This window comes from Trachurus japonicus, chromosome 16, assembly GCF_045865225.1.
Source record: "Trachurus japonicus isolate A0001 chromosome 16, Traja_1.0".
NCBI classification, from domain to species: domain Eukaryota; kingdom Metazoa; phylum Chordata; class Actinopteri; order Carangiformes; family Carangidae; genus Trachurus; species Trachurus japonicus.
In genome coordinates this window covers 10875849-10945648 of record NC_140922.1, presented here as the reverse complement: position 1 = coordinate 10945648, position 69800 = coordinate 10875849, and the positions used below count along the sequence as shown (strand labels likewise).

At 41.7% G+C, this 69800-nt stretch overlaps 8 protein-coding genes across 10 annotated transcripts in view; 2 read left to right on the top strand and 6 right to left on the bottom strand.

Annotated features, from left to right (window-relative positions):
• The window catches only part of LOC146971798 (protein S100-B-like), a 976-nt gene extending 908 nt beyond the window's left edge, over positions 1-68 (top strand). The window contains exon 3 of the mRNA XM_085801305.1: positions 1-68. This exon is cut by the window's left edge and continues 71 nt beyond it. Within this exon, the coding sequence (XP_085657431.1) occupies positions 1-52 (52 nt within the window). The 3' untranslated portion in view covers positions 53-68.
• A 10540-nt stretch (positions 69-10608) lies between these two features.
• On the bottom strand, positions 10609-11754 carry s100w (S100 calcium binding protein W). Its single transcript, XM_085801301.1, has 3 exons — positions 11543-11754; positions 11026-11174; positions 10609-10893 (listed from the first exon to the last, which is right to left on the bottom strand). Exons 2-3 carry the CDS (start codon positions 11164-11166, stop codon positions 10705-10707), a joined length of 330 nt encoding a protein of 109 aa, XP_085657427.1. The 5' UTR covers positions 11167-11174; positions 11543-11754; the 3' UTR covers positions 10609-10704.
• A 6035-nt stretch (positions 11755-17789) lies between these two features.
• Positions 17790-19327, bottom strand: LOC146971796 (protein S100-A1-like). 2 transcript variants are annotated; one of them, XM_085801303.1, is made up of 3 exons: positions 19050-19327; positions 18157-18311; positions 17790-18062 (listed from the first exon to the last, which is right to left on the bottom strand). In XM_085801303.1, the coding sequence occupies exons 2-3, from the start codon at positions 18292-18294 to the stop codon at positions 17904-17906; spliced, it is 297 nt and encodes a 98-aa protein (XP_085657429.1). In that variant the 5' UTR covers positions 18295-18311; positions 19050-19327; the 3' UTR covers positions 17790-17903. The 2 variants fall into 2 exon arrangements, with proteins under 2 accessions (XP_085657429.1, XP_085657430.1); XM_085801304.1 differs by having other exon boundaries at positions 18157-18308; positions 19050-19149.
• A 591-nt stretch (positions 19328-19918) lies between these two features.
• Positions 19919-22467, bottom strand: krtcap2 (keratinocyte associated protein 2). The gene is made up of 5 exons (XM_085801300.1): positions 22346-22467; positions 21245-21399; positions 20961-21024; positions 20636-20702; positions 19919-20514 (listed from the first exon to the last, which is right to left on the bottom strand). The coding sequence occupies exons 1-5, from the start codon at positions 22347-22349 to the stop codon at positions 20394-20396; spliced, it is 411 nt and encodes a 136-aa protein (XP_085657426.1). The 5' UTR covers positions 22350-22467; the 3' UTR covers positions 19919-20393.
• A 224-nt stretch (positions 22468-22691) lies between these two features.
• Positions 22692-24836, bottom strand: tmem107l (transmembrane protein 107 like). 2 transcript variants are annotated; one of them, XM_085803316.1, is made up of 5 exons: positions 24589-24835; positions 24377-24444; positions 24199-24299; positions 23473-23569; positions 22692-23313 (listed from the first exon to the last, which is right to left on the bottom strand). In XM_085803316.1, exons 1-5 carry the CDS (start codon positions 24673-24675, stop codon positions 23244-23246), a joined length of 423 nt encoding a protein of 140 aa, XP_085659442.1. In that variant the 5' UTR covers positions 24676-24835; the 3' UTR covers positions 22692-23243. The 2 variants fall into 2 exon arrangements, with proteins under 2 accessions (XP_085659442.1, XP_085659443.1); XM_085803317.1 differs by lacking the exon at positions 23473-23569 and adding an exon at positions 23644-23740 and having other exon boundaries at positions 23070-23313; positions 24589-24836.
• A 713-nt stretch (positions 24837-25549) lies between these two features.
• trim46a (tripartite motif containing 46a) lies at positions 25550-36072 on the top strand. Its single transcript, XM_085801299.1, has 12 exons — positions 25550-25825; positions 26736-26994; positions 27553-27703; positions 28519-28717; positions 28807-28953; positions 29039-29134; positions 29467-29720; positions 29810-29931; positions 30049-30378; positions 31092-31321; positions 32158-32225; positions 33537-36072. Exons 1-12 carry the CDS (start codon positions 25766-25768, stop codon positions 33988-33990), a joined length of 2370 nt encoding a protein of 789 aa, XP_085657425.1. The 5' UTR covers positions 25550-25765; the 3' UTR covers positions 33991-36072.
• Positions 36073-41160: 5088 nt separating this feature from the next.
• On the bottom strand, positions 41161-47992 carry slc50a1 (solute carrier family 50 member 1). The gene is made up of 6 exons (XM_085801297.1): positions 47761-47992; positions 47380-47457; positions 47158-47281; positions 46895-47056; positions 42325-42444; positions 41161-42240 (listed from the first exon to the last, which is right to left on the bottom strand). Exons 1-6 carry the CDS (start codon positions 47826-47828, stop codon positions 42133-42135), a joined length of 660 nt encoding a protein of 219 aa, XP_085657423.1. The 5' UTR covers positions 47829-47992; the 3' UTR covers positions 41161-42132.
• A 2585-nt stretch (positions 47993-50577) lies between these two features.
• efna1b (ephrin-A1b) lies at positions 50578-61700 on the bottom strand. Its single transcript, XM_085801296.1, has 4 exons — positions 61419-61700; positions 52298-52593; positions 52013-52201; positions 50578-51870 (listed from the first exon to the last, which is right to left on the bottom strand). Exons 1-4 carry the CDS (start codon positions 61514-61516, stop codon positions 51749-51751), a joined length of 705 nt encoding a protein of 234 aa, XP_085657422.1. The 5' UTR covers positions 61517-61700; the 3' UTR covers positions 50578-51748.
• Positions 61701-69800: the final 8100 nt, after the last annotated feature.

Sequence of the window (69800 nt, the reverse complement as noted above, 5' to 3'; positions counted from 1 at the left end):
CAAGGAGTTTATGATGTTTGTGGCAGGCTACATGGTAACCCTCAATGAGTGACCAATAAAATACTTTGGACTCTTTGCCTAATACCGTTTTTGCCTCATTTGATTTTGACTCAATAAAAGGTCTGAGTGCTCACATTTCACCAGTATTGCAGTCATATAAAATATACTTACGAGAAACAAACATGCTCCCACTATTGATGTTATTACATAGATTTTGCAGTTTGGGGGTTGGGGGGGTAAGGTAGAAGATGAAGATGGTCTCCAACAGGAACCCTGGCCACGTTCATGCACAGGAACTATGACTGATCATTTGGACCTCAACAAGCAATTAAAGAATCATATCTTACGTCTTTAAAATTTTGTTTTAGAACAATAATTACATCAAGTAAGGAAAAAAAAACAGGGATTGCCACACTGAGCAGAAGAAAAATCTTGGTTAAAAAGCCTTTATTCAAACATGGCTACTCAATCAATACTGGTTGGTTTCAAATTAGAAGGTCTTCATCATAACAAAAGATGTGGACTAACTCAAAAAACAAACAAATAATAAACTTGCAAGGGGGTGTCATCAATCTTAATTAAAGAAACCAGTTGGCCATGTGAGTCCTCCACCCTCCAAGTGTTTGAAGAAACATTCTATAATCCGTCACAAAAGTGACCATAAAAAATATTTCCAGTTGAAAGGCCCTAAAGGTGTAAAGTAAAGAGTAAATGTAGAGTGTAGAGTAAATGGAGTATCAACATATTTACAAAAAATACTGAAGCAAGAAACCCTCCTGATACTGTATGTGCAGGTTCATATGTTTAGTGTAAATTGTTACAGGATCAGAGCTGATTACTTCCTGGTTGCACCATCCGAGGAAGAAGCGGGTGCTCTCACCGCCCCTGGGACACATCATCTTTAAGGTGTCTAGTATTGACATATGCATCTACACGCACTCAACTGTGTTTAGTGTGGTCACAAAATGAGTACAATTGTCGATTCACGCGCATCCCTTGGCTGCACACACAGAGAGGACCACCCCTTTATGCCGTTCTCTCTCCTCATTGGATAAAGGTTGTAGGATACAAGGAAAGTTTTCTTCTCGGCTTACAGCAGAGCAGAGTGACTGACAGACCCGTGTTTCAGACCAAACACTCTATGGAAGTGATTGCTGCCGGAAGATACAACTATTTAAGACTTACATTAACACAAACATTCCGCTTACTTCTGCTTTAACCTATTTCTCAAAGTGAAATAGACATTGTCCCCAGTGACTGTGATATGGACTATAAGGGTGAGATGAATTCTGAATTCAGTCTTCAGGCAGCTGATTAGTCAAACTGTGGGCTCTTGACTGGTTGGAACAAAAACCTGCAGCCAGACAGCCGTTTGTGAAAGAGTTTGTCCATGCCTGCACCAGAGGGTCCAGACAGATGAGCCAAGGACCAAGTTGCAGGTGGTAAAAAAAAAAATCTAAACATTTAAACAATCTACAGGTTTCAAGGTGCCATATCTCAATCAGGTCCATGAAGTGGTGGTGGTGGAAATATTTTAAAAGCATACATCAAATTAGTTAAAAGGTACATTTTGTAGTCATATTGGTCTTTTGAAATTACATTTGAGCCTGAACAAAAAGTAGACTGAGGTTATGCAGTTTACCTCTATTGTGAGTGACCCCTATGTTTAACGAACAATAGTCAATATTGCACAAAAAATGTACATTTACAATGGTAAAATGAAAAGTACACTGAAGCAATATTGCACTAAAATGCAAATCCAACAACAAAGTTACAATATGCATGTCTTAAATGTTGCACAAAAGTGACAATGGTAATGTTGATAGGTGTCTTTTTGTTTTTGCTTTCAGTTGTTCTACATGTTTTATATATGTAATATAGTCACACTAACATGTGATAAAGCACACAAGCATCTGTTATGTATGCTGGTACTGGTAACAGTAAAAAAAAAAGTTCTGTATTCCATAGCTATGATGGATACGTAAAATTAGTATACATATTATCCCACCGGTCACAATTGTGGCCAACTATAAAACAATTGGTAGGCTATTACTTTTTCCCAAGTGTTGAACTTTTGAACAAATGATCAAAATAATTTTCTTTACATTAGGCCTACACCTATTTTCTACAGCAAGCTAACTTGAGGCTGCAGAATAACATCATATTCCAACATGATCCCACAACTTAACATGCAGTGTGTTTGAACATATCGCTCACACAGTTTTTTTGTTGTTGTTTAGATACTGTATGACCATTTTCACATTGCTTGTAAACCATGAGAGGGCGGTGAAATCATAGTCAACCTGTCAACAACATTGTTGCACTACGCTCATTTACAGTAAACTAAGTTCATACATACAATAAAATTGAGCATTTGCACTGTGGATTCGGATAACATCAACATTGGGTGCATGTAATCAATGTTTGCTTCTCATAATGAGAAGTATATTTTAGATGTGACTATAATACTGGTGAAAGGTGGAGCAGTCAGAGTTTTTATTTAGCCAAAATCAAAGACAAAGGCAAAAACGTTATGAGGAAAAGTATTTTATTCCATAGCCATCAGGAACATGTAGCCTGCCACAAAACCGACAAACTCCTTGAAATCAAGAGCGCCATCCCCATCTTCATCCAGACCTTGGAGCATTTCCTCTGCGCTTATATTTCCAAGCTAAGGAAAGACAGATGGGCAGTTGTAAGGAAATAGTGAAGCTTCAGAGACATGGAAAAGACACAATCACAGCTCATGTAACAATGGTACAACATATTTTGAACTTACCACCACCCCAAGATCCTCCTTAGCAAGCAGTGCACGGAGCTCTTTCTTGGACAAAGTGCCTTTTGAGCCTTCTTTTTCAGAGAATTTGTGGAAAAGTGTCAGGAGGTCCTTCATGACTTCTTGAAGCCCTGCCATCGCTGCTGGAAAGAGAGAAAACAGTTGATGGTGTATCTCTGTGCTGATTTATTTTTTGTTCATTATTCATGAGTGTGGCAATGTGGTAACATTCATATATGGATTTGAATCTACTACTATGGGGCACTGAATCTAGAGGTAGACTAGAGGTGGTTGAATAGAAGTGAAGTCAGGAATGTCCTCATTCACTAGTTTTATGCTCCTGTTAGTCCCCCCCCCCCACAGTATGCCCACAGATCTTTTTAGACAACTTTTAAATTCTTTTACATGGCGTTTAGTGGAGACCTAGGCTAACTCCATGTAGTTTACTCCCTCTACATGCACCATAATAATCACAATAAAATGTAACTTTTTAAATAATATTTGCACATTCAAAAGTTAACATCCCACAAAATGATGTTATCCCGTTTAAATCTGGCAAACATACTGTACAAACCACACCTAAGCCTATTCATTAATTCCAAATGTGACATATTTGATTTTAACTATTTTGATATTTCAAATAAAAATGATTTGTCTAAAAATAATGATAATATATTTTATAAAGAGAGACACTTTTTCACTTACCAAAGTTTATGAAGACTTGACCTGGAGCTTAAGAGTGTGGAAGAGACAGAGTGAGAGAAGAGCACACACACACACAAACCTTTATATGAGAGTTTGACACACCTTCGCTCCAAGCCTCCACCCCCACTCCCACCCCCCCACAGTTTTTCTTTGTCTCTCCTGGAAAACTTCCAAATTGTCAGTAATGCTACTCTCTCTTGTTGTTTAAATGTCACATAAGACAGACAAGGCTAGGCAAGGCAAGGCAATTTTATTTGTATAGCCCATTTTTACCAACAGTTTGTCTCAAAGGGCTTCACATAGCATCATTACAACACCCTCACATCGACTGCGGAAAAACCTCCCAAGAAAACCCTTATGGGGAAAAATTTGGAGAAACCTCAGGGTGAGCAACAGAGGAGGGATCCCTCACCCAGGACCAGTAGACGTGCAAATGTTGTATACAGACAAGAAAACACTTTACAACATGGAATATAGGAAAACATGGAAATGGAATATGTCAGTAATAATATAAAGTTTAGAGTTGATGATGGCAGCTTCTGGTGGGCAGGCTGGGCCACATACAGGAACGGCAGGGAGAGCAGGTCAGCTTAATGGGAGTACTGGTTGGCAGACTGGTTCATGAGCAGAGAGTGCAGCCAGTTTAACAGCAGCGGAAAGGAGGTGATGCAGGCGGCGGTTGGTGCAGAGGGATGGAGCTCTGGAGAGATCTGTGGAAACACAGAGAGAGTGCGAGACACCAAGGCCAAACTACAAAGTGCAAAAAACTTTGCAGCAGTGGTCAGGGGCAGGCAATTTTGGACAAATTTAGGCAATTCTGAGTAACAAGAGACAAAATAGGAAGACAACAAAAACATTGGCAATACAATGTCCATTCTGCCTCAGTCAAGGTTTGAACGCAGAACCTCTGACACCAAGAATCATCCACTACACATTGAGCTATTTGGCTAAAAGTGAGATGAGTGTGTGGCTTGACAAATGGAGTCACCAGACAGACAGCCGCTGTGAAGGCAGATTTCCAAAAATGTCAAAAATTCTGTTATGAACACAAAAATCTGATAATTGCATCTTGACAGCATGGAAATGGTGGTGATTTGTTTTTAATGATAAATGTTTTGCTTCATAAGAGAAAATCTGATTTAAAAATGCCATTCTTACCTTGACTGCAGTTGTTCCCATGAGAGCAGAATTCAATTCAGTTTTTGAGATAAAATTCTAATATTTGCCAAACTTCATCAACCATGACTCCAAAATATTGTCAATTTTTTTCAGGAAGATTGAAAATGTATTAAGCAAGAATTGGCTGTGTGATGTTCGATGTGTTTCGAATTAATTGGGCCCTCCAATTAATTGGTGTCATAATCTATTTCAAATATATTGATAACATCAACTGAGAGAATGAACTTTGTGTCACAGTCCTCCCAACATATTGGACATTATGGGGGCCCCCTCTTGGAGGCGCAAAATGGTTTAGTCCGCCCATACCAGCACTGGTGTTTGTTCAGGACACTTTGCTTATGGAAAAGGAGGCGGCAGTTGTATAGTGTGTGAGTTCCACTGTCCAGTGGTTGCTTGTGTATGTGTGTGTAAAAACACTATTTTTTTTTATAGCAGAGGATTTCATAGAGGGAGTAGCTACGTTAAAACATTGCTTTCAACTGTTTTAAATCAAGAGAGAATGAAAGATTAAAAGAAAGACTACAATCTGTTGTTTTTCTTGTTGTCAGCCATTTTGCTCTTCGCTGCTCTTAAATGTTCAGAAAAGCAAGATCTTGAAATGGAGATGAAATTGTTCACCTCCCCCTAAATATCTGTATCTTTTTACATGTACGTTCATGTATGGGCAACGGATTAATGTGGGTTTCATAAAAGAAGTACAGCAACAAGTCATACAGGTGAGTTCATCTGTTTTTGAATGAGGCTTCTTTAGGTTACAGAGTTACTAAATGGCACCTGGAAATATGAAACTCTCAGAGAACAGCACAATGACTCTCCTCTTTCTCCTCTCCCTTTTGTTTTTTTAACTATCTGGTTTCAAACACATGGTTTTGTCACTTTGAGTTATTTTTTGCTTATGTCTCATGATACTAACCTTGCATTCACGTGTGCAGGTACAGTAATGTCCTTGCATATTCAAAAAGTCCACCTCCAACAAAGTAGCACTCATAACTCCTCAGCTGCCAGCACTCTGCTGTGTCTGCACTGCAGCTGTTGGTGGATATAAATGCAAATGCATTTGTAAGTATTTTCCCATGGAGGACATAGTGACAGAATTGTGTACAAACCTGGGGCCACAATACCACCAGCTTGATCAAAAAGGCTCAGAAGAGCTTCTACTTTCTTAGGAGGCTGACAAAGAACCTCCTCTCAGGATGTGCTGATCAACTTCTACTGCAGCACTGTGGAAAGCATTCTCTCCTACAGCTGCACGATCTGGCACAGCAGCTGCACTTCTGCACAGAGGAAAAGCCTGCAGAAAATAGTGGATTGTTGGCTCTCCACCTATGTAGTTCATGTCTTAATATGTTGATATCTAATTATTTATTGGCTCCTTGGTGCACCTTATGTTTTTTTAACTTTTCCTAAAATGTTTAGCTGCTACAGGAGAGAGTGCCAAACAAAATGTTGTTGTTTATGCTTCTGCAATGACAATAAACTTAAACAAGCCTTCTGTTCATTTGTGTCACATCAAATGCATCTATGATAATTGATCAATTCTGCAAGTGCATTCATCTTGATCAATATTCGAAAACTCACAAGGAAATGCATTTAATTGTGTTGTCCTGTTTCCATATGCTCTTTGCTCTTGGTGGGAACTGTTGGGCCATTGTACAGTACATGCTGTTATGAAAAGAAGGTCTATTTTGTCTTAAGTGCCTTGAGGTAACTCCTGATGTGAATTGGCACAAAAACTGATTTATCCTGACTTGACTTGACTTTGAGGCTCGAAGGGATTTCATGTCAGATTCACTTTATTGCCCTTTCTGCCAGGCATGAGGATGAAATCAGCAGATAGACAGCATTTTAACCCCATCGATGAGCTTTGGACTGTGGTTTTTCAAAGTGTTGAGACCAACAAAGCCTGCAGGTCCTTTCCCACCGAAGAAATATAGTAACATTACTCAATCCCATTTCTTTCGTGCTAATTTTCTTTTTTCTATACAGGTTGGCCTCAGAATACCTCCTTATGTTACAGGTTGGCACTTGCTCTTACCAACATAACATTTAAACCTGTCCATGCAGCTCACTCAAAAGGTTAACATACCAATATTGTTACATGACCTGCCCCATCTTCATACACCAACACATCTCTTACTCTCAACGTACCTCCACAAGCCCTGTTTAGGTTTATTCGAAATCTCACAAGGAGATTTTGTTGTGGTGATGTTGTTTCCATGTTGTTGTTTTTTTCACTTTTCTTAGAGATAAATTTATGTTTCTGATTGAAGCATTTTGTAATTTTGATGCCATGTATTCATGGGAAAATGTATTCATCTGGGGATAAAAGTATTAGTGATGTGATGACGCTACATCTGTTTTCATTCCCTTCTTTGTTCCTGATCCTTTTTGACATTTTTGTTCTGTTTAGTTTGGCTATGAAGTAGTTTACATCTGTCATCAAATGAATAGCAACAGATATTTTGATTAGGCAGACCTTACAGGACATTCACACCCAAGCCATGACATTTGGTGGTGTGTTAATTTTTTTCTGCTATGGTGTGATAAGGTGGCCGCTCTGGTTGACTTCTGACACAAAGAGCTGAATAAAACTTTGAGAACTTTGAAACTTTTTTCAACCACAACATACATGTGCATTTCAAGAAAGATTTTGGATATAGTCTTATCAATACTTAGAGGAGAGGATCAGCATCATTTTGATCTACATCTTCAGTTGAGACAACTCCACAGCCCTTTCCAGCAGAACAAAGACAGTTAGAGTTAATTTATGCTTACGCTGCTTTTGGTATAATCTTGCGAGCCAGTAATTTGGGTCCCTTATAGCACTTATTAACTTAATTGTACATAATGACTTTACATAGAATATACAGTATTAAACGTTTTATTGAGCCCAAATGTGCAACTGTGAACCACCTTCTGTGCCTGTTGCATGATTCCCCTATTATTTTATTGACATTTTTGGTTTAGCTTGTTTTCATTTGGCCTCTCTCTCTCTCTCCCCTTAGTCTGTTACTGCTCGAGGTTTCTGCCTCTTAAAAGGAAGCTTTTACTGTAGTAGACCTTCACTTTCTAACAGTATATTGATGATTTTTGAAGTGTTGAGATCAAGAAAGTCTGAAGGTGCTTTAACATGGTAATTTTCTTTTTTCTATTTATTAAGGTAATTCCGTTTTATTTAACCTTTCTCTTGTGTTCGGGTCACCACTGACCCGTTTTTAGGTTTTTAATGCATAAAAGTACCACATAAATTTGTTTAGAAGAATCAAGGCTTTTTGACTTTGTCAGGAACCTCTATTTAAACAAAATAAAACAAACAAAAAATCATCATGTCTGCAAATCAAAAGAAATTGGTAAATAACTTCTTGCCCTCCCTTTTATAACCTTGAGTCAAAAACAAATGATGAAGTTCTCAGGCCTTAATCTGTCTCTGGTATTTAAGCTGATGTGAAGGACCGTCTCCTTCTTCCTTTGTATGTACTGTATATCATGTTAGTTCAGCTTTGAAATTTAGATGTGGCATAAACGATGTAGGGTTGACACAAAATAGAATTTGTTTTACAGTTTGCACACACAGACTCGTTTCCATGACATGACAAAACAGACATAACTCAAAAATTATAAGATGGTAGCCTACAAACTGTCTTCATCTTCTCATGGCCTAAATTTCACTAATCATGAGCATTCTTTGCATGACCAACTTTTTTATTTCAGTGTTGAGACTGCACTTAGGTAGCACTATATTGTATCAAAATATAATCTAAACACACTCTTGATTTGTTTGTGTCTTCTCCCTTTGTTTCTTGGATCCACTATGAATCTGTTTATGCACCTGCAGAACAACCCTGGACTTTCACAAAAATATGCTTATTGATGTGTCTCTGGAATATGTTTTAATTCATAGAAACTCACTGAAGATGCATAAGAGAACACTACTTGCTCACATGGCTAGTGGTATGCTGGCAGATGGTTACCTCTACTGAAGTAAGTTGCTACTTTGGTACACTAGCTCCACCCAGCATTCGTTAGAGGGAAATGCAGTTGTGCAGTTGCTTCTGCTTGCGGTCAACGTGGCAACTATATCAAAGCAATGAGTAAAATTCAGGAAGCAATGAGGTCACAAACTGAAAACACAGAGCAGCACTGAATCACTGTTACAAGACAGTGTGTGACTATTCAAAGCTTCTGGACACAGGTTAAGGATTTATCGTTAATATACTAGATTGTGTAAGACGATCATTTAGATGTAAAACATATTGATTTAATTTATCATGACTATAAGCATGAAAAATAAATGTCCAGAAATTAAATTAGAAACAAATGAGCATGCAGTCATTAACACTTTGTTGTCAGCCAGGTAGACTGTTTCAAAAAGACAACATGCTCATGCTTTATGACCACAAACAGGACAGGTTGGACAAGTCCCACAAAGACAGTCCTTAAAGTCTAAATCCTGTTGTTATTCTATTCTGCTGTTGGCCTTTATGCTCTTATGTAGGATTAACATTAAAATTACACGTCCTGTCCTGACTATACCTGTTTGTTTTTGCAAACACTGTAATTTGTATATAAGCTCTACAGTGCTGCTGTATATTTCACTAAACAAACTACTGTAATTACAGATGCCATTCAGACAGGTTGAAGGAAGGCAAAGGCCACCAGTGTAACTATACATTATGTGTCTATAGGGGCTGGAATGACTTAACACGCAGGGCTGAGCGAATGAAAATCCAGTTTAACCTTCGTCTTGTGTTAGCTTTCTACTGCCATCTATGGTGTCCGGGTCAGTTTTGACCCGTGTTTTAAGTCAGCTGTAAAATATACTAAAAAAATGTTTTTTCATCCAATTTGTTTTTCTTCTCTTGGTTACATAGTTAGGCTTTCTATCCATGAAAATATTGGTATTAATATCTTTGGTGTGGGCCCCTGGGCCTTTTTTTTGTCAGTATATCCCTTGGCTTCAATTGAACCTTCCTCTCGTCAGCTTTCCGCTACCATCTACAGTATGGTGTTAGGGTCAGTTTTGACCCGAGTTTTAAATCAGCTGTAAAACACACTAAAACAATTATTTATCATCCCATTTGTTTCTCATCTCTTGGTTACATTGTTAGGCTTCCTTATCCATGAAAAGGTTGGTGTTGCTCTTATGATTTCAGTTTGAACTCTCATTATTGCTCTTATTGTTATAACCGGGTCAAAATTTACCCTAACACTACAAATGTCATAATTTTTTTTTGTTTTATTTTGTTTAAATTGAGATTCCTGACAAAGTCAAAAAGCCTTGATGCTATAAACAAATTCATGTGGTACTTCTATGCATTTAAAACCTGAAAACGGGTCACTGGTGACCCGAACACCAGGAAGGTTAAAGGATAGAACATTTTATATAAAATGATATTAAGGACACTTTCATGTAAATAGAAAAGTTCCACAGATACTGGTCCTGTTGTTCACCTTTTTCAGATGATTTACTATTAATAAATTGAGAGACAGAAGAATACAGATGGACACAAAGTTGTAGTATCTTTAGTGGTGTGGAAAAAAAGGTACTGGTCAAAGTTTTAATCTACGGGGAACTTCAGTAAGTAAGACTAGGAAGTTGCAGACGAAACATTTCCTGTCATGAAGCACTAACTGTGACACGGCCACGGGAGACCAAAGTGAGTAATGTAGTTAAATGTTTGATGAGTCAGTGCTTATTTCCTTCCGAAACAATGACACCAGACACTTAGCAACGAAAGCAGTGATTGAACATAAACGCAAAAGCAAAGGAGGCCATCAACAAATAAAATACTCTTGAATTTATTTATTCTCAGTTGCTACTGAAAGGAAACTTCTTTGAAAACCAGCTTATAAGAGACAAAAACAAGACTACCAGCATGTGCATGTACGTTTCAGACACAAGATCAATCCGTTTTTAGCTTTATGTGCAAATGGCTTGGTACCAACAGCATCTGTCAGTGTGATATATTATCTATGTTGTGTACATGATATATGTGTAACACTTTTTATGCATCATGGTGCTACAAGCAGCTTGAAGTAAATATTTAGTCTTCTTGTTCCTCTTCTTTTTCTTTGCCCTTGCCTCTCTTGCCTCCCTTGCCTGTCTTCTTCTGGTAGTAGCATTTGGCCAGGACAGACACACACCGACAAAACTCTCGGAAGTTGACCTCACCATCATGGTTTTTATCGAGCATCTCCATGGCTTCCTCAATGTCAACTGCGTTGATTTTATCCTGGAAGATACATTCATACAGCAAAGTAATGATTATGACATGTACATGAAAAAGGTGTGTAAGAAGTGGGGCAACATTTTTCACCAATGGGCCAGTGCATGTCATGTAACCTGGGTGTGTTGCATTGTTTACCTTCAACTCAGTGCTTTCTATCTCTTGTTCCAACATTTTCTTCAGCTCCAACTTGTTCAGCTGTTTTTTCTTGCCTTCATCATCAGCATACTCCAGAAATATATCTACAATGTTTGTAATTACCTGCTCCAGACGGGCCATAGCTGAAGCTGAAAACAAAGACATTTATTGATTGAGACACAGGTTTAAGTTCAAATTTAATTAAGGTGAAAGATAACACCTCTATACAGAAAACACACCTCTCTATAAGAGACATGACATGAATCAGAGACATATACAGTACAAAGACAAATGTATCATGGGATGCATCAAAATCAAAGGTACATAGCTCTGCACTAGCACAAGAATAAAGGTTTTGTAAATGCCATGAAGCACTCTTAAGTTTTACCTATTAAAAAATATTGTCAATTCATAGACTGTCACACACCTCACCCTCGCTACCTGGATTAAAAGTTGTTATCTTCTCTCCTGCCACAGAACTGCCCCATCCCACATCCCCCTTTCCATCACAACTCACCTCAGAGTTCACGATACCCAGAACAGAAGTGAAGAGAGGTCTGTGTCAGCAGCTCAGCTTAGATGAGACTGTTGTCAGACGGACGGGAAAGCCTCCTCTTAAAGGCTAAGCACTCGCTGCCTGACACACACAAACACACACACACACACACAAACACACTCACCCACAGTGATTCATGCCTGGGTAATGCACTCCACTCCACCCACCCACTGTCTGTCTTAAAGTTGTACAATACATCACTGTAAAAATAGTTTTGTTTATAATGGTTGTCGGTTTGTTAACAAGCTGCATGCAGGTTTGTTTGGGTGTGTGTATTTGTATGTGTATATGTGCCTACCTTTGTGCGCTCAGCTGCATGAACTATTCGGTTGCAGATGAAGTAAGGTGGGGCTAATTTTTTTTTTCATTGAGAAGCTGCTCGGTTTTGGCCTTCCGGAGAAAATATGCCAGAGCAAATGGAAAGTTACAGTCACAGCCATGAGAGACAGAGAGTGTGTGTGTGTGTCTGCTCCGTCCTGTTTGTACTAAAGTTTTGCTAATGTTCCATATAAATAGGGCTACCAGTAATTTCCTATTTTACGAGGTTTTCGAAGTTCTGCGATGGAGACTTTATCAAAACAATTGTGTTTCTAACTGCAATGACATTATTACTACTTAGTTTGACAACTCTGGTGTTAAGGTGGTTTAGAAACCTAGAGATGTTATTGCATGTATTGTATTACGTACTATTGGAATAATGTTACACACACTTTTGAATTGATGTTTGTAACTTAGATTAATGAATGACTTCTGAATAGCTTTGCTCTAATCAAGCTTCGTGATGGGAACAAACACTTTACCTTAAGTCTGTCTACTATAATTCAGCTGAAATGAATAAAATCAGCAGCGGTTAAAGGTATGCTGGATATGAAGTGAGTTGGACTGTTTGCTGGAACATGTCTGATTCTAGCCCAGGCCATTCCCATTCATCCTGCTCAGCTATTATGTAACTTGGCCTCCATTTTCCATTTCTCTGTTCCAGGGCAGCAGAGAGGTATAGCTCTTTTCCTCCTCTCTTCCCCTCTCTTGTCCCCTGCCAAGTCCCGTTAATAAGTCAGTTCTCTTTTTACTTAGACCATATTACTTTCACTTATTGAATACTATCAGATTCTCCTCGCAGGGGAGAGAAAGAAAATAGAGACGGAGGATCATGTGGTGTTAATGACAAAAAAAGTTCATCTTTCCACACTCTGCTAGTTAGGGTATGAGTTACACTTTCACCACTGGAGAGGTTCCTATCTCTGCAGTGATACGCCTGCACCATGGATATGCACGCTGCATAGGTTGAAATAGCTTTAAACTCCCCCCTCAATATTTATTAACCATCTGGTTTAACAGTTCCAAGGATCAATTTTAGAGATAAACATATGAAGATGTAAAAAAGGTAGGAAGTCATCACCTGTCTGAGTTAAAAAAAACAACAGCAAACAAAAGTAGTGAAACAAGTTCTTACCATAAAGGCACCATGAGTCACAGAGCAACGACTGACAACAAGGACTGGGTGGTACAGGTATTTCTACACAAAGCTATAGGAAACAACGTAAGTTTTTCCAAATATTGTTGTAGGGTGCAATGTATAATTTGTCTTTTGTCTCTTTTGTATTTCAAGGTAGCGTGAGAAAAGAGCAACCCATAAAATATACGGTACATTGACCACATAGTTTGTGGGCAGCCACAGGCTATGGCAGCTGTGGCTCAGGAGGTAGAGCGGCTCCTGCAGTCTACATGTCACTGAACCTATAATTGAATGTATAATCAATGTATGAATGTGTGTGTGAATGGTTACTTAGAGCTACGTTATAGGTAGGTACAGGAGTATGAATGTGTGTTAATGGGTGGATAGTAAAGCGCTTTTGGTGGCTGTAGAGATTAGAAAAATGTTAAATAAATGCAAGTCTATTTAATTAAAATTCAGTACACTCAAATAAAATAAAACTCAAGCTTTACTTAAAATGTTTTGTCAAGAGGTTTCACATAAGGGTGGAAGATACAATTTATCTAAAATATGGACATAAGCTATTTCTTTAAAATAATACAATTGACTCAATAAACTTGGAAAAATGAATTTGAATTAAGAATGATAATGGGTTTTTTTTTTATTCACACAACCAACAAGTGGAAAATACTCACGAAGAAAGGGCACAGCTTAAGATGTGACTCTCTGCCCTGTTCAACAACAGCAATCAGCATTTGAAATAGCAAAGAAACTGTTTTTGTGTTTCACCCTGCAATATTAACTGTGAATAGTGTGTTTCCACAGTCAGTGATGGGAGTGAGAGAGAAACTGGGAGAACCACCAGACTGTGTAGATGGAGTTTTCTGGACATCTAGTGGTGAATAAGAGACAATACACAACCTCCTGCTTAAAGGGCCAATTCACCAATTTGATAACATCATGGGATGACCTGTTAACCAAGCAATGACCCCCCTAAACTGTCACTGTTATTTGGTGAAGAGAATGATCAGAAATAAGTATCTTGTGGTAAATGTTATTTGCTGGAGAGAATCAATCATCCAGTCAGTTGGACTCGGAAAGTCCAGGTTTTTTTTTGTCTGTTTGAGACTACTGAATCAGACTACCTAATCATTTCAAATTATACCCTATAGTTTAAATTAATTATCTTTATTTACAAGGGTCAGCTTATTTTTTAACTACAATCTTTAGCAAGATGCCAAATCAAATAAAACATTATTTGTATGGTACTTTTCACACATAAATGCAACACAAAGTGCCTCACAGAGGCTAAAAACAACAAAGACGAAAACCTAACCCTCCCACCCCCACAAATACAAATAATTGCGATTTCTGATCATTTTATGCCACTATTATAGTGCCTAAATATAGATTAGTAATACATATTTATGAAGAAGAAGAGCCATTTATTGGCATTAAACATTGGAATCCCTGATGCTAATGTCAATACAGTAGATAGTCATCAAAATGTGGTCATTGAATATTAGAAATTAAGCTCCTCAAGATTAACGGTTTGTGGCGCTCCAGTAATGTGCCATTAAACTGTAGCAGAAGAAAGAGGACCATTCAAACCTCAAATGGTTGAAAACGATGAGGAAATAGGACGTTTCTGCTAGTTTTATACAGCTGTTTTTATGTAGATGAATGGAAAATATTTTAACGATATGCAAAAATAATTACCGTCAGCTCAAATAATATCGATCAGGCTGCAGTTATGTAATAATTGTGACAGGCCTAGATGTAGGCCTAACACTACTGAGGTGATGCATCCACTGTTAAACTTTATCCATACAAAACAGTAGAACAATAGCAATGCAGAGCACAGAAATTATCAAAATGATGTTATTTAAATGACTGACTTGGTGTTATTTAACACGAGTGTGAGTTGATGTAGCAGTGTCCTCAACGCTGACTGACAGCCCTTAGTGGCTTGTCAGGTAGGAAATATTCAGACTGTATCAGGTTCATGGCTGTAGCTGAGTCAGTCAACAAGATAAGCACTAACACTAATGGTGTTGTTACTTAATATGTGGCAAACAGTGAATGCATTTCGGCTTCACGCTGATGGCTTATGGTTGAAAAGCGTTAGTTGCTTTCCCCATATTAAATTATGTGATGACTACTCAAATGTGAGCCTGACTTGAGAAGACTGAACCATGCCTGGCCTCAACACGCTTGACTCACAATCCCAGTCCAAGGTTTTGAATTATTTGTTGTCAGCAGATGTTACTATAGTGGGACCACCTGTACCTTGTGAATGATTTACAGCAACAACCCGAGGGACAATATCAACACCCATAGGCCTACTGTAGATCTATAACAACAACTAAATACATGATTATATTGTTTCCTGGGCCAGCAGCCACGTTTTCAACATACATGTGTACATAAACAATGTGTGGCTGAATGGCCACAGCCCACAAATATACCTCTATAAAACACACACACACACACACACACACACACACACACACACACAGCTCTGTAAGGTCATCAATAACTGTGGCAAAACTATGAGTGTGTGAGTTTCTCAATTTGTAATTAAAACAGGATTTGTGTTGTGAGAAGTGTGCAGTTGCTTGAGCAAGTATACTTTACCAATATGTTTGTGTGACTACAACAACAAATTCCACTGCCACCTTACATCAGAGAAAAATAAAACTCATAAAAGTAGACCAATGTATGTTACCTGGCTGCACCACACCGGATTTCCACCATGTGGTATTATATCAGTGACTCTGCAGTCAAATGTCATCCAAAACCAACCAGCGCCAACTAGGCTACTTCATCATCATCATCATTCAACATCTTTGAGGTAGGAATATAACCACAGGAAGAGCAGTCCAAGGCGGGAACAATAATGAGAAAGAGCCTACCTCATGGGAGGGTCTTCTTTCCTTCTGGGATTTCTCTGCATGATTGTTATCAGCTCATTTCTATTTTACCTACGGTGACAAATTGAGGGGCTGTCTCTCTGCAACACTGGGGTCCCACTGACTCAACCATCTCAGTAGGAACAAGGGTGGGGCAGTGGAGCAGTACCTGAAGCAGGGCTGTTCTGTCTGTTTCAGGTTAAAGCTAACCAACAGCTTTCCCCATCTCCAGCTTTCTTATTTTATTTTCTTCTTTCTTAGCTTCTTCCTCTCCGGGCTAGTGCTAATGCTAACATGTAACGTTACCGACTTTTGGAAAAACAAAAACAAAAAAACGATAAAGGTTGTATTTGTCCGAATTTCCGTTTATCTGGATTTTTTTCGCGCCCTCCCTTTGGCTGCTCTACTCGTGTTTGTTTTTCATGAACTTTCCTCCGCCCTCTGCGGCCTCTACCTGACCTCTGACCTCTGACCTCATCATCATGATTCTGCCAGTCAGCAGGAAATCAAAAAATTAAAAAATAAATCTGCAAGTAAAGGCCCATTGGTTGGTTTCTTTTTCAATGGGCTATACACACTACTTTGATTTGATAAAAAAAAAGAAAGAAAAGAAAAACGTTTTACCTCCCCTGCCCAGCTGGTGGCGCTCAGGGCTCTGTATCTTGTCTCTTATTGCCAATCAGATTGTGACAGAAATTGTTTGGTGATTGATTTAGTCACCATTTTCAGTCCTGCGATTGCATCTTTTCTGAAGCGTCCATGTACAAACTCTCCATTTTAAACTTAATAGTAATGACAGACTGCATATTACAGCATTTCTTTAACTGCCTATTTAGCTACCGGTACTTCAGTTCTCTGTATTGCAGATGCTGACTCACTGTCACACTGTCAGATCTAGATCTTACTGCTGCCACCTGTAAGATATGTCTGTAAACACACAGAACATGTAGACTTATTCTACTATGACACATTACATCTACTACTGAAAGCATCTGTGTTACACATGTGTAGACTTATGGATAAATCAGTTGCTTTTGATCTTCCATTTCACAGCCTTTGCAGTATCATTATAGTGGTGACTGCCAAACATCTTCAGAATCAAGCAGGAACGACTGACAGAGATTGTTTTTGAAAACACATTCACTAGTTGTTTGTAAACTATTCCCCTGTAGGTATAGATAATGATCTTTTGACAGATCCACTGTCAAAAGATCAATCCACTGCAGCGTAGCAGTTTCTTTGGACTGAACAAATCTCAATTAAATTATGTAGAATACTTTCTTCCAACTTAGACATTTTGGCTGATGTATTTACAGTGAAGTTCCTTCAGGTAAGTTTCCACTCAGGATAAAGTCAACCCAAGCCTACCAGTGCCACAGACGTGACATAGCAGAAGAGCTGAAAACCCAGGGGAAAGCACTGGTATCTGAACTGGAGGAGAGCATTGAGACAGACACCACCACCCCAGAAAACATGAACCTTCCAACCACAGAAGATTTTGAGAGCACTTATAATCAAAGCCCAAACCCCAACACATGAGTTCATGGCACAGATGCAAAAACTTAGAACACACCTATCTCATACCAGCACATTCCCATCTTGAACCATTTACATACTGTATAAAGAACTGCTGCCTTTGCTGAATGATCATGGTGGATTTACGAGAGAAATTATGTGCATCAGATGTGAACCCATCAAAACTCTTAGTACATTCTGTGATTTTTCTGGCTTTGGCAGAACGCTTCTGGACTAAATTGGTTCCAGGGGTTCATGAAATAGGTGGCAGGAAACCGTAGCAACATTTAATATGTAGGAATTATGTATATTAATGTGCAAAATAAGCCAAAAGACAATCACACTGTTATTCTTGTTGTAGGGAGTTTTACTTGTGAATCTGGCACATTTGTGCTACAATATTCTTTAACAAAAAATAAACAAAAAGACAAAATGTCACATTTCCTGTATTATTTGCCAATCACTTCTTGCCCTTCTTTGAATGGAGATTACAACATCTCTCACAAGCCATTGAGAGACCGACGATGAGGGACATGAATTCTTCAAAGTCCACCTTGGCATCTTTGTTTTGGTCCAAATCTTTCATCATTTGGTCGATGAGTTTGGGATTTTGCTGTGCCTGAAACAGAGTTGATGAGAGGCAATTCATGGTGGAGTCATAAATTATACTGATGAGTGCCGAGGATAGTGCTCGTATATGACAAAGGACTTACTTTCAGGAATGTGGGTAACTCAGACTCCATGAGTTTTTTCAGCTCTTTCTTGCTTAAGGTTTTGCAGTCGCTGTCCTCATTTGCGTAGCGGTGGAAAATCACAATGAGGGACTCCATGCATTTCTCCAAGTCAGTCATGGCTCCAGAAGAAGCTGCTGAAAGGAGAAAAGACAAGTTTGAAATTATACGTCACAAGAAATTTCCTTTTACTTCACTTCAGTTGGAGCAAGTTGCATTATAACGTTTTTAATGTAGGACTACCAAGACTTTGTGGAAGACTAACATGCATTCCTGCAGAGGTATGCAAATGTTAAGACTGCTGCAGTGGGTTTGAGTACTTCATCTAAAAACTAAGTGAGGATGTCAGTGTTGCTTTTACTGGCACTCAAAGCAAATTCCTTGTGTATTACACATGCTTTTCTGGCACAGAAAATGAAAGCCTTATCTGTAGCAATCCCACCCAGCCTCTCCCTCTGCCTCCCCTCACTTCGCCCTTTATTTGGTTGAGGTTCAGGGAAACGATGCAGGCCATGGGGACGCTCAACACAAAGAAGTGAAATAACTTAGTGACTGACTAACGGAAGGCCAGCCGCTACTTGTCAGAGGAGGAACACTTGACGTAATGCGCAAAAAACGTCCAAGCCAAGCAGAGGAAACATGTCGACATATCGACATTAAACTGAGAGAGAGAAAAAAGTTTGTTAAACTATAAATGCAATGTGACATTTGGAAGCTGAGATTTCCAATATTTGTAGTCCTCCTGAGAAATGATCACTTCTCAGAATTAACTCCCGCAACTTTGAAAAGAACGTGATAACTAGGCTATAAGTAAAATAGATATAAAACAAAAGCAGGGAAGAGAGAAGTGTTGAAATCATAAAAACTAAACTTACCAGGATACGATGAGGCAGAATCTGTGGTTTTGGGTTTGGAGAAGCGAGCAGGGGCTCACTCACAGTTTGTTCCTAGTATTTATAGTCAGCTGGCAACGCCCAATGTGATGGGAGGGACAAGGAGGGATACAGGGGCAAAGAGAGTGGGCAGGCAAATACAGCCATGCGCAAATATAATCTCTGCCCGTTTTCACCTTCACCGCAAGACACAGATGATAACACAACTTTCAGATACGACACAACATAACAGTTGTTTAGAGATTTTACTCATAAAGATTAAGTTGATGTCATTTCTCAGACACACGAGTTCCCACGGGCTGCATCAGCATAACAGTTTTACGGCATATTTAATATGAAATATCCTCCTTTATTTATCTAGGGAAGTTCCACTGTCCGACGCCCTGTCTACACTGACACAGTTGCACCTGGAAGCTGCCCAAAACAACCATAGTCCGACCCGATGAGCTGTTGCACTGAAACCCCTGGGTGATTAAATCTTGTTCAATGCAATTTGACTTCCTCCAATTCTTTGTTTTAAACCATTGTTTGTAGTGCAACTCTTAGTCCAACCCTTTCCTCAGTCCCTTAAATTAAAATGGTCTTTCAGGAGTTGTGAGTTTGCCATCTGCATCCCAACTAACACACATCAAGACATATTTGGAACCTCAAATCAAAGTTAAGAGTTGCATATTTTCTTTGTCTTCATTCCCAACTATCATGATCTTTGTCTTAGGCAGTTTGATGAGTTTGTCAGAGATGAATCCATGCAAGTCATGGTTTGTCCATGGTTGTGCATGAGCTCACAGCTCTAAGGTGGCGCCACACCTAGTTAACCTAGTAGCAGCTGCCAGAAAAAACAATACCTTCAATGTCTTTCACAGAGTTTAATTACAAAATGAATTAAACAAAAAAGCAACTTGAAGTGCTGATGAATATACAAACAACATGATGAATCTCTTTGCAACCAGTGTAAAAACAGTGCTAATGAGACAGTTAATAAAGGAATGTAGAGCCCTGTTTAGCTGTTTTTATGGCCTATCAAATAGTATAACAAGATTTTATATGGGCATTTCTCCATGATTCAGATTTTAAATTACTGTAAAAACAAACAAACAAACACACTATGTCATGGTTCCAAGATTGTAATAACTGAAATGATTAATACTTGTAATATTACCCAACCATTTTTAATAGCCTGGAGAAACACTTAAGGTTAGGGATCTCAAATCCATGACCCTTAGTGTATCTAATGTAATTTTGTGACATAATATGCAAATGCTGTGTTGCAATGGCCATCAGCAACTAGACAATATTGACTGGTTCAAATGTGCTCCAACAGATTCATCAGTTCTTCCTCTTGCCCTTGCTGGCAGCCTTGGCTGGTGTAACTGCAGGAACAGCTGCCTGGTAGAGGGCGGCAGATACTTTGTTGATGTAGTACAAGGCGAAGAGGGAAAAGATGAGGCTACACAAAAGTAAAGAAAAAGCAAAGGGTTAGGGTTCATTTTTAAATGTACACAGTGAGAGATAGTTTCAACTGTGCGGTATGAAACAGAAAGAGGCATTTGTAATCTACTGTTACTTACCATGTGGTGACACAGACGCGATGCACTAACCCAGAGGCAAACAGTGACAAGCACAGGCAGAGCAGAACTGAAAGATGAGAGAGTGAGTAATGCTGGTGAGAAGCACAACCTGACTGATACACCACAGGACTTACTGGATATTGTAGGATTCTTACAAACAATTGTACTGTTAAGATGGCATATCAAAATCACTGGCTATTAAAATGGTTAGTTCCTTTTAACTTCTATTACAGTGATGTTTGGATATGCCTATAAGTGATCAAGAATGCTAGTGTTTCAGTGTAATCTGAAAACAACAACACTGACTGCATGAGTTTACACTTACTCTCTGGGAATATCTTAGCTTGGAATCCCTTCCCAAAAATCAGGTTTTCCATATTATTGAATGCCTGGAAAAAATGTAGTTAAGGAAGCATACAACTTAATGGTACTTTCATGTACGGTATGTTAAAAATCGATTCAGTGATAGGCTACACTGTGCTCGAGCTTAGTAAACAAATGAAAACAAAAATAGGAGATGTTCAACAACAAACAGCTGTGTTGCTAAGTGAAGTCTTGTGACATGGGTTAAAACAGTTCAGTCCTTAAGGCCACAACCAAAAAGGATACAGTGAGGGAGCAGATGAAGAGGACTGAGCCCAGGAAACCTCCCAGGATGGTGAGCCACTCAGTAGATCCCAGCTGCTTACTGAACATCTGCATCCCAGCAAACACCAGCACTGACAGCAGACTTGACAGCACTAGTGAGGTTCCTGTGTTCACCGCTAGAAAAAAAAAAAGAGTCCAGAAAAACAGCATCATCAGGAAAAACTCAGGTTATTATTGTCTTAGAGCCGAGGCATTCGTCAGTTTGTTAGGAACAGGTAGCTAAAACTGCTGCAATCTCTCCTGTCCAGTCAGTCCTGTGATGTATCCTACCTTCCTATCTGAGTCAATTGGTTTTTGTTAAACTGTACATTAATTCAACTGCTGGAGGATTTTAAAAGGTACACAGCTCACATTGCTGTTGAAATGAAACTGCAACATACAAAGAAGTGTGCCACCTGTTTAGACTATACTCACTGGTTTGAAACAAGCTGACAAAATTATAGAGATAATTATCACTTTTTCAAATGCAGTTGAGAAAACATCTGCAAAATGATCATGCAGGTGAACGCCTCTCTAACGCAGTTACAATAAAATAAATAAATAAAAACTGCACAATTAAATCTTAATGACGGAGGATTTAAATCAGGTCTCTGTAGTTTTAGTTTGAGTCAGTAATTAAACTATAATGACGAATCATAAACAAGTGTCCCAGAGTACTTAGCCCTGTACCATTTTGTGAATAAATTAAACTCTCGGAGCTGCTGACCTAACTCTTCCTCAACGTAACGCCACGTCAGTGCTCGCACTCTTTGGTTTCCGACACCTAAGTTAGCTATTAGCTCACGCTGAACAGTCCCTGTTCGCAGTAACAATCCCCAATAAGTACACTACTCCACATACACAGACAAAAAGCAAATACGGAGTTTCTGTTTCTGTTGTTTGAGAAACGTTACGAGGACTAATCATTTCTGCAGGTTTAAACCATTCACATATCGTGCTAACAGCGTAATTCTCTACGTTAGCTTGACTGCAGAACTGGACGTTAACAATTTCAATATCTGTGCAAGTGAAAACGCCTTCTGTAAGATAATTTGACCGATAAATTAATTGTGCAGCACATACCCATTATTCAGTGTTAAATTAGAGTCCTTGAAATGAAAAAGAGGTGAATTGGGGTTAATTTCGTTGAGCCAACGAAATATCCCGGCTACAGGAACTGAAAAACTTCACCACCCGGTCCCAATAACAGGTGGGACCGGTGGGCGGAGTCACAGGACTCCGCGTCATCAGTAAATACAACCACGATGCTCTTTGTCTTTACCATAGACTGTAAAACAGGATTATCTCCCCACTACTACACACAAGACACAACTAAAATACTTAGAAATAGATAAATAATTTATGCACAATTTCTATTCTGTAAATAACTTAAAAACACAAAAACAAATAGTGTAAGATGAGAGAATGTAATATTTTATTATTTTCTTCAACTGTTTCCATATGTCTTTTTTTTTAAATGTTATTTTTATTTAGGATTACATTATTAACAATATATACATATATTATAATAATAGCCTGTGCTGTTCTGTACACTCATTGTAATAACCCACCATTCAAGTGCTTGAATGTACACTGGATAAAGACCATGGTGAGAAGTAATTGATAAACCAGCATAAAAAACCCCCGGCTAGAAACAGTTTAAGTAAGAATTTGTACATCTATTTGTAATTACAGTAACATTGTAAGATTTTCTAAAGATATCACAAAAAAAGTCAAAGACCTCTAAAAACAACAGCACAATGTTTAATGAAAAAATACTAACTCTCTTTACACTTCCTTTCATAAACATAACTTAACACATATTCTGCATCCATTTCTTTCAATATAAAATTAGTAAACACACATTGCAGACACAGAGTGGCTTGTATATTCCCTTGATGTTTGCTGGCTTTGCTGGTGATGCACTGAGGAAGATGTCAATATTCTCCTTTTTTGTAGCACTTCACATCAGGACTGTCTTTCACAATGGCTTCTTCTTAAGACCCAACACAGATATGAACAGAAGAAGCTCCACAAAAGTAGGCAACACACTAGAGGGAGACAGAGACAGAGACAGTCACATTACATACCTGCATGTGTGTCCATGCTTACTGTACATACTTGCTGATACTCTGCTGTTTACATTTGGTCTCTCTGTTTTGCTCTCTTTACTTAAACCAGTATCAGCACACACAAGGACACACACCAACCTGCAGACTGCAAATATAACCCAATATGTCCAGCATTCCCACTTCTCAAACACAAAGAAAGACAGGGAGACGGACGCACTGCAGTGAACAGCCAGCGCTGGTTGTAATATCTGTCAGGGAAAAAACACTTTGGGAAAATAAACACACATTACCAAGTTCATCCACACTAACCTGCAAATGGCAAGGATCCACCAGTAGATGTCACACGCCCACTGCTCAAACAGAAAGAAAAGCAGAGCCACTGAGGCACTGGCATGGACTCCTATTGCTATTGACAAAGAAGTTGGAGTCATGGAATTGTAACTGATGACTATATGACCTGACTGTTTCAATATCATTTATTTCATTTATATTTCATATTCATATTTCATTATCTATCTTTGTACTGTGATACTTTTTGAAGGCTTTAGGACAGGTTTTCAATTTGACTCTAACTTCATGTTGAGGCTGACATCACTTCGGTAGGAGTAACATTTCTCAGTACACCTATAAAATTATGATTTTTTTTTTTAATGGATGGTATTACAGTATTATTATTTGTATTTACTAGCCTATAGTGAGGAGTCATGCATGTAACAAATGGGGAGAGAAGAGTTTGACCAGCAACAAAGGTGCCCACTTAGATTTGAATTGTTTGTGTTGATCTGGATTTATATCAAAGATACCATTGTCATCATTTATCACTTATCAAAAATGAGTAATCCACAATGTCACAGTGAAGGATACACAGGAGTCCTTGGCTGCAGCTGAACATGGACACTCCTGAGAGGAACCCAGCCAACTCTATAGCAAACAGGCAGACAGTGACTCCCAGTCCCAGCACCAACCTGAAACAAAGAGACACCTGTTAGAGGGTGTGTTTTTCTGGCTTTGACTCATATCTCTCAATCATTACCGTACTTACTTTCTGTCCTCATAGTCATATTGGTCCTTTGTGAAATCCAAAGGCAAACATGCCTTTACATTATGTTCCTGTAAAACAAACATTACACACAATTCAGCAAGAAAAATAGAAGACGAGTGATAATTTGCAAAGACATAAGACGATAGTAATTCTTGCCCATACAACCCGCAAAGTAATAATAATAATAATAAAAATCTGTCCTTCTCACTTACCCTTGACCAAAAGATGGTGATAACGATGACAAGGTGAGCTATGATGGTGAGAAACCGTGCAGGGACGAGACTGCTGGCAGCCGACATGCTGAAGTTGCACTTACTAACCTGAGCTAAAACAAAAATACGAGTGGCAAGCAAAAAGTACTTATATTTTGTGATTCGTCGCAGTTCTGTCCTGCAACTCTCCTTGTGAATAATCTCCGTCTTTTTTTTTTCTAATTTAGCATCTTAGCTCCAGCCCGACACTTTAGTTCAGTTTCACCGAGACGAAACAAGCGCTGCTGTGACTTAAATGTGAACTGGCTGTAGATAAACTGCTTTTCAGCCCACGCGTCGCTGTCTCAAACAGGATCGATGTTCACGAGTGGCAAAAACACGCGACCTTCACGCCGTTGTCGCCCACGCTTAAGATGGTTGCTACCGGGTTGCTACAACAACCGCCGAATCGGTACGTTCTTTATAACTCACCGGGTTGGCAACCGACACTAGAAAGGTTCCGGACCGACTGGTGCCGTTTTCCTTCACAACACTGCCATCTAACGGCAACACGAAGAACTAGGCCACAAACAATTAAGCAGAGGAAATATTAAGGTTACGGAGGCACAAGAAGAATCCCCCCAAAATTCAAACGATCAAAACGCTGTTGGCAGGAAACCAGGGTTGAATCTATGGGTTAAATTCATACTTTTGGAGGGGGGGAAAAAAAAAGAGAGAGAAAGGAAAATCTGTAAATATAGCCTAGCCTGTATAAGAGTGTGATAATTAGGCCCTATATCAGATTTTATTATGTTTACATCTTCGAACATATAGGCCTACAAATCATTCATTATTGTATTAAAATGTAAGATATGATTCATGTTTATTTGCCAATGCGGCTGATCTCGCCTGCAACCCCGGATCCCCCCACCCCTCCTTCTCTCCTCCCCCCGCAATCCTAATTCTACGACGACTCGTAGCTAGACAGACAACATCAGCGTGTGCGCAACAGCACAGCACAGCACACACCGAGCAACGGAAAAGCACCGAGAGCAAATCTGTAGTCACGGTTCCCCAGCCCGGGCCTGTAAGGTTTGTCCTAACGTCGGTGCGACTGAGACAACCTGTCCCCGGCTTCTCCATCAAAAAAACGAGGTCTACAGTCGCTGCACCGCACAGACGGTGGCATCGTGGAAGCATGGCAGATGCGGAGTTACAAACCTTTACCTCTATCATGGATGCACTGGTTCGCATTAGTGTAAGTATGACGACCTTTTTTTAATTATTATTTTTTTATAGTATCAACCATGTGAGTCAATTTCTATGGACGGAGATATCACATGTAGCCTACACGATGCCCGTTTTTAATCACAGAATCTTTATATTACCCCTCGACAGCCTCTGAATGCTCATGTAGCATGTATGTTGTTTAAGGAATGTGAGTCTATTTCTACCTTTGACATATTTTTGGCACCCAATCAAAGAGAGATGGGTTGTTCAAAGATCTACCATGGGGCTTGGGAGTAAAACCACAAATGTCATAGCCTACCTAAAAAAATCCAAACGTTGAAGCAGATATGGGTGTATGTTTGATGCTTGCAATCAACAACATCTGCTAACAGTAGCTGAAAACGCTTGCTTACGGGCCGCATACGATGAGCAGGCAGAGATGATGCGCGTTGTCATAGAAACGGGATGCTGCGTTCAGCAGCTGCAACACCGGAAAAGGGACTGTGTGTAAAACCGAGGCCGGCGGCCACAAAAAAACTGTAAGCTTAATTTATTTTTATTGACTTGATTCTCCCTGCTTGGATAAAGGCCCCTATACTCTGTAACCAATATGGTATCTGCAAATCTTTTTTCAGAAGTTAGATGACTCCAATCATATTAAGGGAGATTGGTCAACAACTGAAGTGGGAGAATGGTATTTTTCCATTACATCTGCCCATCCTGTGTTTCTTTTTTTTTCTTTTTTCCAGCACCAGCTTACACAACCAGTATCTGCATCAGCTCCCCCACTTGCTTTTGACTCCTACACATTTCATAAGCCTATACATTTTTTCAGGTTACAGGAGGTGAATATAAAGAGCAACTGATTTTTTTTTTAAACTTAAAACCAGTGACTCAGCCTTTCTCTGGTCTGACTCCTTCAATTCTCTACTCTCCAGTCCAACATGAAGAGTATGGAACAGGAGCTGCATTGCCCCGTGTGTGACGAGATGGTGAAGCAGCCCATCCTTTTGCCATGCCAGCACAGTGTGTGTCTGCTGTGTGCGGCCGAGGTACTGGTACAAAGAGGTTATCCTCCTCCAGACCTCCCTCCAGAGCCCCATTCCCCGGCTTCCACCCCCAACACCCGCTCCCCAAGACAAACACGTAAACCCACACCGAGGACCCCTGACCGCCTGGAACGGGTCCTAAAAACAGGTAAAGGACTTGAAGATGATGTGTGTGGATAAGAGTGTTTGGTACAAGTGACTGGGAACATTTATGTGCTTGCAATATAAGTGTTGCTCATGTTTTAATGGGAAAAAACACTGAACATCCAAGTGACAAAAGAGTGACATCATGGTTTGAAAATGCAGAGATTACGGTGTGGTGTGACGCCACTGTCTTCTTAGCATCTGAGTATTATAGATGATCTAGCTGACATCAATATCCTGCTGTACACCCGGAGCCTTATGCATTCACCTCATGATTTATTTAACTGCATGTAGAACAAGGTCCACAGAGGTAAAGGGAGTCAAGGAGGTAGAAGAGGGAGTAAGCATCTATAGAGCAGGTGTTTTTCCTATAATAGCTGTGTAGGCACATAGCATTTCCTCTGCTGTATCCTGGCTTTTATTTACCCCTCTGTTCTATGTAGATACATAATGTGTTTTTCTCTTAGTTCACTTAACAGCTGCCTCATCCTCCATATCAATATTACATTCTCCTCATGCTCATTTTTCCTACACTTCCACTACATCTGTGTCCTGTTCCCAGTGTGTGGAACATACCCAGGGCGGAGGCGGAAGGACACAAACACTCCCCCCATGTTGTTCCCATGTCCTTCCTGCCAGCAGGACGTGGAGCTTGGAGAACGAGGCCTGTCGGAGTGCCTCCGTAACCTCACTCTGGAGCGCATTGTGGAGAGGTGCGCACCTGCACATACACCATAACTACACGATTTGTGGGATGTTTTTGTTTTATTTTGTGCGATTATCGTCATGAGCTTATTAATAGAAGTCAAAAACAAAGTAATCACTGTTTTGTGAGAAAAAAAAAATCCCTTTGACTACTCACTGCAGGCAATGAAGTGAGGCAGCAAATGAAGGGCACAGTCAATACTACTTTATAAATGAGACAGGAAATCATTTGCTGGAAGGAGTTTCAATAATGAATCCTTCCTGTTCCCCTGAGCGGACTGCAGGGACAGCTAAAAACTGCAGTGTTTGACAGCAACAACTCTGGCAAAATGGTTACATTGACAAAAGTTAAGTTGGGGCAACTTTAGATTGAATTACCTTACCCCCCCCCCCCCCCCCCCCCTCGCCTTAAATGTTAATCATTTTCTCCTCTTATCAGTTCAGAAAGTGAAGATCAAAGGGAGAGGAGCTGCTTTTGAAATAGAAGCGTTCTGGCATGGGGGAGTGAGTTATGGGGATAGGCAGTTTCTCAGTTTCACACACAGCAGTATGATGAGTGCAGCTGCTCCCTCCCCAGGCAGTGGTTGTTTTGGTCAGGAGAGTGTGACGATGCATGTTTTACTGCACAGAAAGCACTAACAAGACAGCTGCTGGTGGTGTATCCAGGTCAGGGCAGTTGAATAGCTGGACATCTAACTACTGGAAAGAGAGCAGGGCAAAAACATATAGCTGAAATCTCTCCTTCTTAGCTTGATTTCCTTCTTTACTGCAGTATCACACCAACACCTCCCTTATCTCCCCTGTGCCCCCGTCTACCCTCTAGGTACAGGCACACAGTAAGTCTGGGCAGCATCGCCATCATGTGTGGTTTCTGTAAGCCACCTCAGTCTCTGGAGGCTACCAAAGGCTGCGCTGACTGCAAGTCCAACTTCTGCAATGAGTGTTTCAAACTCTACCACCCCTGGGGAACGCCAAGAGCTCAGCATGAACACATTCTTCCCACCAACAACTTTAGGCCAAAGGTCTGGCTGTTTTTGTGTTTTTTTTTTACGTGACATGCAGGAGCTTTTCTTATGTTGTCACAGTGTGTTCATCCTTGTTTGTGCTCTAGGTCCTAGTGTGCACAGAGCATGAGCAGGAGAGACTGCAGTGGTACTGCCGTAACTGCCAGAGGCTCCTGTGTCCACTGTGCAAGCTTCGACGTGTCCACCATGGGCACAAAGTGTTACCTATAGCACAGGCCTACCAGGCCCTCAAGGTACATTCATGTGAAGTCTGTCACTCTGTCAGGATAGTGGTCAGGATCCAGCTTTGTAATATTTACTTATGTTTCGGCCCTACAGGAAAAGGTCACCAAGGAGGTCAACTTCATCCTGGCCAATCAGGACATCATACAGAGCCAGATCACTCAACTGGAAGCTGCCATCAAACAGATGGAGGTTATTTAGCTTTACTCTGCTTATCGACTTATTCTGCTTTGTCAAAATACCTGTTTCATCAGTATCTACACTAAGTTGTGGTCTACACAACCAATCATTAGTGTTTGTCTTTTAAAGAACAGGCTTTGAATTGAATTCATGTTTTCCTGTTTAGAGGAAAAAGCCTTTTTTTTAACAATAGGATAAAATATGATACAATAGAAGGCACCTTACAGTAATTTCAACTGCAGCTAGGTAAAATAAGTGTGCCATCTAGAGGCAATATGGCACTCCTGTATCAGCAATAGCTAAACCATTGTCTCTGTGTCTCTCTCTTTTTTTTCTGTCGGTAGGCTAACAGTGCAGCAGCTCTGCAGCAGCTGACCCACTGTATCCGGGAGCTGGGAGCGGCTGTAGTGGAGCGTCAGGGGGCTTTGGTTCTGGCCCTGGAGGGATCTCGCAGTAGAAGACAGGAGCTCCTGTCTGCTCAGGTCTCTGAGAGGCGTGGACTGCTGGAACACGCAGGCCTGATGGCCTACACACAGGAGCTGCTCAAAGAGACCGATGCACCCTGCTTCGTTCAGGCTGCCAGAATCACCCACAACAGGTACCTGCAGACTGTCAGCTGAATTCACTGGTTTGGTTTGACTTGTTGACATTTCTCCATCTACTGTGTGTGTGTTTCTCTCCCTCCAGGCTCGTGAAGGCCATAGAACACCTTCAGTGTTTCACTCTCGCTGCCGATCCCTCCTTCAGACATTTTCACTTGGACGCATCCAAGGAGGTGAAACTCATCAACAGCCTGGAGTTCATACGCGGTGATGAGCTTATTTGTTTTTCTATTATAAACCATTCAAAAGTGAAATCCGTGAAATCTCCTTTTGGAGATCAGTAAATGTAACCTGAATTTTTCCATCGCTTTTTCTCATCCGCAGCTCCACTGGCTCCAGTCATTGACACTCAGAAGACATTAGCCTACGACCAGCTGTTTTTGTGCTGGCGCCTCCCTCAGGATTCGGCACCAGCTTGGCATTTCTCTGTTGAATACCAGCGACGAGCCGGAGGAGCTGGAGCCGCGTGGGGCGGCACCAGGTCCCCCAACTCTTTAACGGCGTGGCTGCGTCTGGATGAAGTGAGGGGGGTCAGTGCTGTGATAGATCGCCTGCAGATGGACAGTGTATATGTGCTCAGGGTGAGAGGGTGCAACAAAGCCGGGTTTGGAGAGTACAGTGAGGAGGTGTACCTCCACACTCCACCTGCACCTGGTGAGATATGGAGATCTATTATGTTACATCATACTTCTTTTTTGTTTTACATTTCATTCATTGCAAAACATACACACACAATATATTGATTTGAGTGTTTTTTCCAGAATTGTCATTTTCTCAATTGATCGACTAACATTAACAATTTTCTTTCTCTCCATCCCTTTATTTCCTCCATTCCCAAACTATTATCATTATTTTATTTCAGCATCTTTACCAAAACTTCCTTTTTTTGTTCCGCATCCCAGTTTTATCCCAGTCAGACTCTTTCTGCTTCTGTCTCTCTTGCTACAGGTCTGTCTTTCAAAAATTCTTCACTTTTCATTTATATGTCCATTGTATCTCTTGCTATTATTCCACCTAGTTGTCCTATTACCTAGGTCCTATTACATTAAATCAGTCATTATCTGAATCACTGAAACAACATGTTACCACTACTTTCTTGTGTTCTTGTTAAAGTCACTTCATGTATTCCCGAGTATACCTTTTCTTCTTGATCTGCCTCTTATCCAGCTCCTCTTCCCACTCTTCTGTGTTCTTTTTTCCATGATGTGTTCAGACTTGTTGTAGTCTGACTCTGTTTCAGCTTCAGGATCTAATCCTTCCTTCCTTCCTCGTTTAACCCAACTCGCCATCCCTCCCTCTTTACTCCTCCTTTCCCTGTCATTATGCCTCCTCTCTCCTCTTCCTCCTCCTCCTCCTCCTCCTCTCAGTGTTGAGTTTCTCCTTGGACTCTCGCTGGGGTTTGCATGCTGACAGGCTAGCACTGGGTAAAGGCCAAACCTACGCCCGCAGCGTGCCCGGCCTCGCCCTCCTGCAGGCTGCTGATCGCACACTCACCTCTTGCCACTTGACCTCTGACCTCCTGGTGGCCGACCTGGCTGTCACTCAAGGCAGACACTACTGGGCGTGCTCTGTGGAGCCTGGCTCCTACTTGGTAAAGGTGAGAGGAAGTTTTTCTTTACATTCATAGTTTTTCCTATATAACAAACAGACACACGTGTTACACAAAACACAATAGAGAACACAAAATGAATTGCTGGGTGTCGTGGCACTTTTTTTTTTTTTTACTGAAGTTGAATGACACTTTATCAGCGGGAGTCAGGATTATCTCTGATGCGTGTCCACAATAAATCACATTACTAACAAATCTGTAGATTTTGTTCTCTCTGTTTAACGGAGTCCAGTGATTCCGCAGCATATACTTTGCAGAAAGCTTAATGACCAAAAATGAACCAAAAAAGAACAATTTGCTGTGTGAGTGTTGATTGAATATTTGCTACGGTTTAAAGCAGAAGTAAGCGGAATGTTTGTGTTAATATAAGTCTTAAATAGTTATATCTTCCGACAGCAATCACTTATATAGAGTGTTTGGTCCGAAACACGGGTCTGTCAGTCACTCTGCTCTGCTGTAAGCCGAGGAGAAAACTTCTTTTATACTTCCTTGTATCCCACAAGCTTTATCCAATGAGGAGAGAGAACGGCATGAAGGGCTGTGTGTGCAGCCAAGGGATGCACGTGAATGCGGTGACGTAGGGACGAGGGCGGGGACTGCTAACTCCATCAGCTGACAAGAAGTTAGCCAAAACGACCGGATCGCTTACTTCTGCTTTAATCTGTGTGGTGTGGTGTGGTGTAAGCTCTGTACAAGACTTGAATTCGAGTCAGTTGTTTTTGGTGTTATAATGGGTTATATATGTGTAACCAGCTTCACCTTCCATGCTGACTCAGAGTGGATGTGACTAAAGCTTCCTGTCTGTCTGTTTCTCTCTCTCGCAGGTGGGAGTAGGGCAGGAGGCGAAGCTACAAGAGTGGTTCCATCTCCCTCAGGACATGGCCAGTCCCCGGTAACTACATCTTACTATCCTAAATATACAACACCATGTAGAACCCACACATCGCTTTCAAAGACTAAACTTTGTTTCCTACGACAACAAATATACTGCACTGAACAAGTAAAGGAAATATGAAAGCATCTATATATTTATTGGTAAATGCTCTTTTGATATACAGTATATCTGACTATGAACCGTGCCAGAATTGTCACTTTCCACATTCTTACATCAGAATTTATTGATTTTTATTATGGATGTTTCAGCCACTTGGAGGCAGTGGAAACAACCTTTAAATGCAACACTGACATAATACAACCTGCTGCTGTAAAGGGAGCAGTTGAACAAAACAGTAAAGTTGCAGGTTGTGAAACTGAAACAATGAGGTGAGGATGATGAAATGCTCTGTAGAGCTGAAAACTGTAGAGTCAGGTGATGGTTCCCACGAGGGTTCACAAGTGAAAGCAACACTTGAAAACACAAGGAGAGAACTTCATTCAGTCACATGATTATTTATAGTTTTTTCACAAAATTGTTGGCATTTTTTTTTATTTTGCTTATGGCTTATGCCACTGTGGTTGTATCTACTTTGTTGTTCATTGTTTAAACTCATATTAAATTTGCATAACTATACCAGTAATTTACAGTGTTTCTACAGTGTTTATCATGAGTGGTGTGTTTCACATTTTCATGTGTTTAACCCTCCTGTTGTCCTTCTGGGTCAAATTGACCCAATCTGTTCACTTCCTCCATCCTTCCTTCTTTCCTTCCTTTCTCCCTTCCTTCTTTCCACAATCCTTTTATCCTTGCTTCTTTCCATCATTCCTTCCCTTTGTCCTTTCTTCTTCTTCCTTCCTCTTTTGATCCAGTTGACCTGGTCTGTTCCCTCCCTCCATCTTTCTTTCCTTCCTTTTTCCCTTCCTTCTTTCCTCCCATCGTTCCCTTTGTCCTTCCTTCCTTCCTTTTTTCCCTTCGTCCTTCCTTCCTGCCTTCCTTCCTTCTTTCTTTCCCTTCGTCCTTCCTTCCTGCCTTCCTTCCTTCTTTCTTTCACTTCATCCTTCCTTCCTTCCTTCCTTCCTTCCTTCCTTCCTTCCTTCCTTCCTTCCTTCCTTCCTTCCTTCCTTCCTTCCTTCCTTCCTTCCTTCCCTTTGTCCTTCCTAACTTCCTTCCCTTTGTCCTTCCTAACTTCCTTCCTTCCTTTTGTCCTTCCTTGACCCAGGAAGACAGCAGGAGGGTTAAGTGTGTAGTTTAGTTGTGTTTTCATCCTTCATTTAGCTTCTCTCTTGTTAACCCTAATTTTCTCTCCCTCCTCTGCCTTCGTGCCAGTTGTGACCCAGACAGTGGCCATGACAGTGGGGCCGAGGACGGCCAGGACTCCCCTCCATTCTGCTTTCTCACCATCGGCATGGGCAAGATCCTGCTCCCTCAAGGACACGGTCAAAGTCAGAGTCAGGGGGACAGCCAAAGCCACGGAGGAGTCCACTCCCACTCCCACAGCAGCAGCCACAGCAACATGCCTCACCCTCACACTACTCCTCTGCCGCCCCGACTAGGAGTGTGTCTGGACTGTGATAAAGGACGGGTCACCTTCTATGATGCCCACTCCTTGCGGATCCTGTGCGAGGGACACGTGGATTGCTCGGCGCCGGTGTGTCCGGCCTTCTGCTTCATCGGCGGAGGAGCCCTGCAGCTGCAGGATCTTGTGGCCGAGCGGATCATCGATGAGCCGCCGCCACGCAGGGTAACCATCCAAACACGAGCAACAAACCTCAGTAAATAAATAAGGAGACAGTTCACTCACAGATCTGAGTTTGTTTCATGTCTGTAGAGTAATGGTGGTTCATATTCATCACTTAATGTTAGTTGATGATTAACTGCCTTTGATGCTCTATCGGACTGTCACTGCTGGATATGTTTACGGTTTTTTTTCTCTTGCTATAAATATCTGATGTTATTTTGCATTTGCACTTGAAGATATCAATCACTCCTTTTGGCTTGATTTATTTCATTTTTTCTGCTTTCTTTCTCCTTTACTATGGACATTGTGGCTGAAGTGATTTTAGACTATGCAGAAATCTGTTGACAGGGTGAGTCAAACACCTTTATACTGGTAAAAAAAAAAAAAAAAAAAAAATCAGTTTGCAATGTAAGAAAAAAAAACTCCGCTTTCCCTTTACACTTGTCTTAATTTGTCCCAGAATGTGTGGACACACACAAGTTGCATGCAAGTGTAACTAGGATTCATAACTCACATATATGCAGATAACTGACTGACACCTTGTAAAAGCACCTCAGATGTACTGTACGTCTAATTTTCTATCTTAATTTTTAATGTAGCTTCAACAAGTGTGAACAATGTGTATATAATGCAGAATTAGAGAATGTGAATATTCTTCGGTTGTTGAGTTGTTGAGTGTTGCCGGCTCTAGTCAGGATCACGTGTCTCTGTGTCTTAACAGTCCCACTTGGAATTTTATATAGCCACTGTTTTGCATTTCAAAAGGAAGCGTGTGGCATTTCGGCTGGATAAACATGCTCACAGTTGCCTCTCTGTTTCCAGATTACAATAGGAATGACAGTAAAAAAAAAAAAAAAAACCTTATCATGCTTGTTGACTTATGAACATGCAAATACATTTCAGTGTTTTACATCCTTACGAAAGTTAAAAATATAGATGGCCTACTTGTTCGGTATTAAACTGTGGTGTTCGAGTGATTTGCACATACATATTAATGATCGGCTGGAGGAAGTGGACAGAAGTAGGTCTTTTTGAAGAGCTCTGGTTGACTTTAGATTTGACTTTTTTATCTATAGCTTTTGGTTTTCCCTACTGCAGCTGACAGTAGCTTCTTTACTAACTGACTAAGCTGAAATACAGTTATGTTTGGGGAATGTAAGAGCCCGGTTATGTATCATTTCAGTTCAAGAGATTGTCTATATTCTAATATTTTCAAATCAACTGACTCTGACTGTATTTTGATATATGATATGATTTTCTGGCCTCTGTGAGTGTGCGGGTGAGAGAGTGAGAGAGAGAAAGATAGATATCTGGCTGTGACTTTCATGCTTTCTGATGTGTGTCTGTGTGTGTATCCTGTCTTGAAGAACCTGTCTAGACTCCTCTACGTGTGTTACAGCACAGCACTTGAATGACTTTAGACTGTAGCATCTCAGAAATCAGAATCTACAAATTTAGACTTTGCCTTGCTGGCAGAATGTTTCTATCATGTCATGAGAAACACAATAAATGACTGATAACTGCAGCATGGAGTCACTTTGTGTCCGATAATGAGCACAGTTAAAGCTGATAATGTGAATTGTAGAGAATTCGTATTCACAATATTATCAGTAAATGCTGTGATGTTGCTTTTTTTTCTGCAGCTGTAAACAGGAGAGGCTGTTTTCTGTTTCTCTGATACAGTCCATGTCTTCCTGTGTTTTAGTACTTACACTAACCTCATGGAGAACTCTCTTTGTTGTAAACCTCTGTTATTTTCGTTGTACCACCCTACAGCCAAAATTACAAACATGTCAAATGCAACTGTCTTGTTTAATTGTCACATGCTATTAAGTTGTCACATTTTGACTGACTATAAACAGCAGGACCATACTCCATTAGGGATATAAAAACAGACTCTCTTTGTTAAAGTGTCACGAGAAAACTGATGCCTGTGAGTGCGTGGTGCCAGCCTGCAAGTGAAGGCAAGTGTTAACTCAATCACGCCAGTGTGCCAGACCTGCTTCAACAGGTAAAGTGGATCCTCTTGTGTCACGAGGTTAACATAAAAACTACAGAAAAAAAAAGAAAACAACCGTAGGACTGATACAGAGCAAGGCAAGACAGAGGAGCCAGTAAATGAGCCAGTTTACTGGTAGTCAGAGCTGTGTTTTAACGAGCTATTATGACCCAGACAGTGACAAATAGGGAAATTCCACAAAGGTAAAAAAGTCAAGTGTAGATGTTGTGTAACACCAGAGGGGTTGCTCATTTTCATTATCATTTTACATTAACAAGGAGCTGTTGCAATCCATCTGCGGCCAGTGTGTGCAACATTAAAAACTTGCCTTTAGGGGGCGACATTGTTTGCGCTTTGATTTTTCCACTGTCTTTTGTTTAAAAAAAAAAGAAAAAAGGATCCAGTCAGCAACAGATGCAAAGTCTGTCAACACCGACTTGACCACAAATCCGTGATGACATGTTAGACATTGCAAGTTAAAAGCTTTTAGTCTGTATAGTTCCTTTGAGCCAAACTTTGTCCTATTCGCACCTGGAGGCAAAATATCCTCCCATCTCTCTCTGGTTCTTTCTCTTTATTTCATTTTTTGTACTTATTCATTTGTTAGTGATAATACATTATTAAAACGTACATGCGCTACAACCAGTCAGGTCTGATCTTCATTAATACTCCCAAGGCAGAATGCACTATATTAATCACATTTAGCTGCAGTGAATTTACACCACACACACATTTTGACACAATACAACAGGAAGAGAGAGGAAACCTCCAACATGCAAAGCTACAAAATCAACATCGATTCAAGTTGGAGCTCATTATTATTCCAGACAGGGTTCAACTTGAGTGCAAGATGTGTCATACAGACACAACAACTTAAATGTTTTCTCCCTCACCCTAACACCGTCTCCGCAGGGCTCTGTCTCAGTGCGATTGCGTAATTTCTTAGCTACAGCTAACGTTAGTTTACATGTGTTTACATGACACAACTCCTGCCAACAGAGGTGAATCTGGTGTTTTTCTGGGTGTTTGCACGCAAGCATGTGGGCGTGAAGTTCATCTGAATTAGTGCTATTGTCCTTGTAAGATGATTTAATGATGGGTCTTTTTGATAAACTTAGTCAAAAGATGAATAAGCTACTAATCTACAGTGTGTACCAATAATGGGGGAAAGTGTGTAATTTCAGATGAATACAGATGATGGTGGACTTAAGAGATGTACCATCTATTGTATTTCTCTTTAATGGTTTTATATTGGAGTCATTAACTGTGATGAAACTACAGTATTTGAATAGCGATGTGTTGGCTTTGACTGCCAAAAAAATGCTGAGTGCCATGCAGAATAAGTTCCACACACGCAATGAGATGTAGCAAACTTTCAAATGTGCACACAGTGCAGGAAGCTGCAGAAATGTTTGCTAATGCAAGCACAGACTCCCAGTCCCCTGAACAGCTGTGTCTCCTGTCTTTCCTCAGCACCTCTGCATATCACAATGGACGTGTATGATCTGCCTACAGTACATATATACACACACACACACACACACGTGCAAATGCAAACTCTCCCCCATCAGCCTCCACAAGTTCCATCTGTGATTTGCACTTTTCTCCAAAAGAGAAATCATCAAACAAAATGGCCGAATGGCAGAAGTTTGTGAAGATCATCACCACTACTGCAACTACACTGAATCCTCCACACATACACCCACTCAATCAAATCCAAATCTACTTGATATGGTTGCCATTCAAAAATACATCCAAATCCACACACGCACGCACACGCACACAAACCTGCCACATGTGTGTGTTCTGGGAGGATGCCAAAGTGAGCAAGCATGCTCAGACAGGACCAAAGCCCTACAGGCTCTTTGAGTATTTATGTGTGAGTGTCTGTGTCATTTTTAGACTGGAAAAACATTAACTCTCCATATAAAATCCTTAACTGTCCTAACACCTGCGTGGCTTGATTTTAAGTTGTATTCTTGGCAACTGTAACCTGCTGTCTGCTCATTTTAATTGTACAAGTAAAGAAATGTGAGTAGAAAAAGAAGCTTGTGATAGATGACCTACATTGATATGCGCTGACTTAAATATTGTTCCTGTAATGCTGTTGTTGTCAAATCCAGCTTAAATCTCTGGTGTGTTCTGCTGGTAAAAACAGAAGGATACCTGACAAATGATTTATATCAAAGGTGAAATGTGTATGTTCATCCTTGCTGACAGTGTTTTGGTCCGTAGGCTGTCCCCTGACAGCTTAATGACTGGCTGTCCACATATCACTTCACTCACTGTTCCCATTCTGAAGGACGGCAGAGGCAGGAGGAGGAGGAGGAGGAGGAGGAGGAAGAGGAGGTAGGAGGGGGGAGAAAAACAATTTGGAAGACTGAGACAGGACATACTGAACCACACTCACACCCTCAGGACACACTGGAGGTTCTGCCTGTTTATCTATTTCCGTGGCACAAGTACAGAGCAAAGGTCTTTTAGCACCAACTGGCACCAGTGAAAGAGCTGAAGAGTCACATTTTTTGCATTTGTGATTGTGTTTGTGTCAGAAAAAGGAAGGTGGTCTTTGTGTGTAACCTGCGATGTATGCATTTGAGTTTGTGTGTGAGCCTCTCAGCTGTGCCGCCTCCAGGCCCCGAGGAGAAAAATGCTGATTATAAAATCAAAACAAAGGCGGAGAACTTGGTAAAACTGGGGATAGAAAGTCACTTGCTGCTCCCTGCACATGGCTCTCCTATAAATACCTACAGCACCAAACGCATTTACAAACAAGGGATTGCATGCATATGCAAGTACACCAACAAAAAGCTATGACAGCAAGCTTGTGTATGAATGTTAACAGGGCGACTTTTATATGCGGTTCTTTGTCAATCAATGAAATCTCCTGCATATCAAAAATACATGAAGTGAGACGGCTCCTCTGCTTATAAATCTATAAATCTTAGACTGGCTGACAGTTTCACGAGGCAGGCCTGATTATCACTGCAGATGATCACAGTGTACAAAACATGGCAGTCAATTGTATGACTCCAACATGAATGTGTGTGCAGGACTGTGAAACAACCAAGCCTTTTTTCCAAGGAGTGAGAGGTGAAGGAGAAGAATGATAAATTGAGCAAGAGAAGGAGTAAGATGACATGAGTAAGAGGTATGATTTGGGAAAAGATAAAGAATAAAAACGACAAGAGTGAGAAATGAAATGACTGATGAGTGGAGGAACAATAGCTGTCCTCGGGAATAATTAGATAAATAAGCCGAGGGAGGACTGTGACAGAGACGACTGCGGTGGGTGAGAGGTTGTCAGGAAAACTGAGAGAAGCACATTCCTCCTTTCTCTCTTGTTCTCTTCAAAACAGCAGCTGGGACAGGTGTGCTTTTACTGGTGGCAGAAAGTGCACAGGCTGCTGACTGCCTCCCAGTGTGCTTTGTGTGTGTGTGTGTGTTTATATGCTGAGTGTGCACACTTTCTGGCTGCAGATCTCATGAAAGCAGAGACTTTGTTGTGTGTAATTACTGGGGAAACAAACCCCATAGATCAGAAGTCGCCCATAATGACAAAAATAGACATCTGAATGCACACATGGTGTTTGTTGGGGAGAGATTGTGAGAGTGTCTGTGGAAGAGACAACACTAGTGCACGTGCAGCGTGTGGAAGGCCTAAAGGATGTGTGTGCAAAAGTACAAGAGTCAGCTTGTGTGTCTGTTGTTTAAGGAGACAGTCTCTACTTCAGGAAACAGAGGGATCCTGTTTGTGAGTTGTACTCATTGTTCAGCTGATTATCCCCCGCCCTGCCGCCACCCCCCCACTCCCACTACAACACACACTCATATACAAAACATAGGCCTCATGTTACCATTTGGCCGTCAACCAAAGACATGTACACAAAAGTGTAAGGGCCGTGCTTCGATTTCCTGCCTAACACTTCACATTTTGTCTCTTCACAATAAAGCCACAGTTTCTAATGAGGGGTGTGTCCGGCCAGTCTATCTGTCTCCATGCATTGTCTCTCCAACCCTATTGATGTCTGTCTCTTTTCACCTCAAGAATGGACAACACCTAACACGTCCTGGACTCATCATTTACTCATTTTTCTTACAGCTGAACTGCCTCCGCCTTCCTTTTCCTCTGAAAATGACGTATTAATGCTCACAAGGCCCACACCTTATCACTGCCTCCATCTTCGTTTTATCAAAGCACACTGGCTTAGATTTCAAGTCAAGAGCAGACCTGATGACTATGACGCACTTGTTTACACAATCCCATCCAATTTTTTTTAAATACACTTTTATTTTTGTAAGTAATCCTAAGTAAGTAATCCTACTTTGGTGTTGTTTCCTAGAGGCACAATGAAGCTCACACACACATAGTCCACTACTTTTGTTGATGACTATACCTAAAAAAAAGAGTGATAACGGTTTCTGGAGTAGTTATTAGTTATTTTATGCAAACATGCAAAACATTATGCTAAAAAATGGTAGCAGTGACATTGTTAGCATGTTCGCAAGCTGACTTTTGCATTTAGCTTGAGGCACCATTCAACTTAACAGCTAGCTGTTAAGCATGATGACTGTGGAACAAACCAAACTTGCAACTGTCCATGAACTTCTTTATTCCCGTCCCTGGCTTCAGTGTTTCCCACCTCTATCTCATTTATACATTCTTCTTCTCTGCCTTCTCATCTCCTGCTCAAAGTTTCCCCCTTTCTTTCTTGTTTTCTCTTTCAACTGTAGCTCACTTATCTTGCACTCCCACTCTCCTCAGCTTAGCTTTTCTCCTACATAACACTCAGCTCCAGCACAATGCTGTGTTGTGTCTGTGTGTGCTCTTTCAGGGGGCAGTCTCTTTGAGCGCAGGAAGAGAGTCCAATGTTACACACACACACACATACACACACAAGATGAGAACCTCTGGCGTGGCCTTTCCCACCGCTGCCCTCTCTGTATCAACATACTCACACAAACAAGCTCATTCGCGCTGCTGCACCATCAAACGAGCTTTTCTCTTTCTCTCTCACACACACACATACAGTTATCTCTACAAATCTGCATGCAAGCTCATTACTGCATCCAAAACAAAAACCTTCAAACTACGGCACAAATCCTCCTTATTCAAGAGCCATGTGCGGCCTTCATGCTTTGTTGAGCAGCTGATCATTTCATCTTCACCTTGTTAACAACTTAATATTCAATCGACAAAGAAAAGCCACAGATGGTTAAGATAAAAATTTATTTATGTGGCACCTTTAAGGATCTTACATCGTTTAGAAGTGAGTGAATTACTAATGACACTCAGCTGTTTCATTTGCATAACATATGTCCTTATTACAGATAATAAGGGGAAAAAAGCACAATTATATCACCCATGACAAGCCACGAGAGAAATAAGCATCATTCATTTCTGTAAACAAATCCTGTGGCACTAATCTCATCTAGCATTTTATTTGATCCCACAAGAACTTACAAAAATTGAATTAACAATATAAGTTAACGATATAAGGATTTGGACATAAAGTCAGACATACAGTATATATCCCGTATCAAAAAGATTTAGCCACAATATATATAGAAATCATTTACAAACAAATATAACTTACTGCCACTGATATGACTCAATATTTTGTCTACATGATGATATAGAAGTACCAACTCTGAAGAGACATGAAAACATTGTTGCCTCACCAGGATGTAAATAAAAATATAAAACTATATAGGAAAGCCTTCTACCACACATGTACCAGGGAACAAAGAAACTATATATGTAATATTAAAATAGCAGCCCACAAGTTACAATTCCATAAAATCTTTGGCTCATATGAGGTGAGGAAGATTCAATCCAACTCACTGGATTGGGAAACAGGTTAAGTCTGATGCCATTGATTGTTAATGGCAAACATGAGCTAACAGAAGGCACTTGAAAGACATGGAGAGGAGACACAGGTTTGACACATAGCTGCAGGAAAAAAAATGAATTGACATAATTGAGTTTTCTGTTCACCTTTATACGTATACTTCTCCTAGAAGCACAATACATCATCTCCACTTCATAAGTAGAGTCGCCCTATTGTTTGTTCCCTGTCATGTGACTGTCTCGCTCTATTAAAAGTACAAGACGACTGATAGGAGAGCTGCAGGCAACAGATCTGTCATCTCTTTCTGGTTGCATAACCATCGCCCTCATGTCCTCATATCTGCATAGCCTTATAGGAAGGCGAGCTTTGATTGGCAGGCGCAAATCTCCAAAACAGATAAAATCTGATGAGGCTGGTGAGGATCCCAGGTGTATTCGGAACCTGGAATTCAAATAAAAAACACAAAGATGAAGGTTTTTATTTCAATCAAGAAACAATGTTTAAAACAGCGTTCACTTGTCTTACCACAATATAGTTATCCATTAGCTGCAGGCCGTAGAGAACCCATGAGGTTGAAGTGAAGAAGGTGGCTACAGTCAGGGGAAATGACAAGCACTGCACATTACGACTACGTATTATCTCTACCTAAAAGAGAAGAGAAGAGGAAAGAAATGTAAAAAAAAAAAAATCATGAGAACTATCTCACAACTGCAGTTACCCTTTTGATAAAACATCTGTACACGTCCTTGAGTAGATTCAGGTTGTGTTGTTTGATAAGGGTGTTTCTTCTCCCCAATGTTGCCAAGTGTTGCCTGTTGAGGGAGCTGTCAGGTTTCTCTCTATAATAGTTACAAGTTCTCATGTGAATTCTGTGTCTGTGAACTGAATTGTGATAATATATGGTCAGATTTGGCACTCTAGTAATGAAACTGGATCAACATCATAGCATAAAATAAAGGCAAAACTCCTGTGTGTCCGTCAAGTCAGGTTAGTAGTAGTGCATGTTATCACACAACAATAAACAATCCGGCTTTAGACAGAGGTAGGACCACCTAATTAACATACAGACCCATGAATAACTACATGTAGATAATGTCTACATTTAGAAATTTTCTACAATTTAAAAGTTGGCATCAAAAAAATGTATTTAATTACATATGCTTACAGCATACATTTATACCCATGTCATTTTTTTGTCCTTCATATCAAAAAGGTCTGGCTATAAATTTGTTTTAAACCAACATGATTATCTGTCTGTTTACTTGTCTTCCTCCATCTGATTTCCGTTTAGCAACGTCACCACATGCCCAGTTCTCAGTAATTCATCTTGTGAGTACAATTGTATTTTCACAAACAGGAATGATGACCATGAGTGTTGCACTGACCTGGAATTTCCCTTCAAATACCAGAAGCACATCTGGAATGTGCTGCACTAAATGCCTTGATAAGGATGGCTTCAGGTTTACACTCTGTGTAGTGCCAGCATATATACAGTATATATACACAATGCTGCTTGAAAGTTTGTGAACCCCTTGAGTAGCTTAGATGTTTCTGTTTTTTTAACATAATTTTCTTGTTTATCATCACCAGATTTGATATATGAAATGTCAGGTTTATGTTTATCAATTCCATGTATTTGTTATGAGGGAACTGTGTGAGTAGCCAGCAGACTATGTAAAACGTCAAGTAGAAAATACTCAGGTGAAACACTTGTGGGTGTTCAAGTAATTAATTCAGCAGACCATTCAAATGAAACATCCTTAGGAAAGGTTTTGTAAGATCTGTAAAACAAACCATTTACACATGGAGGGCACTCAGCATCACCGCAGCTCTGCCCAGAAGTGGACGGCCATCAAAACTTTCACCAAGAAGCACCAGAAGAATAATAAATGGGGTAAAAGCTGACCCACACATCATCTCCAGAGAGTTGCAGACCTCTCTGGCAGCTTCTGGGATAAATGTACATGTGTCAACAATCAAGCGAAAAATGAATGGACATGCCATTCATGGTAGGGTTGCTAGAAGGAAGCCCTTTAAACTTTGGCAGAGATCACTTGGACAAACCAGAGGCCCTCTGTACGTCCATTCTCTGGACAAATGAGTCCAAAATCTAATTATTTGGCCAAAATCACAGGCACCACGTTTGGAGGGTTCGCAAACTTTCAAGCTGCACTGTATATATAAAACAGTAAAGAGAAAACAAAAAGTAACTAAGGGGATGGGGCACAAACAGACAGAGACTGAGAATAACAGGAAAACACAGATGAGGGAAAGAAAGGCAGGAAACTGACCGGGGGTCATTTGGAGCTGTGGGGCAGATGGGGGGAAGGAGACAAACAGGATACTAGATGGAACCAAAGGATGATATGAAGACACAAAAGGAAAGAGAGAGGGCAGGGGATTAATTCCTTCACTGATAAATAGCTACACATACAGAGCTGACATTAAAGGACAATTCCGGCTGTTTATATCCCTCAAAACCGCTTTTTTTTTTCACAGACAGCGTCAAATGGCCTTAAACACACACCGAGGGGTTTGTTTACTTCAAGCAAGCCGGCATGTTTGTAAACAGAGAGCTAATACAAAGTCTTGCGTAGTCTCACGCAAGAGTCAAGTTGACACTCTCAGTATGTTTACAGGCAGAATAAACAATATTATCCAGACTTACTCTTACTGCTATGAAGACGTTGCGGCTCTGAGTTGATATTCCTTTGTTGATAAAACAAACGGGGGAGCTAGGCGACCTGTAAACATAGTTAGCCGTCAACTCGACTCTCACGCGAGACTTCGCGAGTTGACGCAAGACTACGCAAGATTTTGTATTACAGTTCCGTTTACAAACATGTCGGCTTTCTTGAAGTAAACAAACCCCTCTGTGTGTGTTTGAATAGCCACCTGATGCTGTCGGTGGAAGAAAAATGTGGTTTTGTGGGATGTAAACAGCCTAAACAGCGGAAATGCTGTCCGCTCCCATTCATCACTGCTGTGGCGATGCAGGGACAGACACAACTACCGCAAAACAGGAGCAATTAAACAGAAAATCTCCAGATTCCTTCTTTTAGACCTAAAATATTAGGAAACTGGAGCCCCAGGTTGAATTTGCCCGGAATTGTCCTTTAAGAGGAAGGCATGCTGTGTATAATAGTATGTAGGAAGTTGTTGTTTATGTGAATATTGTATTGATGTTTGTATAAAACAGCTGAGTGTTTAGGATAAGAGCTTCCTCCTGACTCCTACAGACATGATTTCCTGAATGTACAGATGTGATTCCTATTATTTATTTTAAAAGGTCTTGTTTTGCCTTTTTTAATAATACAGCTCTGCCATGCACATTTCCTAATTTTATCTTTAGTGCTTTTAGAAAATGAATGGTGCCTTTCAGAGATCTTACAATGATGACTTGACAATGTTGCAACTGCCACTTGACTTGTTTTTCTACATTATTACGAAGCAGAAACGCAGCCACATTTAGTTAGAATGACTGACAGCTGACACTGGTGACATAGTGACGCTAAGCAATGACTCCCTCACCTTAGTGTTTATCCACTTTCAAAAGTGTGACAAGTTTGTTGTTTACCACACTTACTACTATTGTCTTACAGAACCAGGAAAAGATAGAAAAGAGCATCCCAGGTTGTGGCTCTATGTCAGATGCTTCGATCAGTGATTGTGTGTTTCAGGGCAGTTGCAGTTCATATTTGCTTCCCTAAGAGCATTTTAGCTGCAGTGTTTCTGGTTTGACAGCAGGTGACAGGTGTGTACTAGAGGTCGACCGATTAATCGTTTTGGCCGATTAATCGGCGCCAATAGGACGTTTTACAAACTATCGGAATCAGCGGAACTTGGCTCCGATAGTGGCCGATGGCTGCAGTTTTTTCCACAGCGCCATAAACTGCTTCTTCCCTGCCGCTCTCTGTCTCTCTGATCACTGAGGGGCGGGGCTGCTCTTCACACACACACAGAGCAGGGGAGAGAGAGAGAGACGGGGCATGTGCAGCGGCAGCAGAGGAGAAGTGAGCGGTGCGACCGCAGTAAGAGAGAGGCGGCAGGTGGAGGGGCTGACTGGAACGAAACTCTCTTGTTATTTAATGAGAAACACTGTAGTATTTTCTTAATCATATAAGGGTTCCTGCATAGATAATGTGGTGGCGGCTGCCACGCTAAATATCTCACCGCCACCAGCTCACGAGTCAGTGTTTTTTTTTTTTCCCCTCCGGCTTTTTGTGCTTTTATTTTGAAAGGACAGTTAGAGAGAGACGGGAAGGAGGAAGAGAGAGCGCCGCAGAGTTGGGGCAGACGCACAATAATGGCTCTTTACACTACAAAGTTGGGCTCTATGGGCTCTACTCGACTTGGTTTAGGTCCTGTTCCATAACAGCCGAGTTCCTCCTCAGCGGGGACGGGGTCGTCATATCACGGCCGCTACGTGCGTCTCGCTCTCTTTTTTCTCTCCTCCCGTCAGCTCCAAACACACTCGTTCAACTCGATCACGATCATTACAGCGTGGTTTTTCTTTTTACAGTCTATGGGTTTTCCACACAGTAGGCTAATTGTAGTGAAACAGTCACCTGTTAATGTACGCCGTAACCACACCACGAGCTAACGTGTCCTGTTTAGTTACAGTCTCCTCTCCTGCAGCGTCACGTCCTCACTACAGCTGTTCTGATGTAAACAAACTCACGTGTGGAGTTCGGCTGTTCGTCACTCACAGGGTCCAGGGATGATTCAGTGTCCCACATCCTTTAGTTTTACAGTAGCTAATAGCTATATATTATTATTTAAAAAAAAAAAATTAAATTAAAAAAAATTAATTAATATATTTATTTTTTTTCGGTTGTGTACAGTGTCTGTGCTCTGCCACAACAGGAAAAGAAGGGAAATTTGCAAATGTTTACATCAATGCAGATTGAAGCAGCAGCTGATGAACCTGCCATCCCCAACAAAAGCCTGATGTTGGTGGATATTAGTGGATTTTACTATTATAATTTCTACTTTGATTTGATTTTTCTGTGAGTGCAATGAAAGAAACATCCTATGGGACTTCGTATGTATAATGTTTCCATTCTGTAGTGTTAAAATTGTGAGCTGTGTGTACCAGGTCGGTGAGCGGCGACAGGTACATGCTGACGGTGACCACGCTGCAGGTGAGGCCCAGCTGGTTGAGCCGAGTCGGTCCCTCAGGAAGAAACGTGGTGAAGTAAAACCAGCAGCAGGTCAGCACCATCCCCGCTGCAATCGTCTGCGACATCACCAGCCTCTGAAACAAAAACACACACAGGGGAGATGCTGAGCTGCTCTCACATCCAAAATAAGCTTGATGTAGCCTCAGTGATGAGCTCTCTGCAGATGCATGCTGACCTTTTGTTTTGTGTACTGGAAATACATGATGATATAAAGGAACTGGAGGAGGGCTCCGATAATGTTGACCAGGACAATTGTCTGATCCACTTTTAGCATCCCATAATACAACCAACCAAGGTTACTATGAAAACAAGAGCAAACATCAGATGAGCACTGAGTGGGATGACAGCGGTACTGAAAGATCAAGGATAATGGACAAACACAAAAACACCCACTCACTTAAGACACGTGGTGAGGAAAGGGAGAAACTGGATGTTGTCAGCACTTTTGGATTCTCTCATCTTCTTTAGGTCGGTCCTAGGAAAACACACACACACACACACACACACACACACACACACACACACACACACACACACCACACACAACACACACACACACACACACACACACACCACACACACACACACACACACACACACACACACACACACACACACACACACACACACACACAAATAACTTTATCAAAAGAGTTCACTCAATCATTCATGTTCAAATTCGATTTTGCTGCCATGGCATCCACATAAAAGTAACAGGAGGAGATGTAGTAGAGTAGAGCTGCCATGTTGCATGTCATTAATCACCGATACAACTTACAGTCCAGTCGAGAACATCCCGACTGAGAACACGATGCAGACCCATGACAGAAGGTGCAACAAATCCATAGAGCGGGAGAAAAAAGTCCACCACAGCAGCCTGTTTGCAACTTTTTACGAGTAGCGTCTGTTTTTAATCACGAAATCTTCGGTTGCATGAAATAAAACACAAACTATAACTACGCTGACGTGCTGCTCCTTCCCTCGCTCACTGTATTTCCGTGTTTGCAAACAGTCCTCGCGAGGTTTCTGCGCTGTGATTGGCCAGCCGGAGAGGACTTGCTCCAATGGGATGCTGGGAAACGATGGCGTCGATTGCGCGTTACGTCACCACGCTGCAAACGTTTAGTGGAGAGGCTGATGGATGTAACGCAGGCAGTGATTAGTATTCAATATTCAGTGTTCAATAAAGCCACAGATTTTGTTCATGTTAGTTAGACATAGGCTATAAAGAAAAAGAGATTCTCTGTGTCAAAGCTGTAAACAAGAATCAAAATAATGATCAGCACATCCAACAAATGTTCAGTAAGATAATTGAAAATGCACTTCAGTGTTCTTTGAAGTTAGTTTTATTTATTATCATTAAATAAGGGTTTTGTTTGTTTGTTTGTTTTGGTTTTGTCTGTCTGGCATTTAAGAAACTGGGACATTTTCATATTTCTTTTTCTTTTTTTTTAAATATCATATTCACATTTGAGAAGCTTGTATCAGAGATTTTTTTATTTTATTTTATTCATTACTATATATATATATTTTAATCAATCCATTGTCAGTTATTTTTCTGCCATTCTGCTAAATGATCTATCCACTAATCTTTTCTGCTCTGGAGAATAGGCCTACTGGTTGGCTTCTGGGTGCCTGGGGAAATAATGAAAATGAGCTAAATAGTGGGGATCAGGGGCTAATAAAGGCTGCTATAGGTACTGAGTTGCATAATTTGATCTTGACCGGTCTTGTTTTTATTTGTCCTCTCTGAATTCCTCATGCTCATGGAAATGTGACACAAAATTTCTGCAGTGCTCCTTTAGAGCAGTTTGAGGAGACGGAACATGTCTGTGCTCCACTGACTTACACAAGTGATCACAAGCAGACTAAGTTTTGTTTTAGAAGGTCACAATCCATTAAGGTTGGAACCGCTTTACATAATTAAGGACATATACTAGGTGGCCTAGTTTTTAAAAATTTCGAAATACAATGTTTTTAGTGTTTAAAATGACAATTAAAACATACTTGGCTGCAGGGCACCAATGTAATTAAATGTTTAATTTCATTCCTATCTATCATTTTTCAGCTACTCAGTGAACTATTCAGGTGACAGAGTGTCATTTCATGCATATTACATCCAGAAATTAAGAAGATTCATTTTCAAAGTTGTGAATTAAAACATTAAACTTCCACAGCCTTCCAAAGTTTGGGTGAATTTAATGCTAATCACCTAAAATGTTGGCTGGATGAGACTTTCTGAGCCATCGCTGCAAATCTCTTGCCACAGGCTCTTTTTTCACTCACTTCTCTGAAAACGTCTCTGTGACTTGACCTTTAACAACTGTCTCTGGTGGATAAACTTCTCACTTTTTCTTCAGTTTCTTTTAAGTTTGCATCTGTTTGACATTTAATTTTTTCTGTGATTAGTTTTAATGTCAGTTCTGTATAGTTGCTGAACAACATTAGCATTCGGGTGTATATTGGAGCTGGAATGTATTTTCTGTCTAAGAGTATGGTTTTTATGTACAGCTCTTCCACTTTCTTTATGTGATTTACAAACCAAATAAATGTCTCTCTTTGTCTAGCTGTGGTAGGTATTCATAAATCCTCATCCAACCTAACACAGTTTTTCAGTGATAACCCTGTTTTATATGTTGCTTTAGAATCAGTCACTTGACACTGCAGGAGCTATTTTCTATCGCTATAGACTTTGGGCACTTGGGTTCTCTTTTATTTCTATGCAAACAGAAAATGTAATGGATGAGTTGTACCTACTTGTATTTTTTCCACCATATATATGCAAGCACAGGGTTTTAGAAGTTGAGTATTGACAGTACTGTGAATAATGCCTTATTTGTTCTATTTCTTCAGGCATAGTTGAAATTTGCATTAGGCCACTCCACAAATACATGGGTGCTACATTGCAAGATTTCTGAGCTGTGTGATCACCTGCAGTGAATTTAAACCATGACGTGATTGTGGAAAAACAAACACGTCTGTTTCATGTTCTGGTTTTGAACGCGTATGTTGCATGGTTTTACAGGGGATGGCGACTTTTGACAGTTTTCAGTCAGCTCTGAGTTTTTCAGGAATGAACGTTTGTGCACTGTTCATTCTAACATACCACTGTGCAGGCGGATGTTCGGCTCTCCCTCCATAGATGTACAGAGTAGTAAAAGAAAGGGCAAAAAAGGGGGAAAAGAGTGTGAGTGAGGAGGCGAGAGTGGCACCTTCACACCCAGCTGTCAGTTTTCTTGTGGGCCTCTCTCCCTGCACTATCCCGCGCTATAGCTCCTTCATCGTCCCCCCTCTTCGGTTCTCGTGTTTGGTTTTCAGACTGTGAAATCTAAGCCAGGCCAGGCTGTGTCACCAGGGATGAAAGATAGCAGAGGCAGTGAAGAGGGGATGAGAAAATAGAGGTTGGGAAAGACCTGGGGGTGGAAATCTGAAGGGGGCTGGAGAGATTTCAGCAGGTATACAGGAGATGGATAGTTTTGCTAAAATATTGTGGCATCCATCAAAATCTAAACACCCGCAATGGGATTTCGAGATCTTAAGTAGGTTAATGCAAAAATAAATTTCACTAGATCTAATAAAACCCAGACAGATACTGTTTTATTACATCACAAGTTTTTTTTTATTTCACTAAAGATTTTTCACATCTTTAAACAACTTCTTATATTTTTTTCTATGTACAAATTTACATAAACATGTACAAAATGACACAAGTTTAACAAAAACAACAGAAAAACAACTGTAAATATAATGTGGGAAGTCCCTTCAGTTTGAGGTTTGACAATGTGCAAGTGAGATCACAAACATCGCAAACATTGGCCAGTGTACCATCAGACCATGATACTGTCAAGACAGCAGAGGTGAGTGAGGTTGCAGTTGAATAACACTGCTGCCAGTGTTACGTTCTCCAAACCTCCTACATGAGAACTTATAATAGCAATGGCAAGATTGTGATTTATGACTTAAATGAGAATCCAAATTAATCATATAATGGTTTTAATGGTTCTTTACTTGGTGAATGCATCAGGAAGTCAAAACTACTTTGGATTAGACAATTTGTTTTTACTTGTGTTGTCTTGCAACTGGAAAAAAAAAACATGAAGTCAGATACTTTCTGTATATTCTAAATGGCAAACACTTGATGCAAAGTGACTTCAACAGATATTTAAAGAGACATAACAGGGAGCTGAGTGCTACATGACAAAAAGATCCTACTGTATACCACTGTGGCAGTAACTGACAACATTTCCAGTACACAATAATTTCTCTACATGAAAAAGGAAGAAAGATGACATTGACGACTCGTGATCAGTAATACAATGCACATCTGTACCAATGACATGAAAATCTGAAAAACACATAATGAGGAGAAAGTAGTTATCGGTCCTCTTATCATTTTCCATCTGATGTGAATCTATAAGCTGCGTTGATCCGATTGCTTCCACTTTTGTTCATCATGGCTGAAAAAAGTGTGCACCTTAAATGGTCAAAAATGAGAAATCTATCCTTGTAGTAGTGTAATAGTGTAATGTAAGAAAAAACGTCATTGAGAATGTAAGAAAAAACGTCACTGAGGTCTTCTTCTTTGGAACGGTCCACGCTCCACATTCACGCAAACAAACACATCACACACACACACACACACACACACATGCTGACAGTATTGAACATGCTCGTATAAAAAAATCTGTATAAAAAAATCTCTCTGAGTGTTCATGGTCCCAATGACCGGCATTGGATTTGCATTGTCTCTGTTATGGCCGGCAGCCTTAGTGCAGAATCAGGGATATTAAGACTGGGATCATGGTAAAGATGAGGGAGAGGGAAGCCAGCGGTGCTGCTGTGCTGCCGATACTCCTCTGGACGTTTGGCTCCATCACAGCAGGGTCATCTAAGGAAAGAGAAGGGAGGGGTGAGTCAGTTTCACATTTCATCATTCAGGCAGAGTAAACACACCCAGCTGAGCTTGTCTTAGACATGACACTGCTGGGACTATTTTCTATCTGTCTGGTATTTTGTAGAGGAATCCTCACCTGCTGGGAGCCGGTTCGAGGGGTTGTGCACTCCTCCAGCAGCGGGAAACTTCACTTTTCCTCCATCTAAGCTTTTCCCTGTTTCCTCTGCCTTGGATTTCTCTAGGTGAGTTTTCCCAGAGCCTTTATGCCCGACTACATCCACTTTGAGCCTCAGACAATCCTGGCCATGGTGATGCATTGGCTTGGCTGGAGAGGGTCAGAAAGAGAGGAAGATTTAATACAAGAAACCTTCTCATGATCACAGTAGCCTGATCCAAAGAGAATCCAGTGATTGATACTTACAGATATAATAATAGCTCTCTCCTTGTCTGAACTCCTTGCCCAAGGTGAAGGGGGTGAAGCGCTGGAACTTCTCGGAGAATTTCTCAGGGGCGTGGGGGGCGAACGGCCGCGAGCACTCCCAACGGAGCTGGTCAAAGGAGTGAGGTTTGCACACCTCGTAGTCCTCCCTCTCCACCATGTACAGCACATAGCGCTCAGCTGAATGCGACGGCACCTCGCCGTGGGTGTAGTGGGGGCAGATGATGTCCAGATAGTCGTTGATGCGGACTTCCACCGTGTACTCGTCCCACAGAAAGCTGCAGGAAGACAAGAAGAGAGGAGGAGGAGGGGAGGGTTACTCACAAATGTCCTCATTCAAAGTAGAAACGTTTTTATTAAACAAAAAGAAAAGGAAAGTGAATTACAGAGGGAAATACCCTGTTTACCACACACAGGCTCATACATAGAGATGAACTGTTGACGCCAATAAAAAATAATGAGGGCTAATCACGAATAGACACGTGCAGCAACAGAAACCAGGCTAACTCACACAAACAACATTGTGTCAACACACACACACACACACGCACAGGTGAAGCTAACCAGCAGGATGTGTCGGTACGTTCCGGTGTTGCCTGCATGTGCAAACCTGTCACTGTGACTGACTTAGAAAGAGCCTGATCAGGTCGGGCTTGTTCACTTTGTTTTTGAATGAGCACACACCTAGAATCTCCTTAAGCCCTAAACCACCATCCCTCTCACACACCTTTCTTCCACTCTACCCGCCCTGTTGCCCTCAGCACAGACTTGACTTCTCACTTGCTCACATGTAGACAAGATTTTAAATGACAGCACCCCCCCTCTCCACTCCCCTAATCTGTATCTGTCACTCATTTTCACTCCAATTCCACCAAAGACAGAGGCACAGTGGGTGGAGACAGTCAGACTGTCGCTCTCTCCTTCTCCCTTTTCATCTTTACCCTTCATTTAGTTTTATGGCTCTTTTTTAAGCCTTCCTGTCTCCTCTTTGCTCACCTCCTCCTGTCCTTGTTTCTCCCTGTGCCCTAATGAAATAAGGAGAGATGGTGAAAAAGCTACAAATCGTGTTCAGTCGCACTGCACATTTGTGATAATGGGGCTGTGTCAGAATACAGAAGTAGGATTGAGGAAGTTGTAGCCTATTAAATTCTCTCCCAGGTAGAACTTTTCCGCGTTGTTAATAAGGAGCTACCAAGAACGGATTTGTTGAGGCAATGTATGAACTCTAACTCGCTGTCTTCACTTTTAGTTTCATATTACTAATACGTCGTCTCCCCTGTAAAGTAATCACGATGCAGGTGAGAGGCCGTGTCATGCTGGTATGTGTTGTACGGATGGCTGGCTTGTGCTGTGAGATCAGCCAAAAGCCAGTGGGTGAGGAAAGATGGATATTTGCGTACGACTCTGATTTCATCCTCAGGGGTAAGAAAAACAAAACTAATCTGCTTAAACTCAATATCTGCATGTGTGTACATGTGCTTGTGTGTGAGCATGTACTAGGGAGCGAAAGTGACAGGAAAACAGCTCCTGTGTGCCATTGTTTATGTGTGCCCCTGCATCAAAGCATGTTGTGGCTCCTGTACGGACCCCCCCCTACACACACACACACACACACACACACACACACACATACACACCCCCTGGCCGAGTCAACAGACACACTGGCTCCAACTGTGGGCCTCTAACCCCTCCTCCCTGGACTCCACATGTGTGTGTGTCGGTTAGTGCTAAACTACCTGTCAAAACATGCTTTGTTAGCTGAGCGCGGCTCTACACTTGTTATCCAGGGCTAACAGGCTGATCACCACCCTCCACTTACAATCACTGCTCTCTCTCAGAAAAGCCTCTTTGTTTGTGCATACACTCCCGCGTAGGTGTGTGCGCACCTTTGTGTCTGTGTAGCTACGTATATGTCTGTTTGCCACGGCTGGTGTTTTCAGTGAAAGGGAAAATAGAAACATCTGTTGCAACCTAATTGGCCAAATAATCTCTGCTCTCATCTTGTTCCCCACTTCTTTGTTTTCTTTGAGTAAAACCAGTAATAACAGACTCAGAGAAAACAAGCTGCTTGAAGATCTGTGGCGGTTCAATCTGAAGGAAAGAAAATCATTTTGAATTGAAAGGGCTACACCTTTTTTTTCCCACAGTGTGTCCTTGTTAATGGCCTGGCTGCCCTCTGCATGAAAACACAGACTTGTCAAAAGCCACTAAAACAGATTCTGTTGCTAATTTCATTCATGGATCAGGCTTTTAAGAAAACTCTCCTTTTATGCTTCTCCTCACCTCCTCATTCTCCCCCCTCCTCCTCTTCTCCTCCTCCATTGGTCTGGCTAATTAAAAGCTGTTAGGGGTCTGGGGCAAATGTGTTCTCTAGAAAAGGAGGGGAGGGGGAATGAATAGGGTGTAATTATACCCTTTCCCTCCCCAAAGACAGAATGCCTGAAGGCTACAGGGCCCCTTCGACCCCTGTACCTTGCCCCTTGCGGAGCTTTCACTACCCTGATTGCTGTGGATGTGTTTTAATATGTGTGCTCATATGACTGTCCAGATTTTTTTTTTATGCTTGAATTAGCTTTTTATGGCTTTTAGCTACGTTCAAGACTCTAGCCCCGGTCGAACTGAGCCAGAGCAAACTTGTATCTTTCACTAGTCTTCTCCCTCCACACTCGGCCTTCTTCATCACTCATCAAAGCTCTTGAATGCTGGAGACTTCCCCGTGTCTCCTCCTCTCCTCGGACTGGCAGTTCTCGGTAGAGTGAGAGTCGCATTAATGTGATAGCTATGTCGTATGTGAGACGGAGAGCCAGGTGTGTAAGGTGTGTACGTTGTTACAAACCTACTTTGCAGCACACAGCCTCTGCTTCCTGTGTGTTGGTTTGTCTCTCTGTGAGTGTGCATGTTTTCAAGGGAGAGGGATTCTCTGAAGACCCTTATCCAGGGCGTCTCATGCTCCAGGCTGATGAGCACATCTGTTTATCAAGGCCCTACTGGAGCCTCTTGTGTGACTGTGTGTGTGTGTGTGGGGGCGCGTGAGTGTGTGTGTGTGTGTGTGTGACTGAGGTGTGGGTAAACAGTGAAGGTTGAAGGTGGTTGTTTCTCACTATGGAGCTACTCCAACTTTTGCGTCAGCAGGTAAGGTGTGTGTGTGCTTGTGTGTGTGCTTGCGTGTATGTGTGAGTGTGTGTGTATGTATGTGTGTGTATCACTGTGTGGGAAGGGCATAAAATAGTAAAATAGCTGATGACAGTAGGTGACTTGTTTAACACTTGGCTCTGATCACCAGAGCTTTGAAGTCTTGCCATTGTCCTTGTGCTATACTCTTCTCTCCTTCTCCTTCTCTGTTCTCCTGCCATCCGTCTTCCCTTTTCCCCGGTCTCCCTGACAACCCTGCCGTTCCTCCATTTGTCCCCTGAGCTCACACTGGTTTCGGTCAAACAACTGACACAGGAACTCTGTCCTTCAACCGTCTCCCTGGGGAACTGCCAGCCGGGTCAAGGGGTTAGAGTTCAGAGTCGCAAACTTCTCACACACACTACCGTCTGAGTCAGCGCTGTAGATTTTCGTTTCACACACACACACGCATACATACAGCACATTCATGCAGCGAGTCAGCAGCACTGAAACACTAAACAGATGCACCCCCCCCCCTCCACCATTTGCTCTGCAGGTAATCAGTAGTAAGTGTGCACACACTGGAATGTCACAACGGGGGCCTGTGGTTTGGATGGTTTACTGTGTTCTCACAAGGCGCGCTCATCAAATTTCCACTCGCGCTCTCACACACTTTTACTTCGACATGCACACTTAATACCCTCTTAATTTGCTGTGGTATGGCAGATGCACACCTCCATTCACACGGGCTGAGGAGCTGTCAGTAGTTCTAATGGATTTAACTGCTCACCGGTGGGATCCTCCATAAAAGCCAATCTAATATGCACTGAAAAGTCTTTACATATTAGTCTCCAATGTAATCTACCTCAGTTCTTCCTCTGTAGCTCATTTTCCATGAGAATGAATACTCGTCCTCCACTTGGCACCATCAACTACTCTGCAAATGTGGGTGTACACATCTGTATGTGCATGTCCCGAGTGATACTGAAGAAATGGAGAGTCTCTTTGGCCCTAGCAGGATGTGAGCCTTTAAAATTGTCAAAACGGCCGTTTCTCACTTTATTCAATTCTACACTTCTCCCCTCCCTTCATCCATCACTGTCCAGTCTCTCCTCCCTCCGTCTGCCTCTCTTTTATTCTCCCAAAATTAGCCCATCCCCCCTTCTCCCAGTCCTCTATTTTGTTCTGTCTCTTAACGCTGACATAATATACCAGAGCTCTTCATCCAGGCTAATTTCTCAACACAAATCCCTTTCTCTAGTTCACCCTTCTCTCACCCTGCGCCAACGCCCCTCCTCCTCTCTACGCCCAAAATCTTTTCACCCTGTCCCCCATTTTGTAGGCTCCCATTCTGTCTGTGATGAATAGAAGAAGGCCAAATGGTATCATGCTTGGTTTAATATGTTGGGGGGGGGGTCAGGCAGAGTTAATCTGTATGCTTGTGTCTGTCTGTCTAGCAGAGAGAGAGGGAAAAAAATAGCAACTTCTTAGAATATGGAAGATGTTTAACATTTTTGTTTGAAATAAATGAAATATTAACTGTTGTAAAAGAAAGTGTCCTCTAATACTTGGTCAAAAGTCCATCTGCTGTCAGTTCTGCCCTTTAGGGGGCAATGGTGGGCTTTTAGTGGACAGCAATGCCAAGGTATGTCTGAAATGCTATGAATGAGCTATGTACGCACACTCACACACATGCATGCTTGCCCACACATACTACGATAACGTAGGGCCTCTCTAGTGTTAGCAAGGCCAGGGCTGAGAGGTGCTCTGTCCTCCTCCGGTGGAAAACTACTGGGGGCCGAAACAGAGGAAGGTCTGTGAGTAAGAGGGGGATTGATTGAGGGAGAGAGGGGGGCAAGGGGCTGTAGAGGAAGTCTGGACCACAGATAAGGAAGTGAGAGGAAGAGCAGAGAGAAAACAGAGGTTCATGTAGGTACGCTGATGCGGCAGGAGGATGTCTACAGCCCTGAAACACAGATATCAAGTTTGTTCTCCAGTTTGGTCATTAAAACTCCCAGATGCTGCTGTGTGCTATGATGCGTGAAGGTATGTTTGTATATTTATAAGTGTGTTAGGTAAGACGGCTGTCATATCAGCAGGGGATAAACACAAAGCCGTTTTGATAATGAAGGGGCAGGATTCATATAGCAAGCTAAATAGAGATAACCTGTGGTGCCTGTAATTGATTGTTCTGATGTAAGATGGATCCCATCTGAGAGATTATAGAGTGAATGATCCACTGTGACGGCCACAGGTTTATTAGATGTATGTTGTAACAATTACACAATAACCCAGATACATGCCACGTACACACACACACGTAGGCTACAGAGGACATAACATAATGAAACAGGCTGACGTTACGTCACAGGGTCACAAAAGCATAAATAAATATAGAATAAAGTCAGATGGATGATGGTTTTGTGTCTACAGGTCAGATGGTCAGATTACAAGCCGTCTGTAATCTATGTTAGTGTGTGTGTGTGTGTGTGTGTGTGTGTGTGTGTGTGTGCCCTCATTCTGGTGAGATTAGAGACCAACAACCAGACGGGACATGAGCTGGGGAGGGGGAAATCATGAGTGGAGAAAAAAATAGACAGAGAGAGGGAACAAAATGTATAAAATGTGTGAAGAGGGGTGTATAAGTGTGTGTATGTGTGTGTTTGGGAGCGGGTGGGGGTAACTTCACCCATAAACCCATCCTTTAGGCTGCATGTACGTGTCAAGGCAGGCCCGGCTGCCTCAATAACAGCAAAAAGCCAGACGGAGCCAGACACAGGCAGAGATAAACAGAATATTACATTACACCAAAACCCTGATAAAGATATTTGCACAGATTCTGGCAGCATGAGGAATAAACCCAAGCTACTAGAGATGGATGAGTGCAGATAAATAAGACGGAGATAACAGAATGAAAAGAGGCAGTGGAGTCGAGTGTTAATAGCATCCATATCTATGCAGAGGAGAAGAGATCTACTCCAATCAGGTGGTGTGGAGAATATGGAGGGCTGGGGGTCTACAGAGGCCAGTCTGGGAGGAGACCCAGCTGTTAAAGAGAGGAAAAGGAGTGAAGATGGAGAGAGGAGCTTCAGACACAGACACACAGACACATACACATACACACACACACACACACACACACACACACAGCTGACAGAGTTGAGTATAGTAACAGCGGGATGGAATGCTATGCTGCCTGTAACTAATATTAACATCCAAGTCCTCCCCCTCGCCCCCCCTAATGTGTGTAAGTGTGACTCACACATTTATCACGTCTTGATAAGACTGCCTACGGTGATGGCCACTCCCTATTTGACTCTGACGCTGGGGCAACACACACACACTCACGTACACACACACACACTCACACGTACCGTCAGTCCACAACAAAAATAAAATCTCTTCCCGTTAAGAGCTGGTTAAGGGCAACACAAGTTCAAACTCCCTCTCGAACACAAACACACTAACACACACTCATAAACTCGACACAGGCAGAGACACGTATAGTTAAAACAAGGCGAGACCAGCAGACTGAGAATAACACGTCTCTCCACCTGTCACAAACACACCTGGAGTATCACATTTGAAGCACACCTTTAAGCCACAATCATTACCTGACTAATTAGTAGAATATACATATGCATAACTGTATTTAGAGACACACACACACACATGTCTAAAGTCCTGCCAGTGCTTCACACCTCCACACTCTCCACCATGAATGGGCAGACTGCTGCCATCTGGTTGCTGTCCTCCACCTAAGACAAATCACTGCTACTCACAATCAGACCAAGAATCAATTAGCATCAATTATCCATGGCCCTCTGCCATCAAAGGCGGCTGATGGATCTCTAATCCCCTGAACAGGTGACTGATTGATCGCTGCCTGGGCTCCATTTGGGGCAGGTGGGTTTTTTAAGACAAGCTGGAGGAAACCCAAAGACAAGCGAAATGATGGAGAAGAAGAAGAAAGGATGAGGGTTAAAGGGGGAGTCGGGGGTGTGAGGGATTATCGACTGTAAAATGTGGCAATGTGTGGTTTCACTACCCCCCACCTCCCCAGATTGGAATTCCTTATTGAAACCTTCTGTGAAACTCTTTCTTCCTTTTGTGTGGGTATTTGAACGACAGAGAATGAGACAGCGAGAGACCTTGAAGATCCAAGATGTTCTGCAGATGTCAGAGATGTGGAGGCAGAAAAGACGCTAATGAATAAAATCATTCACATATTTGCGATGAGGTGTGTGACTTGTTGATGATGTGTGAAGTTTGTGCCTCTCTGTGTCAGGGTCTATGTTTAGCCATCTAGCAACAGGGATTAGTGTTAATATTTTGTTTTTTTTTCCTCATCTGGTTATGCAACTCCCATTTGACAGCAGAAATAGTCCAGGGCCGGATTAGAGACAGCAGACATAAGATCTGACTTGGTATTAGACCACCCCCCATTCTCTCTATGTATCTCTCCATCTCTCTCCCATTCTCTTTAGTGTTTATCAGCTTTTCTTAGAGGGACTGAACCTTTGAGCTCATGTTCCCTCTTTTCATCCAGTCTTGACCAGGGAGACTCCAGGTTTCACATTTCCTCCTGTGAAGTTACCTTTCCCTCCTGTCTCACCTGGACTGGAGGCTCGCGCCCTCTGTGCGCGGTGAGTCAGGTGTAAAACTCAGGTGAAATGAACCCGAGTTGCTGAGTCACACACGGACAAACCCGCATGACACACACAAGCACTGCTCATGACTGCGAATACTTTCCATCAGGCTTCTCATCCAATTATCAGGACAATTGTTTTCCTTGTAGCGTGGCTCTTTTTTAGCTCTCCGCCTATTGTCATTGTTAAAGGGCAATTAGAGAGCCAGTAATGTAATCAAGACAAGGACTAAAAGGCTATAATGGCCTGTGCCCTTTTTTTCCGTCTCGGTGCCGGGTTATAATCGACCTATCTCGGCAGCGGAGAAGCGGGGACGGTCCTTCTGTTATAAAATAATACTGCTGCCTTTCACTCGCTCCACGCTAAAAGCTCAATAAATCGCGCTGCGATATTGCGCGTCTGTCAAGCTCCATCGATCCCACTGAGTGGTCGGATAGCATTACATTAGTGACCTCACAACAAAACACCCACACGGCAATATGTGGCCCCTCTTCTCTGTGACACACACACACACACACACACACACACACACACACACACACACACACACACACACACACACACACACATACACACACACACACACACACACACACACACACACACACACACACACACACACACACACACACTTGAAGTAGGCTATAGTCTCAGCTGTTTATAACTGGTGATGAAAGGACTCTTGCATTTTCATTAATAATAGACTTTCAGTGACACACACTATATAGCCCTACACTCACTCACACACACACACAGGTGCAGAGCCTACAGACAGCGTCTCTGGCCAAGTTCATACTCGTCAGTCTATTTTCTACTATTAGTGCGTCTGTGTCTATGTGTTGCGGTTAAATATAGTGGTGAATCTGTCCATCTGTCTGGGCATCCGCTCCCAATCTTCCTGCGTTTACACCCGGCTGCTGCTCTACGCTCTAATGCTCTATAATCACAATCCTGTTAGGGCGAGTTTAAAGGTAGCCCACACACACAAGCCTGACTTTAAGCGTCACATGAACCCTTTAATTGTCACATGAATGAAAACAAGAAGCTTAGCTGTAGCGGCTCAAGAACGTGCCCAGCCTCGGGGCCACACAGGGACCAAGACGATGAGACTTTACATTGGTGGTAAAGGAAATAGTAGCGAAGTGACAAAGTTACAACCAGTCGCCTCTGGACGCGTCAGGAAACGCGCGCTCACACGCACACACACAGCGCAGTTGTGATTGATCACTCTCAACAACACCACACATTACATATCTGTCCTATAAGAAACAACACACAGACAGACACACAGAGACAAGATAGACAACCTGCATCTATGATCCATGCACACAAGCAGCACTTACTTTGAATTCGAGCTGTTCCAGTAGACGCTGTGTCTCTCCGCAGAGGCGAACCAAACGCCGATGTTCAGCGCCAAACACAACATATACACTAAATCCATAGCTCCTCTTCTCCCGGCAGGAACTTCAACAAGTTCAGCTAGATGATGGATGATCGATAATCAGTCTCTGTTGCTGAAGATCTGAGTGCGTAAATACGCGAGTGGCGACAACAAGTGGACTTCTGTAGTGATAATTGCAAATTTGCACTGATGGGTGAGATCTGTCGCTGTTCAACTCCTGACTGGTTCGCAGACGTGCAACTAGGCTGTTTTGTCTCTCAATGGCAACACCCCCCAAAGTGCCACGAGCCAATAGCGTGGAGGTGATCTGAATGCCCCGCCCACTACCAGAGACGCTCCTCCAGCTGCCCGCACTTCAGACCAAGAGCAGAAAAACAACCTCACGTAGACATATGAAACATTGTAGAAGTGTAATAAACAAATAAAACTATAACTGATATATTAGATGGATAAGATAAGAACACATAAATAACAAAAAGTGAAATTAAAAACTAGTCAAAAACATTCTCTCATTTGGTTAATGTTTAGTGACTTAGATATATAGCCAAGTCAACTGTCAGTTTTTACATATATATATATCAGAAAAGTAAACAAAATAAAAATCAGTTAAGGGAAGACAAACACTGGATATGAGATATATATAACAAGGATGTAAAGAGTATTCAGAGCACTTACCTAACCTACCTCAGAATCCAGATTTGCACAGATGTTTATAACTATATGTTATTTTGTGAACAAATCAAATCTCAGTCTAATCTTGGAGTATATTAGTAACAAGTAAAATGTTTTCATTTGAAGTGTAGCAGAGTATTATATAAAGTAGCTTAAAATAAACAAATATTCAAAATAAAACAGAACCGTATTAACAGTATTAATATTAGTATAGTATAACTAAATGCACACTAAATGTACCTTGTTATTCTCCTACACAAAAAAGACTAAATAATTCAAACGAATTTCTGCTAAATACACACCAGACAGATCCCTGAGATCATCAAGTAAAGGTCTATTCACTATTCCAACAATATATTCAATGGTGCTTTTAGTCATTATGGTCCTACTCTACTCTACTCTACTCTACTCTCAGGTCTGCTACAACAGTATCTTCTTTTAAAAGAAGACTAAAAACATTTCTTTTCTCACAAGCTTTTAGTTTTTAATTGTTAATTAATTTGTTTTTAATTTGCAACATTTCCTTCTTTTTGTCTTTTATATGTATTTTACATGTATTCCTTATGCAATGTTGTGCTTTGTTTTGTTTTTGTAAGGCACATTGAGTTTGCGCATGAAATGTGCTATATAAATAAAATTGTTGTTGTTGTTGCTGTCATTGTCCTGGGTTGGTTTCTGTTTGTTGTTTTGCAACATTGTAATGCATTGTTGTTGGGTTGTTTTGCATTGTTGAGTGACGCACTACAGTAGCCTATACTGTATGTTGCAATTCACTGTATTGTGCTGAGTTGTGTGTTGTAATGCAGTTGTTATCTTGTATTTTTTTGTACTGTGCTACATGCACATTGCTTTTTTGTTGTGCACTGAGCTGTAAACATCTACATGCACTAATGCTGCAGAGGCGGATTTCTTTTCTAAGTTGTATAAAGTGAAGATCTTAGCTCCACTTGTTTTATTTCAATCACTTGAGAAGCCTCTGCAGAGAGGACGAGTGTGTGTTCTTGCAGGCTGTTGTTGTCTCGGCACGCCGGTGCACTGACTACGTTTTGTCAGATAATAAAGAATTATTACCTTCTTATCAGTCTGTCTAATCTCGTGGTCTCTGCTTAGCCGCGTCCCCAGACAGTTAACTTTACAAAACAACCTCACAGATGGAGTGGATAAAGTCCAGGCCATGGGGTGTCAGCAGGATTGTGGCCCCAGCAGGAGAGGGCTTCCCTCAGGCAGGGATGGAACCCAGCCTGGGTTAGCCGGTTCAGAGCTCCAGAGCTGCGGGGAGACGGGAGGGGGCATGTGTGTGTGTGTGTGTGATTGTGCACGTGCATGTGTGTGTGTGTGTGTGTGTGTGTGCAGACAAACTGTATGTCTGACCGTCCCTAGGCAAGGCTGGGCAAGCACACACACGTCCTGGCATTCTGTGGGGATCACACACACACACACACATGAGCACACACACACTGATTATGGATCCTGTAGGCAGTAGGAGGGGGAGTTAATCATGACTAAGGGTGCTTTTCCATTCTATAATGTCTTCCCAAAAAGTGAGGAAAAACTGAGGGGGAAGAAGACTGAGGAAGTGACACAATGTGTGAGGAAAACTAATGGGGACAAACAGTCAATTTAACAATTACTGGCAGCATAATAACAAATTCTCAGTCATGGTTTTCAACTATAATACTGCCAAGGTATCACCCACTGTATCTGTGCTGACATTAAGTGTAAATATACACTATGTATTGATTTCCGCTAAGGAATGACTGAAATGCAAATACTGTTCAGCTCCCAAACAAGTGGGTGATTCAGATTACCATCAACAGGATCCATCACCTCTCGCTCATACACAAGAGCAGGCTAACTGTCAGAGTGTCCCTGGTTGCCAGCAGACTTCCGCTGCTCATACATGGGATCTCCTCATGATGCGTTCATCTAACACATAACCGACCGTGTGGCAAGACCAAAACACAAATTTAGAAAATCACAGCCCACAAATACACCTCCTCTCTGCTGCTGCTGCTGCGGCCAAGAGTCAGATGTCCGGGATCTTCTGTTGCACACACTCGCGCATATGTTACATGTATACAATATATGTATACACAAACACACAGACGTAGACGAGTGCGCAAATAAACATGTAGGTCTTCTCCGCAAGTGCTTTCGATGGTGTTGTTGCCAGTGGAAACCACAGACAACTCTCAGAGTGAGACTAAATCCTCCCACAGCCCCGAACAGACACACACAGACAGGGAAGACCAAGGTTTCTGTGAATCACAGTAAAGCAGAGAGAACTGGGTGGCTCAAAAAAAAAAGAAGAAGGAAAAACTCACAGAAAAAGTGTTTGAGATGATGGAAAGCTCTACAGTTCTAAAAGTGGATTAAAGGAAGTAGGGGGAAGACCTGACAGCCGTACAAGCCTTTCAGCAAACGGAAACCAGCTTGTTTATTCTCTAGGATCTTGTCTCCAGGCGTCACAGTATCTGCTACAGGTTGTTCAACATGCTATGGAAATCCCACAATTACATAACATGCGTAATCAAGTCAAAGAAAACACAGAGAGTATGTACCGCTGCCTTCACCTGGCAATGCCTGATTTTCTTTCCCTTTTTGTCTCTACCAAATTCAAATGCATTTTTTTTATTGGAGGGTAACACATTGGAGAGTTTCGGGGAATGAAGAGATATATAAAACAAAAACAGATGGAGCGAGAGGAAGGGCAAGCTAGAAAGAGCTTCAGTCCAGCTAGAATAAATGTTTTGATAAGAGGGGTTAAGGATATGTGGGAGACAGCTATTAAAAAAGACTTGAATCCCCTCAGCCTATTAAATTTTCAGTCTTGCGTCTTTCTTCAGCCTCTTCCTCTCCATCCTGTCTGCCTGAGGCGGGGATCAGAGCTGGTCAGGGATCTCTGTCTCAAGATTTGGAGACGTTTCTTTAGAGACACACACGCACACACACACACAGACATTTGAAACGGGAGTGTTTAATAGAGAGAGGAGAGAATAAATCAAAATGAGGTGGAGTGAAACTAAGAGGAAAAATGCAGTGACAGAAGGGTGTTACAGATAAAAGACAGATGGAAAGACTGGGTGTGAGCCACACTGAAGCATAACAAGAATCAAACAGGGTTGGTGGTGAAAGTTTAAGGTGAGCATGAGCACATCTGCCCAAACACAGCAGGCAGGAGCTTGCACAGATTTTTTATTGGAAGTTTAAAGACATGTAGGAGGGCTCTGCTCCCTGCTGCTGTCTCTCCCTCTCTCTATTGTTTCTACAGTAGGAGAAGCGAGATGTTATCCTGTTGATCTGCCTCTTGTTTTTGCCCTTTATCACGTCATCATGCCCATGCCCTGGAGCCTCAGCCTCAGCCCCCCCCCCCATAACCTTTCCCACAGAGAATGAGCACAACTGGCATTGGAAAAAAAGGTCATTTGTAAGATCAACATTATGATACAATACAATAGGTTCTACAGGGGCTTAAAGGGGCTAAATCACTGTAATATGCTCCTCATTGACTCAAGGGTTGCATTTCAAATAGTTGCCTTTTGTTCACCTAACCTCTGTCATTACCGCTAGCTTAGGCTTGTTAACACTTGGCATTGTTTCACCTACACATGGACAGCTTGTCACCCCGCTGCCCTCTGTCCTTTTATCCCCATGCAGCCTCCTGTGGGCCCTCGGCCCTCCGGCTCATAGCGGCACACTCCGACAAGCTGCTCCTTCTCTGGGGGGACGTACCACAAAGGCATGTCTCCTTGTCCCTATTCACCCATTCATCTGCATACAGGTGGTCCCCCCATTCAAACGCAGGGAGCCACACTTCTGCTTAATAGCGCTCCATGTGTCTAGATTTAGCCCGGTAGAGGGGTGCGGCGTGGGGGGGGATAGTGGTCCTTGCGATGACAAGCTCGCAATAAGGTGGTGTTTTCTCTTCAGTGGTGTTTTCTCTTCAGCATCCTCTGGAAAGCCGCCATGGAGGCTGAGCTGTTTCCAAATGTGCAACGCGTAAACTAACAGGGTGTCAAAACAAGCACACACATGGAAACAAAATAAAACAATGCTGCGTGCGTGTGTGTCGGCAGGGGGTAAATGAGCCACGTCCACGCTGCTGGACTAACACTGTGTCACTATTCAGACCACAGAAATCATTAACTTGCCCAGTCAACAGGCACACTTCACTCATTCCCCCCCGCTCCTCCTTTCTGTCTCCCAGGGACTCTCACTCACATGCCTACGTGCACACACACACACACACACACACATGCACTGAGCAGCACACAAAAGCACAAACAAATCCCAGTGAAATATTTAACCACTGCCATCAATTGTTCTACTGTATCTGCTTGTCTGAATCCCTGCCTGTTCTTTCAGCTCATCTGTTGTCTTCGCTGTCCTCCCTTCCTTCTCTTTCCTCTGTTCATCTGTTCACTTATTTCCACGGAGCCCTCGTCAGCCCTCGGCCAGAATGTACCAGGCCCATCTCTTCCTGATTAGTTTACTTTTTTCCTGTTTTCTGTTCACTTTGAGCCTCTCCCCCTCACTGTTCTCTTTCATGCTGTATTGCTCTCTTTCAGTTTCCAGCTTTCTCCACCTCGGTGCGGTCCAGTTTTTTCGTCTTGCTGCTTGCCCCCTTCTCTCACTTCAAATCTTTTCTTATCCCAGTGCCCCCCCACCCCCTATAAGTACCGCAGGCAGTGCATTTGTTAGAAGAGAATCCATTATCCTCCTCCATCCTCCCACCCTCTGTCCTCTTTATCGCTCTCTCTCTCCATCTCTTTCTGTATCCTCACTCTCTCCTCTCCTCACATGCTCCTGGCCCCAGCCCTATATTCATTAACATAGTGTTAATGATCCCAGATGGACTGACATGTACTCTATGGGGGCGAAGTGTGAGTGGCTTCTTCCAAGGGTGTAAGTGGGCGGTTGTGTGTGTGTATGTGTGTGTCTGCACATTGCTGTTGGGTACATGTGCGCATAATTGTGTATACAAGCGTGCATGGCTGTCTACATGTGTGCATGTGTGTGGGTACATGTGTTCATAATCACATTTGAGAGAGGAAGATTGCTTGTTTTTCTCCTGGCAGGAGAATGCTCTGTTATGATGATCTGCATCTCTGCTGCTGCCCTTCTTTTGGAGCCAACAACAGAGCTGATCAGACTGTGGCTGTGAGACGATGTATGATGAGCATGATGAGCATGATGAGGAATCTGTACTGCCTTTGAATAGACTTTGATTCTGTTCACTAAAATTAAGTGCTTTTATTTTCTCTACAGACCAAAAGAATGCGGACGCAGCTGTGTCCGTGCTTTACTGTACTTGTAGTCTGGGGCTCTTTGGAAAGGAATAGTTTGACGTGGCCACAGCATGCAATGATATTAGACATCATGTGTTTTTAACTTTGTGGAAACAATCCGAGGAGGGCTGTAAACATATTTGGTATGTAGATACTTGACTTGTCTCCAAACACCCTTGACCCCAACCCCACCTGACCCCTTTGGGGTGAATTGAATGGGACCAGTATTCCTGTGAGGCAGTGGGAGAAAGTCCTTATAGGCAAAGTCTAAAACCTGGTGGAAGATCCACATTTTGCCCACGTATTGTAAGCTACTTGTGTTGTAGCGCATGTTGCAGCTTAACATTCAAGTACTGTCCATCAGTGATTGTGCAAAACCCTTTTTTAACCCTAAGTGTCATAAACATGTATGCTATGCTAAGTGTGTCTATGGATAGGTCCAGAGGATCAACAAGTTAGAGAGGCTAAAAGCCTGTGGCTAACCAAGTTTAAGTCTCGTGGTGCACAGACACACATACACACAAATGTACAGAAACACACATAAACATGCACACACTGCTAAGGTTACAATGTTACAGGTGCAAGGGCAAGGGGCATGTATGTGTGTCATGGATACGTTAGCATTCTCCAAATGCATACACACATTGCTTGACCCTCTCCAAATATAGTTTACTGCATGCTCACTAGTCGCATAAATCCCAGCTAACACGCCATAAAACCAGGTTTCCATTTAAGATTCAGCCAAACAGCAAAACATACCAAACAACTTAACTTTATCTTTAAGTCCCTCACCGCAGTGTATCGTCTTCTCTTTGTTCCTTATCTTTTCTTTTCTCTGTAATTCATCCAACCCCCTGTCTTCTCTGCCTCCTGTTCTCTGTCTCTGTTTTTTTTCTTTCTCTATCATTGGCATGGTCGTGCTCATTGCATAATCGCACAGTGGCTTAATTATCAAGAACTCTCAGAGTCTAGCGCTTTCCGTGTCAGGGGGCTGTCCCTCTTTCTTTCTGCACATAAACAGACTCAACAAAGACACAAATCCAAACAAAATCAATCAATGTCTTTACCTAAACCTTCATCTCTGCGTCTTTTATTTTGTCCTGTTGAGCAGCAGCATGGCATAAAGCTAATGTGCCACCAGAAAAAAACACCTGTAGAGGCAATTATAGAAAGCAACTTCCAATTTACACAGCCAGATCCACCCACACACAGTCACACACTTCGAGTTATTATGTGCTCCTCTGTGCTAGATTTTATGTGGCATCTTTTGTGTAGTCTCACTTTTTTTTTCTGGCAAAATATCCCCAAGATTTCATTGTGCAAATGCTGATAAACATCACAGAATGGGAGATGTGCAGATGTGGCTCTTGAAGAGATTCTGGCTAATGAGAGACTGGAAACTAATTTAGAGAGCACAGTCCATTAATAATTAATGCACTCAAAGTCAAACAGGAGGATGTGCATTTGTTTGTGTGTACACCTCCTGACAGAGTGGTCGCCATGGTGATCTCCTCAACCAGGGTCTCCTAAATCACTCGAGTGGGCGGCAGCAATGTCTAGTCCAGCTATCACAGTACCACACACAAACAGACACATGTAGGTAGGTGCACATGTTGGCCTTTTTTCTTCCTGGTTAGGGCTTTATATGCCATAGTAGAGTTCCATTATCTTAACAACGTTAGATATCAATCTTGGTGGTTATGATAGAGGTGTACATGCCAAGTTCGTGGCCTAGATTCTGGGAATGTGGCAACATCCCAATAGCAGGATGAGGGACTGAAGTGTTCAGACTGGAGCTGCTACTTCCAGTGATGACACCAAGCTCATGTCCTTTCTGAAACTTATGCAGAGCTAATGACACCCAGAGAAGCTGGCAATCAGCAGTTCCATACATATTACATGAATCAGGCTTTTGAAGCTAATTTTGCAATTAAATTGGATGTGTTCAGACAAAAATCCAAACAAATTTTTAAATTAATCCAGGGTAGGTGTTCAATGTTAGCGCTAAAACAGAGGAATTTGCCTTAAAAAACACCGCTACAGGCAACTGAATCTGGCCACAACCATAATCCCTACCTAAGTCCTTCTCACATAGTAACCCCTAAATCAAAATGAGGACTTGCCAAAATGTCCTCACAAATCAAAATGTCCTCATTAGATCAGTCAGATAGATTAGATAGTCAGTCCTCACAAGTGCACAGAAGTTAAGCCAATCCACACACAAACACAAACACAAACACAAACACACAGTAGCTTGGAGGTTTGGATGGTTTATCCTTGGCAGATGGATACATGCACAACATGTTCCTGTGGGATTTTCCACAGTACTGCCAAACCTGATCAGCAGAGAGCCGTCCACACAC

Coding starts and splice junctions, on each gene's coding strand:
- slc50a1 (XM_085801297.1), bottom strand. CDS start 47,828: ATGGATTTGTTGCACCTTCTGTCATGGGTCTGCATCGTGTTCTCAGTC. Junction 47,458..47,760: donor GGGATGTTCTCGACTGGACT/GTAAGTTGTATC, acceptor GTGTTTTCCTAG/GACCGACCTAAAGAAGATGA. Junction 42,445..46,894: donor TGTCGCCGCTCACCGACCTG/GTACACACAGCT, acceptor CTTCTCTTTTAG/GTAGAGATAATACGTAGTCG.
- tmem107l (XM_085803317.1), bottom strand. CDS start 24,675: ATGTCGGCTGCCAGCAGTCTCGTCCCTGCACGGTTTCTCACCATCATA. Junction 24,300..24,376: donor TATGACTATGAGGACAGAAA/GTAAGTACGGTA, acceptor TCTTTGTTTCAG/GTTGGTGCTGGGACTGGGAG. Junction 23,314..23,643: donor TGGATCCTTGCCATTTGCAG/GTTAGTGTGGAT, acceptor GTCTCCCTCTAG/TGTGTTGCCTACTTTTGTGG.
- trim46a (XM_085801299.1), top strand. CDS start 25,766: ATGGCAGATGCGGAGTTACAAACCTTTACCTCTATCATGGATGCACTG. Junction 29,932..30,048: donor CAGCCTGGAGTTCATACGCG/GTGATGAGCTTA, acceptor TCTCATCCGCAG/CTCCACTGGCTCCAGTCATT. Junction 32,226..33,536: donor CAGGACATGGCCAGTCCCCG/GTAACTACATCT, acceptor CCTTCGTGCCAG/TTGTGACCCAGACAGTGGCC.
- LOC146971796 (XM_085801303.1), bottom strand. CDS start 18,294: ATGACTGACTTGGAGAAATGCATGGAGTCCCTCATTGTGATTTTCCAC. Junction 18,063..18,156: donor AGTTACCCACATTCCTGAAA/GTAAGTCCTTTG, acceptor ACTCTGTTTCAG/GCACAGCAAAATCCCAAACT.
- efna1b (XM_085801296.1), bottom strand. CDS start 61,516: ATGGATTTAGTGTATATGTTGTGTTTGGCGCTGAACATCGGCGTTTGG. Junction 52,202..52,297: donor AGAGAGCTATTATTATATCT/GTAAGTATCAAT, acceptor GACCCTCTCCAG/CCAAGCCAATGCATCACCAT. Junction 51,871..52,012: donor CTCGAACCGGCTCCCAGCAG/GTGAGGATTCCT, acceptor CTCTTTCCTTAG/ATGACCCTGCTGTGATGGAG.
- krtcap2 (XM_085801300.1), bottom strand. Junction 20,703..20,960: donor AGCTAAGATATTCCCAGAGA/GTAAGTGTAAAC, acceptor CTCATCTTTCAG/TTCTGCTCTGCCTGTGCTTG. Junction 20,515..20,635: donor CGCGTCTGTGTCACCACATG/GTAAGTAACAGT, acceptor ACTTTTGTGTAG/CCTCATCTTTTCCCTCTTCG.
- s100w (XM_085801301.1), bottom strand. CDS start 11,166: ATGGCCCGTCTGGAGCAGGTAATTACAAACATTGTAGATATATTTCTG. Junction 10,894..11,025: donor TAGAAAGCACTGAGTTGAAG/GTAAACAATGCA, acceptor TGTATCTTCCAG/GATAAAATCAACGCAGTTGA.